Genomic DNA, 58,665 nt, shown 5'->3' on the forward strand with positions numbered 1-58,665 from the left:
AAGAAGAAGAAAGGAAGATAATTTTTTTTTTTCATTTACGAGAGTTATATAATATTTATAATATTTTGCTTTCCAAAAAGGTTTAATTATAGTTTATTATTTTAAATTGGAGAATATTGATTTGAATTGAAAAATTTACTCTCCTTTCTATTTTATTCTAAAATCCTATTCCAAACATATATAAGTGACAAAACTCTAAATTATTTTATTTATAATATTTTATTTTAATATTTTAATATTTTGGATGGGCCGCTCTTGCAAGTTAAATCGAAATTTTGGGTTGAGGTTTAAGTAGTTATGTGAGTTTGTCCAATCTTTATTGCTGTGATTCATTTATCTTTCTTCCTTTTTCTTTTTTATTTAACATAATTGATTTATTGTTTGTTACGAGTTTCTTGTCCTAAAAACATTTATAGTTTGGTTCTGTTAGTCCGAAATTCAGATGGACGAACAGGCCTCATAATAAGCATGACACTGAGCACTAATTAAGGAGTATATTTAGATAAAACTTACGAAAATAAGGAGCGGATTAATCTCCCGGATTGGTCATGTATACAAAAATATTCCGATAATCTACACTGTCCAAACATACCCTCAAAATTGGATTCCGATTTAAGCTTCGAAATTGGAATTGCCCCTAAAGAGACCTTGTAGATATGAAGAGTCTTTTGACAAACATACCCTCAAAATTCTTGGATTGTAACGGCACGTTAGCTAGTCTTCAAGGAGTCGAGGAAAAAAAAACTCTTATTTATTTAAAAAAAAAAAATACAAAAGAATTTTTTGTTTTAGTTACTTTTACTTGAGTTCTTTTTAGCTGTATAAAACTGCACATATTATTTCCTCAATTAGGAACAAGAGAGGAAGAAAGCCAAAGGTTTTTGAGGGGTTCTAATAGAGCAACTACTCGTCCTCATCTGGTTGCGTGGGATCAGTTGTGCATGGATAAAGATCATGGAGGGCTGGGTCTGAGGAAGATGAAGGAAGTTAACAGGGCTTTTATTATGAAAATTGGTTATGGGATCCTTTCTAATCCAGAAGTGCTTTGGACTAGAGTTTTAAAGAGCAAGTATAAAGTTCAGTCTGATTTGGTTCCTAATATTTCTACTACTCGGAATAGCTCTTCTCTTTGGAAAGCAATTGTTTCGTCTTGGCCTGTGTTATTACAGCATTCCAGAATTTTGCTAGGTAATGGAAATTCTACTCATTTTTGGGATGACCCGTGGGTTCCGGGTTGTGGTGCGCTCTCATCCTATGCTGCAATTTCTGATCCCTCTCTGATAAATCATCAGCTAATGGTCTCTGATCTTGTCTCATCCTCGGGAAGTTGGATGTGGGGGGCTTTCCAACATAGTCTGCCCGATCACGTCAATGCTCGTATAAATAACATCCTTCCTCCTTCGGATGTTAATGGTCATGACCGGATTTTGTGGACAAGGACATCTGATGGGAGTTTTTCGCTGAAGTCCGTTTATATGGCCATATCCAGGGGTGACGATGAATCTACCAATTTACCTTGGAATCGCGTTTGGCAGTGGCATGGACCTGAACGGATTTGTACGTTCCTTTGGCTGTTGTTAGGAGATAAAATTTTGACAAATGAAAGGCGTTGCAGACGGCACATGGCGGGTTCAGATATATGTCATCTGTGTAATTGTTTTACGGAAACTTCCTTACATGCGGTTAGAGATTGCATTGCAGCAAAAAAAGTGTGGGAGATTGCAGTTAAGCGAGAGGCTTGGGAGGATTTTTCTCTCTTAATCTTTCGCAATGGGTGTTGTCCAATATCTCTGAGGATCATAATTGGTCCAATTTGCCATCATGGCCTCTTCTGTTTGGTATCATCTCCTGTTTCATTTGGCAAGCTAGGAATAAGAAGATTTTCCAGGGATCTTATGTTCCTGCTTATGGCACTTTTAGAGCTGCTATGGTCTATGGTGAAGAAATTTTTGGTCAGAAAACACGCTTCGGGTTGCTGGTCTTGAGACTAACTCGAATAAAGAGATATTAGTATCTTGGGTTTTTCCTTCGGACCCTTGGGTTAAGCTCATGTGGATGGGTCAAGTATGAATAATGGAGAAGCTTCTGCTTGTGGGGGTGTATTCAGAAATGCTAGTGGTAGGTGGCTTGTTGGCTTTTGTAAAAATCTTGGCTGCGGTAATGTTTTGTTAGCAGAACTTTGGGGTTGTCTCCTTGGGCTTGAGATTGCATGGAGGAAAGGTTTCCGTTTTGTCTGGCTTGAAGGTGATTCCTTAGTAGCCCAGTATTCCATAAGAGAAGGGTGCAGTTCTCATTATCCAGCCTCTAACTTGGTCTTGCGCATAAGGAATATGCTGGATTGGAATTGGAGGGTTAGAATTTCCCATATTCATAGGGAAGGGAACGGGGTTGCCGCCTCTTTTGCTTACTCCTTTAATTGGTCTTTACAAGAGTTTGACTCGCCTCCTTCTGGTTGTCGTGACAAACTTGAAAGGGACTATGTAGGAGTAGTTTGGTCTAGGAGGTGTTCCTAGTTTCTTTTTTGTTTTTCTGTTTCCTGTTTGCTTTTCAAAAAAATGAAAACTGTATTGTCGAACGCAGACAAATTGATTGAAATATATTTAACTATTGAAATTTGAATAAATTAATTATTTATGTTAAAATAATTATTTTTTATTCATACATGTACATATCAATTTGTATTCAACAACTCTAAGGGGGTGTATTGAATTAGAATTTTTTTATAAAAAAAATTAAGGTTATTTTTTTTATAGATTTTAAAAGACTATTTAGAATTGGATAGATTTTAAAAACTTTTTTTACTATCAAGATTTCATAAGATTGGATTTTAATAGAATTTATAACATTTGAAAGGACAATATGAAATTTTAAGATTTTAAAAAATCATATGAATTTTTAACAAACATTCAAAATTATAAGAGTCAATAAAAAATAACAAAAAAATGCAATGATATTAATAAAAAAAAGTAAAACCTAATATAATTTTCTCAATCAGTAAAACATAAAATAAATTTTAACAAACACTTAAATTTACTAAGCAACAGTTCTCGTTAATATTCTAAAGTTATACTAGTCCTCCACGCATTAGCATCTTCTCGTTCCTGCTCTTGGGTTTGACCAATCAGTTGCAAATTATCTTCTTCATTAACTGGTGATATTGAAATTGAAGATGCATCTATTGATTCAATTGAAAATTCATCTAAATGTCATTCTTTTCAAAGAAAGTTGTATTTTACATTGAAATGGAGGTGCTGACTTAAAAATTGTGAACTGTGATTTAAAATGCCAAATATCCTCTCAATTACATTTCTCAATAATGTATGACGAAGATTGAATAATTAATTTGCATTTTGAGGGTCATTTGTCGGATGTACAGTGACTGCATCTAAGCATTGGTGTAGTTATATAAAACTACGTCGTTTTATAGTGTGAAAGCATTAAATATGAGGAATCATAACCATACAAAGGTGAAAATAAATATAAACCATTAAATATGAAAAATCATAATCATACAAAGGTGGAAATAAATATAATATTTTCATTTTCAACAATTAACTTTGAATATTCCATCCAGAATGATGTCGTTTTTAGTTGACAGTACGAAACGTTATATACAGTGACAGTACAAATAATAAATATATATATGGTAGCGCTTGCCACCGGATTATTAGGATTTTTAATATGTATCATTGCCAAACACGAAGAATATTAGAATTTTATGCTCATTATAATCCAAACAATATACAAAAGAAGGATGTCGACGAAGAATGTATGTGGTAAGCTTATTAGTTCAATTTCAAATTGAAGACGTGAGCACTAGGGGTGCTAAATGAACTAGGGGCCTTTGGCTCGGCTCGTGAAGGCCTGAGCTTACATGTCTAAAATTGATTGTTGGCACCAGGCTTAGACTTGTATAAAAGCTCGTTTAGTAAAAAGGGCCCTGGCTTAAACTCAAAAGCTCGACCTTAAAGTCTCTAAGGCTGACCTAGTATATATATATATATATATATATATATATATATATATATATATATATATTATATTACTTGTAATAGCCCTCTCTTTCTCCTCAATCCATTTCACTCCATTTTATTGGTTAAACAGACTTTTTGAATAATTTTGTTCTATATTATGTTGTTTGGATATAAATTGAATTTATGAATATTTATGGAATTACTAGTGTTGTTGATTGTATATTCTGTTTGGATAAAATTTTGTTGTTTTATTTTTTTAAAACAGGCTAAACAAGACTTTTATTTTTTGTAAATAAGTCAGGCTATAGGCCGATAATTATATTTATAACAGGTAACAGACTTGGTCAGACTGACACATTTAAACACAAGCTCAGCCTTTTAAGACCAAAGCTCGACACGGCTTGGCCCGTTAACACCCTTGGACTGAGCAAGTACATGTTTATCGTCAGCTCTATACAACTTTGGTAAAAAACAATAATGAAGCACATCATTAATCATGAATGAGGAAACATGTAACCATTAATCATGAAGGAGGAATACCAAAACATGAGAAAATATACGAGAATAAAAAAAAAATATACATTGGCTTTGAGAAAAGGCTGGAGTAGATTGTGAGACATTACAATAGATAAATTTTAAAAAATTCTAGGAGTTAGGGTGAGATTGTAAGAGAGACATCCTATCTATCTATATTTCTCACTAAAGGTTTCACGAAATCCACGTCAATAGAAAATTAATTAAAATCGTCAAATTTTTTAATACCATAATATTGTTTTTCCTTTATTTGAAATCCTGATTGAATACCAATGAATTTGGACAGACTTTAAAATAATTTTTTAAAATTTTAATCAAATACCACGTAACTTTCTTTTAATCAAATACTAATAAAAATCTTTATTTAAAAATAATATATTAAGATCTTTCAAAATCTCAATCCAATTCATACTGCTTAAATAAACATGTAAAACAAAAAAACCCAGTAAACAATTTATAGTATATGATCAGCAATAAAAAATTATACTTATCTTGAATGACACAGATGAAGTTACTGGTAATAGAAAAAACATTTATAATCGGTAATGTTAATAATTTATACGACATCCCATCGTACGACACATGGTCATACCGCATACCTACATTTGTAAACAATATATATTATACTCATACGATCATCGATTAAAAGAAAATAAAATTATACTTATCTTTCACGACACCGGTGAAGTTACTTGTAATAGAAAAAAAGACATATATTCAGTAATATTAATAATTTATACGATATCCAATCAAATCGCATAAGTGAGAGAAAATAAATAAAAATGTGTTGCCCCGGGTAATAAGGCATTAATAAGCATAAAAAAGAAAGAAAGAGAAAGTAATATTAATAATGATTGGAAAAATAGAAATAGAGAGAGAAGGTAAGGAACGATATTTCGGAGAAGCTTCGCAGGTGTGACTTACCAGTTGCCGGCCATCCAACGCCAATTTTTCGTCTCTTCGTCTTCTTTCCCCTAAATCACAGCGGAACAGAACGCAACAGAATAATAACTAGTTGGTTGCAGAGAGAGAGAGAGAGAGAGAGAGAGAGAGATAACCGTTGCTTGGTGTGGTGCGGTGTGGTGTGGGCTCCACCTCTCTTCTCTAATCTGGATTCATCTTCTTCCTCTTCCAAGTCACAGGCAACTACTCTCTTTCTCTCTTCCTTTTCTTTCTGGTTTGATCTGTGCATTTCGTGAACTTCACTTGCTTCTTCTACCTACTAACCGATCTTACTCTTTTTCCGCGCTTCCAATTTCTAATTACTACTTGTTATGTTATGTTAAATACGAGACTAACCAATTCTACTATTCTTCAATTTTTTTTTTTGGTGGTTGGATTCAATTTCTTTTATGCCTTCTCTCCTCTGCATCCATGTATGTTAAATGTTGTTGTTGTTGCCTTATATTCACTACCTTAACCTCTTCTAGCGTGCAGATAGATGGGTTCTGTAGAGAAGAAGATGGACCTTGATTTTGATGAGGAGATTCCCTTCAGCTCTTCACCATCTACGTCTAAAGTTCGTACTTTGAATTTTGAGAGAACGGTTGATTTGCCCAAATCGTCTTTCTTTAACATTTTACGAGCACGGTGTATCAGCAGAAGCATATATGTTGTCTTAATTAAAGCCAAGATCAACATGTTGCTACCATTTGGTCCACTCGCCATATTGCTACATTATCTAACGGGAAAGCATGTATGTATGGAATATGGATTCATCATTCTTCGTATTATTGCCTTTTGCTTTCAATAACAAGAGAGCTATAATGTGATAGGAACATCAAATCTTCTACTTAACGATAACTTGTTTCTTAGTTTCGTTCGAATTTTTGTTTTGTTTTGGATGATGAAAAGATGATCCTCTGATATGCACTTTGATCACGTAACAAATCAAGACAGATATTAGCAAATCGTTGAATCTGCCACTACCTATAATCTAAAATTCTTTCTCATTTAATAATCATTACTTGGGTTTTTAATGTATGAATGACCACTTCATATCTGTTAGGGATGGGTGTTTTTCTTCACCTTATTGGGTATTACTCCTTTGGCAGAACGTCTGGGTTATGCTACCGAGTAAGTCTTGACACGTCTAATGCAATCTGATTTTAATTGTCTTCTTCATCTCCTCTTTATCAATGTCTAATACTAAAGACCAACTTACTAATCTTTGATGCAGGCAGCTTGCGTTCTACACAGGACCAACAGGTATAGTTGTAGTTTTTATTGCACAAATCTTTATTGTATCAAGCAGAGGCTATATATTATATAAGGTTGCATATTGGAGATAAATTCAATAGGAGCTAGTTTTGTTACCCAACTATGTAAACCTGGGCACATTTTTTTGGTTAGCTCAACGTGATTTATAATAACATAAAACTAGAGTGCTTTTGAGAATGAGTAGCACCTAGAGGCGTATGCCTCTTACAGTAACCACATCGCCCCCCTCTAATTTATTTACTTTTCTTTTCTCTCCTCTTTCTTTTCATATTTATCATATGATAGTTATTCCTTTCCTGTAAAGGCTTGTATCAAAGTGCATCTAGTCTATGTCAATTGAACTGACTTTTGTTGGTATGTGCAGTTGGGGGTCTGCTTAATGCCACATTTGGCAATGCAACTGAAATGATCATATCAATTTATGCACTGAAAAGTGGTATGATTAGGGTTGTTCAGCAATCTTTACTTGGCTCAATCTTGTCAAACATGCTTCTAGTTCTTGGGTGTGCATTCTTTACTGGTGGGGTTGTCCACAGCCAAAAAGATCAGGTTTTTGATAAGGTACATATCAAGACCTGATTGAAATTATTTTATGTAATTGTTTCTTTGCGTTTGTGTCCTCCTGATGTCACATAATTCACACTGTAGTTGGCCTTTGCAACAGGCAGCTGCTGTTGTTAATTCTGGGTTGCTGTTGATGGCTGTAATGGGAATTCTATTTCCTGCTGTGCTTCACTTTACTCACTCAGAGGTTCATCTTGGGAAGTCAGTGTTATCTCTATCAAGATTTAGCAGCTGTGTAATGCTAGTGGCATATGCATGCTACATTTTCTTTCAACTTAGAAATCAACAGACTTCTTATAGTCCAGTTGACGAGGTTAGTTCTTTTTGCGCCAATTTATTTTACTTTTTAGCTTTGTCTCATAGGTTTGTGATGTATAGTGATCTTGTTATGCTCCATATGATGTACTTGGTGTGAAACGCATCTGTTTATGGTATCCATTTTTTGACCTTTTAAGAATTCATGTTGCATAGCCTGCATTAGATGATTGGATTTCTCACATTATTTAAGGAGATAAATATATGTATTTTGCTGCTAGTTACAACAATGGTCGTTTACTTAATCATTCAATCATTGTCTTTTCCCTCTATTTAAACTAATGTTACACACTTAGTACTTGCTGGTCACCATTTTGCTAGTAGTGCCTTTTTTCACAGGTGAAAACTTCAAGATAAAAGGTTGAGTAGAGTTGGCGGATGAAAGAAACATGTGTATGTCAGCAATGTAAAAAGTTAATCCTCCCCAAACAAGGGCACAGAAAAAAAAGAAGGAAAAGTAGATCATTCAGTATTCCTTTTAAGAAGTTTTTTTATTTGAATCGCAATATTCAAAAAATTGTATTTAGTTAACTTTCTTACCAATAGAATGAGTGAAAATTATTTTAAAAAAAATGAAGCTGTTGAAATTATAGGGTTTTAGGTAGAAAAGGAAGAAGAGAGAACCAACTCTAAATAATATAATATCATTTGATCTATGGTGTGTAGTGATGGTGATACAAAATACAAACCATAAACTCTGTTTATACTAATAGAAGATTCTTATACCTAATTAAATAAGGAAACAAATCATGAAAAATAAAGAAATATGGAAACTATTCTTAAGAGATCATCTAATATAATCTAAACTATTCTAAGATTTATAATCATGAGATTATAAGTTATCCTCTTGATATTCTAACACCCCCCTCCCCTCTCTCTCGTGCTAAAGCTTACTAGGCTTTAAGCTGTTACAAATCAACCCTTTAGAAAAAGAAAACACAATACGGACTTTACAAAACATGACTGGAAAGGCAAGAGAGACGCTGGAGATGTCAGGAAGATAAGCATTGCTGGAAAGACAATGTATCAAGATGCTTGGAATGATCATTAACTTGAAGAGCCGGTTGGACTGTTGCATGACCAAAGTAAAAGAGATTTCTCTGTAATGGTAATCAGTTTGAAATTTCGTGGCAAGCAAATTAAACACAGCAAAAACTAAACCGCCAAATTCATCAAGAACAACATTTGGAAGCTTCAAACCACAAAAAAAATTAGGAGACTAGAAAAAAATGAAATTGGAACTGAGGTTGTTGTACATCTTAGCCATGGGGAATTCATTATTCATTGCCAACATGACTCATTAGTGAGATAGGAGACATAACCATCAATATGATTCACAATGAGAGGCTGGTATGAATCATAGCTAATTCATCATTGTATGACTCATTAGTCATAAAGAGGACTTTGGAATGATCATTTGTGAAAAGAGAACATGACAAACCTCAAATAGTTTGGGTGCCCAAACAAATCTAAAAGTGCAGTAGAAATGAGAATGGCGATGGGATAGGTTACAAAGGATGCTACCTCTCTAATAACATGTTGAAATTGTAGGGTTTTAGGTAGTAAAGGAGAAAGAGAGAATAAACATTGAATAATAGAAGGGATAAATAAGAGTTATGTTGTAGGAAAAATAATTTGGTTATGTTGAGATAAGACAAAATAAAATTAATGAACAAAGTGTCTTATCATATTTTTTTATTATTTTATTTTTTTGTCATTTAGTGTTGCATGACATCATGTAACATGATAAAATAAAGACCCATAATAGAATATCATATTTGTTTATGGTGTGCAATGAGTTGATACAAAATACGAAGCATGAGCTCTATTTATACTAAGGAGACTCTTAATCATAATTGAATAAGGAAACAAATGAAAAATAAAAAATTGTGGAAACTATTCTTAAGAAATCATCTAAGATAAGATACTCTATTCTAAAATAAAATCGTGATATTATAAGATATCCCTTAGATATTCTAGCAGAAGAAAATGGGAAAAGTGATTATTCATAGACTTCAGTGGAATATTAATAGACTTTTGAAGACAGTGGGAAACCTTAAGATCACAATCATTCTATTTTGTATCTTCAATTATTGATATGATTGAGCTTCTCTTAAGACATGCATGATGAAGGTATGTGGCTTTGCATTTCAATAGATGTCAGCATGAATGGATTGTTCTTTTTCGCTGTATTTATTTGAAAAGGAAAACACATTCTTCTTATTTGTATTTTTTTTATTTTTTTACTTTTTGGGTGGGGTATTAAACATATTTTATATATTCGGAAATATAAAAGACTTTATGTGAGTGAATTTGTGCCTATCCAATGGTCCTTTACACTAAATCTCTGTACTAATGTAGGAAGGAGATAATAGTGAAAATTCCGACAAGGAGGAAGAAGAACTTGAATTAAGTCAATGGGAAGCAATAATCTGGCTTGCTATTTTGACAGCATGGGTATCTGTGTTGTCTGGATACCTTGTGGATGCCATAGAGGTATTGCTGTAGAGTCTCTTTCAGAATTTCTTGATATTTAAGCTTCTGTTATTTGCACCCTCAAAGCTTCTACTCTCATAGAATGTTGAATTTGGGTGTTTATATTTCTTCTTAATTTTTGTTTCTTTGTAATTTATTTTTGAGGAAACTTTGTTCATAGAACATAGTCATGTTCTTGTATTGCCCTAGAGAGCCATGCCGGTCCAACTCACCAACACTTTAATACAATATACAATTATACTATCTATGCCGTTGCTGTCCGTGTTGACAATGAAAAACTCTAAAATCCCTCCCTATTCCTGTCCACAAACATTGCATCATAAGTTCATTTATAAACGTATTGTGTTTCTCATCTCTTCCAGGGAGCATCTGAGTCATTGAATATGTCAATGGCTTTTATTAGTGTCATCTTGCTTCCAATTGTAAGCAATGCTGCAGAGCATGCAAGTGCTATCATGTTTGCCATTAAGGACAAGCTTGTAAGTGACTTTCAAAGCCTATTCTTTATTTTATGGATACTGTTTACTGTTAATGGATTCAATCTCTCCACAGGATATCACTATTGGAGTTGCTGTTGGATCATCTACACAAATATCTATGTTTGTGGTATGGCCTTGAACTGTTAAAATAGATTTAGTGTACACATATTACTAAATCTTTATGTGAATAGACGAACCTGGATTTCTCCATGTCATAGGAAGACGTTTCGTGAGTTTATTAACTTTTTAAAACAGGATATTGGTCAAAAGAAAAAGTTGATGATTCTTATTCTCTTAATATTGTAGATCCCTTTCTGTGTGGTTGTTGGTTGGTGCATGGGAAAAGAAATGGACTTGAATTTTCAACTCTTCGAGACTGCCACACTTTTTATCACTGTGCTAGTAGTTGCTTTTATGATGCAGGTATGTGATATCTTTTTCCCCCCTATGAATTGTGTGGATAGCGGTTGTTAATGCTTCCCAACTTTGTAAGCAATTAATGGTTGGAAGATAGTTCTCTTCTAAGGTAGTCAAGCTTGAAATTTTAAGGTCTAATTTATTGATTGAGATTGAAAAATCCAAATGACTGGAAAGAAACAAAGGTGCTTTAAGAAAATTCTGAATCGTTTCAATTATTCATCATTGTCTGATATAAAAATTATATATGATGCTTCTCACGTAACCCAATTCAAGAATTAGGCAACAGTAATAGCTGTTATTGTATTTTATTTTTTGAATTGTGAATACTGAATTCCAAAACCCCGTTGTGTTTGTGTGCATGCCTTTGTGCAACATACATGAAAATGTATTGAGGAGAGAAAGGAATAAGGTAAATCGGTAACACCTTATGCTCCCTAAATGCACATGCATCCGTTTAATTTCATAATTGTTCAAGTTAGTAGAGAGTAGAAACGTTAATATGATCCGTACACAAAAAAAGGAAACATTAGTAAGCTCTCCTTTGAATCTGGAATTGAGTTCATGAATTCTTCTAAAGGCTTAGGAGTTGGTATTTTAGGTAAATGTTTAATACGCACAACCTGGGAATTTTTAAAATTTTTGATGAAGCATATTCTCATTTTGTATTGATATGTAATATTTACATTGGGCATATCCTAATTTGAAAATGTGGTTATGATCGATAACTGGCAAAATAAGATAAAGAAAAATCAGGTACTTCAATAGTATAATCTATACAAATGCATTACTTTTAAGATGATTTCAAGCAATGAGAGCAACATGTCATGAGGATCCATGTTTCGTGTTTCAGTTTCTCATTCCACTATATGGTGTCTTATCTCATTTCTCATGCTCTGATAATCTCATTCTGTGCCTTCTCTTTTTAAAGGAAATATCTTGCGATTTACAAATTTAGTACATATGCTGGGAAAGCATAAATGTATTTGGTTTTTCATTTTGCAGTTAAAAAGGGGGTATTTATGACTTATGCCTCTTATTTAGTCCGCTTTGGGTCAAAGTTACATTTTAGTATGCATGAGCTTTTTATTGCATTCTCTTCATCTGCGAGTGATTGGTTTGTATATAGAGTTGCTTTTTTCTTTTTTCTTTTTTTCCTTTTGGCCACTATAATTTTTTTGACAACCATCTTTAAATTGTTTTTATCCTTGCAGGAAGGAACCTCAAATTATTTTAAGGGCTTGATGCTTATTCTATGCTATCTTATAGTTGCTGCCAGTTTTTTTGTACATGTAGATCCTAAAAGTGGTGAGTTTACTGAGAATATACTCCATCGGTTATATATGCTATACCAAAAGTGGAATCTTGAAGCACTATCTGTCTAGTGTATATATGCTACACCAATAGGTGGATTGGGCAGTGCCACATGTCATTTGATTACTGAAAATGCATAAATTAACAAAGTAATTATGAACTTAAGTAAAAGCTCAGATAGTATATTACTATTATTAAAATGAATTTTAAAAAATAAAATAAAATTCTAGTAGCTTTCAGCTGGGGAATTTGTTTCCAAAAGCTTAAACTAAATAGATACTTTTCCCCCTCCTATGTTTACATTTAGAATTGTATATCTAACATACCTTTTTGAAGACAGAAATCACTGAACCCATGTAGTACATCTTAGTCATCTGGCACACCCATGTATCAAGCCTATGGGTATTTGTTCATCGTATCCTATTTGCTATGATCAACTTTTCTTTGCTGAATATGTAACTTTGTATTGTTGTCAATCTTTTAGCCGTTCTTAGAAGTAAAGGTAGTGGGGTTTACATTACGGTAAAGATACTGTATTCCTTAGATGGGGCTGTCCAATTTTTTGCTTGTCAGTTTGGCAGCAGTGAGTTTTGAATCGAGATCTAGTTTTGAATCGGTAGTTCCATATCTGGCTATTTCCTAGTAGAAAGTGAAAAATCTTTTTGATGATATTTGGAGGTTTCATTGGCATATATGTATAGGATTCGTTGTAATTCTGCTTGTGGAATATATGGTACAGGTGATGACTAAATATGTAGTGTGGGTGAGGCAGCTTTCCATGTTGCCTTTCTTTGCCACGTCCTGTACTCCAGAAAGGTAGTAAGCAGTGCGTTTGAATGGGTCCAAGATAATTTCTTCAACCTGCATTCAACATGGCGTGGGAAACCCCGAAGTGATCACACAAGCAATGCACTATATTGAAAATTTTCAGCCTTGTATTATATTGAATTTTGAAAGGATGTGTTATCTGTATTTTTATTTCCGCGGTTTTCATTCATTTACCAGAAAATCTTGTAGCGTTTCGGCTCTCTTATCTCCAATGAATCACGTTGATAATAACAATTCAATGCAATTCTTTTTCTTTTTCTGTTTTTTGCGTAATCTATTTGAAATTATTAATTTCTTAGAGTTCTTCATACGCTTTTTAGATTCAGTTATTGGAAATTTGCAACATTGATAAGCTACAAACTCTTCAGTTTGTGAGGTTGTTGCTTTGCACTTTTCATACTTTCTAATTGAGTATTAAAACTGGTCGCGCTAATCTTTATAGTTTATACCCGAGACTCTAGGAAATGGGGGCAATACGTTCATAACTAAAAAAACGTCAATTCTTGCGAACATTTCGTTCTAGTTTTTTTCTTTTTTCTTTTTTGATGAACCTGTCAATCAGAAAAAAAAAAATTGTCAATACTTTGATGAACTTGTAATCTTGTAGTCCCATAGAACTCCTTACGGTGCTTCTATTCTCTCGCGTATTTTCTACTATTACATTGATGAACTTGTAAGGAAGTTACTTAAGTCACTTTTAATTAGCTTGTATTAGTCTAGTATATGAAAAATTTAACGTAGCTCCTTTTAGCTTTTGATATATTCAAACCTTGGTTCTCTTTTTCTTGTCTACCCAATTAAAAGTCTATAGTTCAATTATAAAAAACATTAACAACTTCGAGGAGAGTTATTTCCAATCAAGAGAGATATTTCTGTGCTGAGTTATTCGAAAATGAGACCCCAAAAAGAGGACAAGGAAATCCCAATCCTTTACCAATCAACGTGAAAGCGTTGTTCTCAAAGAGGAAGATTATAATTACAATCTATTTTCGTTTATAATTTTTTACAATCATATCTTAACTGTTGATTTCTGTCGATCAACATTTATTAATTTTGCAAATCAAATTTCATTAACTAATTATTAATTCGTAATAAATGATAATCATTGATTGACAGAAATCAACGGTTAATATATGATTATAAAAGGTTATAAATGAAAATAAATTATAAGTATAATATTCCTCTTAAAAATAACTATTTATCATATATATTTCTTTTAATAAGACTTTATAAATAGTCATTTCGAGCATTTTTTTAATTTGTAATTCATTGACTTTTCATATTCCCATTTATTGATACATAAATTAATATAAAATTTTGGGAATGTTGCTAGCAAACCCAGCAAGTAAATGCAAGGATCTGGCTCAATTTCCGGATTCACCCCTCTTCCTATTTAATCAAAAAGCCAATCAACAATTGACATACTATTTTATAAAAAATTTATTTTACGTCAAGTTTTTATTTTATTTTATTTCATGACCCCAATTATTCTTGTAGAGCGAGTTACGTCTTAGGTACTCTAAGACTTGAGCAGGTTGAGGGACGTGTAATTATTCAATTTTGATCTTAAATATTTTCTCCAGAATTCGAATTCATACTCTTTTGACAGTTCGTTCATCCTGGAGCTCATATTGTCATTTGAGTCAATTTGTGAAGTTTTCTTAAGTGTTTTTTTGAACCTTTGGATTAACCAAAATCCAGGGAGGTCAATGCTTTATAATTTTTGACAAATTATTAAGAATGTATGAGTGATACATAATTTTTTTTTTTTTTTAAATGTGCATTAACTTAAATTTATATAATTATTTACTCTTCAAATTCCCATTTATTGATATTATGAAGTTGATAATTTGCTTATTTTACATAATTTGTGTAAAATAATAAACACAAGATTTTATCCTTAAACATAATACTTCAAGTCTTAACCAATTAATAAGTGACAAAACTAATGTGTTCATCTTTAATTGACTCCCTCACAAATCAACTTTTTGCATTCTAATCACTCATTAATTAAAATAAACATCAATTTATGTACCAAAAAATAAAAATAAAATAAACATCAATTTATTCATTTTGCTATCTAATTTTATCTGAAATTCATCTAATGTGGTTAATGATAAAATGAATTACTATAATGAATTTGGAAGGGTCCAAATTGAGAATCAACAAAATAGGGAAAGGGACCAAATTGACAAACAATAAACCGGAGCAATAGGAAATTAGGAATGCAAACTGGCTACCGGCAGGAGATCTTAAAATTCGAGTCATATTATTGTCATGAATGGAATATCAATACGGTGAGCTAACTTTAAGTGATGGAAGGAGTTTCTTAAAATTGACCAAGTAGACTCTAGAATTTAACTTCGTCAAAGGGTGGTTGGATTCAATTATAAAGAGTCGCAATTCTCGGAATGATGAAAAGACTCAAACCTGAAATCGGATTAGTCAGGTTTATTAAGATTTCGGACATCCGTTGTTGTTTAACAAAAATGAAATCCAAAATATAATTTTCTAAAAAAAATTACATTTTGATATTATAGAAGATTAAAGTCATAGAGTGAATCAAATTTTTACACAAGACAATTCTAAAAGAAAATAACAAAACCACACTTGTAACTTATACATGGTTGACTACGTAACGAATATACGTAGTGTGATCAAGCCCGAAACCACGCCTCTTCTCTTTTAGTTTGTTGAAGTTTGTGCGGGCATGCTATGATATGATAATGATAATATCATATATCTTGGAAATGAGATTTTCAGTTTGGAACACCTGCTGCTAGCTTTGCTCTTAGATCCTTACGCAGGATTTTTCCTGATGGTGATTTGGGAATTGCATCAATGAAGAATACTCGGTTTATTCTTTTGTAAAACACCACCTGCAAATGCAAAGACACCTTATTTATTAGTCTTGTATGCATTGCTATATTTGTATCCGTTAGATTAAGAAGGTTTGTAGTACACATCATAAATCTGTGATAAACACACTTATATTTGAAGGGTTTTATTAATCTCCTTCCACGTAAGATAGTTATCTTATGAGGTAGAGAGAAAATGGGTGAGTCTCACCATTACAAGAAAAAAAAGAAAAAAGTGAGGTGCAAAAATCGAAGTGAAAGAAAATGAGATAAGTTACCTCATGTAAAAGAAGAGTAATCTTTCTTATATTTTGAAAGTTAACCCTTCAAAAGTAGGTGGGAAGTGGGGGTGCACCAATTACTTAAATCTTGTTGACTTTTTCAAACATGGCAATTTCATATCCTCTGGATTTTTTTCTCTTTACTTTTTTGTTAGTCGTCACTCGTCGATATATGGTCCGAGTAATTAAAGTAATAATATCTCCATGACAATTAAAGAAAATTAATTTTTTTCTGTAAACTTATTTTTAAAATAAATAGGTAATAATTATTAAGTTTTAAACTTTAATGAGTTTTTATTACGGCACATTTAAATTAAAATAATAATAAAAACATAAGTTTACTTTACATTACCTCATAAAATATATATATTTTCATGTAAGAGTAAGTGTCTATTTGGATGAGTTTTTATTCATAAAAAAGTTGTTTTTTTTTAAATAAAAGTTCTTTTGAGAATTTTTAGATGTTTGGATAATAATTTTTTTGAAAAACAAAATTTAAAATAAAAGTTAAAATGCTACTTTTTTTATAGCCAGTAGTTGGTTGCTCTTGAAAAAAAGCAGAAATTAAAAGATAATACAAATTTTTTTTTTTAGAAAAAAGATAATATAAATTTTTAAGATATAATTTTAACCTTATCTTATCATACTTATTTTATCTATTCTTATTTCACGATCATGCTATTTTATCTCTTTTTTATTGTAATTTTATATATGAAAGTATTTTTATTTTATTTTAACATCAAAACAACTTTTTTATGTAAAAGTAATATTCAGATCATACGTCCAAACGTAAAATAACTTTACCTTTTAAAAAACATTATTTTCAAAATAAAAAAAATGCATAAAAAGTCATTTTTTAAAAAACTGATCCAAATGGACCCTGAAACTTAAAAGGAAAAGTCCATATTGCTATGCCAGAATTAAATTAAAAGAAGATTACTAACATAAAATAATTACAACGTATAATTTATTTGTTAATAATGTATTAAAATAGAAAAAAAAAATAGAAAATAGAAGGGGGGAAAACCTGTTTGGAGATAAACTGTTTAATCTCATCCTCGGTTGTGTCTGTGTAACCGTTTGATCTCACTACAAATGCAACAGGTACCTCTCCAGCCGCTTCATCCTTCATTCTGAAATTTAAATTTGGGGGAAAAAAAAAAAATTGAATTTATTTAATTAATAATTTATATAGTAGTAATAGTAGAAGAGATTTGGTGGAATGTAAAAGAAGGGAGAGTCCTTACGGAACGACAGCAGCATCAGAAATCTTAGGATGGGTGAGAAGAAGGGCTTCAAGTTCAGCTGGAGCAACCTGAAATCCTTTGTATTTGATCAATTCCTTCAGCCTATCAACGATGAATAACTCATCGTCATCGTCGATGTAACCTATGTCACCTGTATGCAACCAACCCTCTTTGTCTATGGTTCTCTCCGTAGCCTCTTCATCATTTAGATAACCTGACCATTTATGCATTCATTCATTCACTTGTCACAAATATTTTCAAATCAATTTTTCATAAATAATTTAACAATCGTATGCGTTTAGCTATTCCATAATTCTTTTAATAATTAATGATAATTGGTTTAGGTGATAGGTTATTCTATTTATCAATTTATTTTTTTTTGAAATATTCCAATCGGTTCATTGTTCCGCAACTAATCCGATTCGGGGCGGGTCCAGGATTAAGCTTTAATCCCTTCCCAAAGGTGGTACTGGGAGATTCGAACACATGCTCTCACCCCTATTTGCGTAGCTCTCATGCGCCAACTGAGCTACCACCATTTGGTATTTACCATTTTTTTATGTCTACCTTTGCCCTACCACCCTCCAATACCTTAGATCAGAATCTTAATCTCAAGGAGAGAGAGAAAGATAAATACTAGTTAAGATTCTAATCTAACGATATTTAAGAGTAGTAGACAAAGGTAGGCAAAAAAAAAATAGTACGTAAAATAATCTATTCTTTGATTGAGTCATACAAGATACAATATTTCGAGGTTAAACCCGACTCGAATAGAATTCTCTCCCCTTATAAAATATACATGATTTATTAAAAATAAATAAATAATATTTTTACGAAACAGAAGGATATTTTTATGAGACAACAACCCATTAAGACACTTCAACCTGAAATCCTTAATCAAAGGAGGGGGAGGTTGAGCTGTCATGTCAAGTTCAACTACACGCGAGCAAAATCTGTGTCTCAAAACCCAAAAAATTTTCTTCCTTAGATTGCAAGAGAAGACATTATATTATGTACACTAAAGAAGTGTTGATAAAATAGAAGAAAATAACAAAAGTGCTACATTAAAAATATAAAATAAATATTAGTTTAGCATAGAAAAACAAAAGTTAGTTACTCATATTCTAGTTTCAAGATAGATTATGTTACTTGTTAAATATAACATATTTTATTTTAGGGATTTTTAAGCTGAAAATTTATTAAATTAAAAATAAGAAAACGATGAATTTTGGAAGTTAATCACTTAATCTGATAGGTAGTTGTGTATAATTTTGGAAAGTGTAGAAGAATACCTTTCATGATCTGGTCGCCTCTTATGCAAATTTCACCGGATTGGTTTCGAGGCAAAGAATGACCAGTTTCAGGATCCACAATCTTCATCTCTGCATTTCTCACAACTGTTCCACATGCACCTGGTTTTACATCCATCGGTTCTTTAGCAAATGCTAAGCTCATTGTTAGCACTGGTCCTGCCTCTGTCATTCCATATCCCTGTATGTATTCATTCATTGCATTTTAATCCCTTATGCCACTGGTTTTTAAGGAAAATAATTATATATAATTTTTCGTTTCGTAACACGCATCCACAATTTTTATATATTGGGAGGGTGAGACAGAAATCGAGAGACCACAAGTGAAATGTCAATATATTCAAAGTACTAACTACGAGCTAGGGAGCATGTTTTACACTTTAGAAGATAAAAATATATATATATGTATATACAGAAGCAAAAAGACATAATAAATATGCATAATCATTAAATTATATAAAAAAAAATGTACAAGAAAAAAGTCATTTAGCACTAAATAATTACACAAATAAATATAATAATTTATATATAATTATTATTTATACATTAGACTTTTCTAGATATGATCTTTGTTGTCTAGCCGTTAACATTAACATATAATAATAATAATAATAAAAAGCACCAACTAACTGACGATAAGAGTATATTTATTGCTATTTTCTACACTTATTAGAAGAAGGAGAGTATTTTTTTATGACATTGACGTCGGAAGTCATAACTCGTAGTTTATAATAAAAACTTAATTTTAATATGATGTGAGTATATTTAAAAAATTGAACGATGTATATAAGGGCATACTTTCAGCTTATGTTTTCTTTACTCAATCATATAATTAGAATTAAAAAAATGTAAAATTTAAATAATTTATTTGATTAATATATATTAAAATTCTTAAAGTAATTTAATTAATTAGTAAAAAAAATATTATTTTTAAAAATATTTTAAGTAACTTAAAAAAACTCAATAATTAATAATTATAATGATTGATTTAGTAAAATTAGAGAGATCTGAAAATATATGAAGAGTTGAAGTTAAATTTTCGGGTTGCCCGTTTTTACACCCAAGTCTTAAATAGTCTAGTTTCGTCTTTGCCCTGACAAGTTTGGAATTTAATATCCCAAAACCCAAAAAAGAAAGAAAGTAGTCTTAAAATAAATAGGGTCTGATATTTGTCATTTTAAATGACATAAATTATGTCATTTTAAGAGAGAAATAGACACAAAAAATGAAAATCATGAAAGAGAGTAAATGAGTGATTTTTTTAATTTAAATTTAAAATAAAAAAAATTTCTTTTATGTCTATCTCTCTCCTAAAATGATATTATCTAAAATGACAAACACATAATAAAAGAAGGGTTTTATTAGTCTCTTTCAACATAAGATAAAATAAGTAGGTCCCACCATTACAAGAAAAAAGAAAAAGGTGGGGTGCAAAAATCGAAGTAAGAAAATATGATATAAATTATCTTATGTAAAATGATAGTAATATTTTCCATAAAAGAAAAAAAAGGGAAAATGAAAATGGGGTGTCGGTTAAGAAAGCTATGATGGAGGATGGAATAAACAATTAGAAAGAATAGGTACCTACCTGTCCAAGTCTGGCGTTAGGGAATTTGGCCCTGAGAGTGTCTTCGAGTTCTTTACCGAGAGGAGCTCCACCAGATTTCAACACCCGAATCGAAGAAAGGTCATAGTTAGAAAGATCGGGTGACTTAGCAATGGCCAAAACAATAGGAGGAACGACAGGGGCAATAGTGATTTTGTGTTTCTGAACGAGAGAGAGCAATGCATTAACGTCGAACTTAGGCATGAGGAGAATAGCAGCCTTTGCTCTCAAACCGCATAGTAAAACAGAGTTGAGAGAGTATATATGAAAGAGTGGAAGAACACACAATATAACATCCTCGGAGTTGTAATAGAGGTTTGGATTGTCCCCATCCACTTGTTGTCCTATGCTCGTAACTAAACCTTTGTGTGTTAACATCACCCCTTTCGGCATACCTGTCGTCCCCGACGAATACGGCAATGCCACCGCATCATCACCTTTTATCTTAACCTCTGCTAATTCCAATTCATTCTCGTCCGCGTCGCTCAATTCTGAGAAATGCATACACCCTTCTTCTTGGGGAGAGTCCACCATCACAACCTTCACATCCAAGTCCTTAACTTTCTCGTAGTAACTGGATTGGGTTATGAGCAACTTGGCATTGGAAGCCTTTGCTTGCTTTGCAATCTCAGATGCTGTGAAGAATGGGTTAGCAGCGGTTGCCATGGCACCGCGATAAGAAGCGCCGAGAAAGGTGAACACAAATTCAGGGGAATTGGGAAGCAGAATCATGATCACTTCACCTTGTTGAATTCCCAATTTGATGAGACCTGAGGCAACTTTACGTGCGGTGAGTTCTACGTCGTGGTAGGTGAAGACCACACCGGTTGGGGCATTGATAAGACAAGGCCGTGATCCAAACTCGGAAAGATTCTCAAAGCAATAAGAGTGAAGGGGAAGGTGTTTGGGGATGTAGATATCGGGAAGCTTCGACCTGAAAATGAATTCATCATGTTGCTGAGACTGAGAGGTCTCAAGAGCCATTGTGTTTGAGTTTATGATTATTGTGAGGAAGGAGAAAGGAAAGGAAAGGGGAAAGGAAAGGGGAAAACTTGTTGGAAGCAAGCAAGCAAGCTCTGCAATAAAAGGAAAGCTTGATGATCGTAATAAAAGGGATTGATTTCGGTCGGGGTTGGTGAGGGGCAAAATGGGAATGAAATGAGAAATGAAAAAATGAAAATGAACTATTAGGGGGCGTTTGGTTGGGGAAATTTTTTTGGAATAGTAGGGAACGGTAATAGACAGAGAAATGATTGGAAAGATAGATAAAGTGAGATAGATAGAGAAATGTAAAAAAAAGTTGTTTGGTGGGGAAAAACTTTACTGGGAAAATTAGGTAACTTTATGAAATCAACAGTGCATTAAAAGTCAGATAACCGGTTTTTCGAAAAATCTCACCTTCAAAATTGGGTTTCTAAACGGTGCGGATATCTATGTTTCTCATAAATCCATACAAATTGAATAGATGAGTTTTTGGTGAAAGTACGTTGAAACAAACGTGGTGTTTCTAAAAGCCATACTTCAAAAATATAGATATCTGCTGAAAAACTCCCAACCAAACATCCGTTAAGGGTTGGTGAGAGTTGTTTCGTTTTGGCCTAGGCTGGTGGGGTGGTGCATGGGTGTTGAAATTGAAACTCGATCGTGGTGGGGTCAATATTTGGTTGGGCCTCCTTTTTCATACGCCGAAACCCTTTTTACCTACTACAACAACACAATACCTTATGGCCACGAAACCTTTATCCCTCCCTCGCTCTCCTTGCACTCACTGGACCCTCTCTTATCCTTCACCTACCACACCTCACTATCACCCCACGCCATTTATTATTATCTTTCCGTTTTTTTTTGTTGTTGTTGTTGTTAAAAGGGCCTATTTCCCACCTGACATCACATTTGTCCTCATGGCCCAGCCCAGAATAATCTGGGCCTTTACTAAACCAATTAATGGTATTTTCCATTCATCTTGGTTACCCTTGATTAGGTTATGATGTCAAAATAATCTTGAACGTGGCTTTCTCTTCTCTTCCTACCACGCACGGTGGACTCTTGCATAGTAATTGGCTATAGACCGAACGGCTTGACATTCACATCATAAAAATGGTTTAGGGATATTGGAATTCAAAATGAAAAGAAAGGAGGGGAAGCTTAAAGCTAACTTGTAGAGTAATTTAGATCTGAGATCATGTGGACTGGAATGCCATAAATATATGGCTGTTAACGTCTTTGTAGTTGTAACGTAATTACGTTAACAATATTTAGTTTATTAAATAATTAAGTTGATGGCGAACAATATTCATGTTCATAAACTTTTTGAGTCTCGATAGGTCCAAATTTTGTATGTAACCACTGCCAAGTACATTAATTCATGCGATATTTTTGGAATAAACATAGTTTCATCAGATTCTTTCGTAATTAATTATTATAAAAAAAAATAGAGAGTGGTTACTTTTCTTTAATAAACAAATTCTCCTTTTTAGGAATGAATTGCATCTTTACGTCCTTGGAAGGTCATTCGGAATTTTATTATATGGTTTTTAGTTGCTTTGGTTGTAATACTTTTTGAATAGATTTCCCAATACATAATTTTTTGAATATTCTTGACCCTCTGCCTATTTATTTATTTATTTATTTTTTTTACACACCCTCTCGTGCGTCTAAATGGTGAACATCAAAATTATTTAAACACGCCTAGAGGATGAGCTATCTTACCTTCATATATATATATATATATATATATATATGTTGAAGCAAATAGCATTGGAGGTGTACGTACAAGTCAACGGGGTTTTAATTAATTTATCCAACAGCTAAAACGTGCCCCACATATAAATAAAACTATATATATATATATATATATATATATATACACACACTCGGGAAGGAAGAAAAATGAAGATGCATGCTTTGATGGACTCAACAACTGCAGTGTTGCTGATCTTTCTTTCAGTTTCAGTGTATTCTCATGGCACTGTTATCGTATCCAAGGATGGGAATGGAGATTACACAACTGTGAGTGAGGCTATTACGAAAGCTCCGGATTTGAGTGACAAACCTTACACCATTCACGTTCGAGCAGGTACTTATGAAGAGTACATCGTCATTCCTGCTGAGAAGACTAATATCAAGCTCGTTGGAGATGGTCCTCACCACACGAAAATAGTTAGCTACCAAAATGGTTCCACCATAGGTACGCTTTGCTGCCCTGCCCATATATATATATATGGTTCACTTAATTAACTCCAGCTTCATTTGATTCTTCTTCTTTATTATTCATCTCTATCTAGTTAATTTGTGATCTCTCGCGATGGTTGATTTCCCTCGTGTATGTATTGATTTCTTAACAATTAATAACACGTGTAAAGTTAAAACCTTCGCCATTCAGAAAACGAACAGTTTAGTAAATCAAGTATAAGAATTAAGCCATTAAAATTGATCTAGTGGTGAGGGTTTGGTAATTTGTATGAAGTATATAATTAGGTATCAAAGTAAAAGTCAAGACACAAACATGTCAATTTTTTTTTTTTTTTTTTTTTTTATGGGTGCTAACATAAACAAGCAATTTACATGAGCGTTTCTTGCTCTGTGTGATTTCACACCCAGATGAAAAAACAAAGAGGAGTGTTTCACGCGAAGCAATAATTGGTGCGGGAGAAGGTCAAGGGGCATTTGTAATTTCTATTGTCATTATAAGCTGTCTCTTAGTAGTAGAAAGTAAAACTAACTACAGTATTTTCAATTTTTTTACCTCCCCTCTATATCTATACTTTTGGTATTTTAAGTGTGATCGAGCGACCAAAAGTCCTGTATAATGAAGGAATAGGCTAAAAATAGCAAGGGCAAAATGGGCTAGGCTTATGGGCTGATTCGTCCCCTCGCGAAACGGGACGGGATAGACTGAGTTTTATAGCTCATTCTTAAAAGTGGGGCGATGCAAGTTGAGTTTATAACCCATTCTTAAAAGTGGGATGAGCTGGTTCATTTTTTGATGGGTTGATGACGGGACAGAGCGGGTTAGTGTAAAACAGTTTCAAACCAGAATATTAAGTTTTTTTAGCCCACTTTCAAAAGCCAGGTGGAGGGAGCTGACTCATTTTTTAACTTGTTGGTGGTATGATGGGGTGGGATGAGGCAAGATCGCCCCGACCCACTTTTCCACCTCTAGCTAAACATATAGGGTCTTTTTTTTTTATGTGACAACAATTTTTTTTTGTAGCAATATAAAAAGTACATTTTCCAAACATATATGGTATATATAAATGAAATAATTTTTAAACTGAATGTCTTAAAATTTTGAGTTGAGATATGATGTTAAACACTTTATTAATTGTGATTTTGTCACTTAGGTTGATTGATGTGCGGCTGCTCAACATATGTAGTGTGAGATGATTCATGAATACTACATAATATATAGAATACACAAAGTGTTTTATGAACTTGAAATTTGAACTCGAACAAGAGAATGGGGAATGAGTGACTAATCCAAAGAATTTATGGCAAATATGCATTTACAAGACGTAATTGTATTTTTATTTTCTTTATGCATTTTCTTAAATAACAACTTTCTTTAACTGATAATTATACCCGAAGGCATAATATACTAAGGGTTGGGGATGTGTTGTACCCGCCTGCAAAAGGCAGAAGCAGGTTTGTGAAAGAGACGGGTATCTATTTAAGAAGAGAAAATATTTGGTGAATATTTTAGATTACTGACTCCAAACTTGGAAAACAAGTGCCAACGCCCATCAACGACCTTAGATGTAGTAATTAACCTAACAATATATTTTTAATTTAGGTATTTGGCAACCTACCACGTAAATAATTGTAACCTGATTGACGCATGTGGTTGTTGTTATATTATTGAGAGTCAATTTCTAGATGTACTGAGCTTAATTTGCCAATTAAAAACCAACTTTGAGTCTTAGTTGTTTACTGTCCTTACATACTTACGTCATTGCTAGAACACTGCTCATTAATTATAGTCACAACGCCTTACATGTGCTTACATCTTTCTTTCTTAAGTTTCTTGTTTAACTTTTTAACTCTTCGTGTTATCTTTTACTTTTTGCTTTCTTTGTACAATAAATTCATTTACCCCATTCAATTGTCTATGATTTCTTTTCTTTTCTTTCCTGTCATCCTAAACGCAATCCATTTGGTCAAATTTTTGTTCCACGAGAAGGACAGTGTTTTTTTTTTTTTTTTTTTAAACCCTGCGAGAGGAATAGTTTGACACAAACAGTTTTAAAAGACCTAAATAATTAAACTGGGTTAACATGAGTATCAGCCAAAATATAACTGTAATTTCTTCTGTATGTGTGAAGAGACAAGATTTGGTCAAGTTTGTTTGACAATTCGAGTCAAGTTGATTTTATCCCTTGTCTTTCTCTCATTTTGTTAACAAATATGCATGTGATTTTGGTTCTGTATTCTAATCCAATTACCTTGACATAGTAATTGAAATAATTTGTCACTTGAAGATAAATCTCTTAACTGAGAAAAAGTATTCACTTGCTGGAATGTTATTTTATGTAATTGCAAATCCCAATGAAACATATGTTATTAATTAGTACAAATGGTTGCGTAATATATATGCTGTATTTAGTGTTTTTCCCATGAAAGATAGTAGTATGTGATTTCATATGATTTAGTCATGTAATTAAGCGTGTATTCATGGATCAAAATTTATAGTAGAGAACACTGGCGGAGCCGCATGTTATCTGCGAGTGATTTCGATCCAAACTAAATTTTAACAAATTTTATTTATTATATATAATTATATTATTAATTATAATTTGACTCGATTTAAAATTGTGGTTCTATAAAAAAAAATATATATATATATTTGGCGAGAGATGAATAAATTGTATTAAGTTATGTGTTTTATTTCTACTTATATAAATTTTTTTAATAAATTATAATTCTTTTTGATACTATCTACTGCTCAGATATTTTGTATTTAATATAATTTAAATATATTATGATATAAATTAATTAAAATTAAAAAAAATATACATATAATTTTTTGACCCAAAGTCGATAGAAAAGGAATTATGTATGTTTGACTTTGTTATTATTGAACTTGTGTCAGATATTTATGGAGACGAGTTCGTGGCCCAAAACATGGGATTTGTGAACTACGCAGGGCTAAACGCAAGTGCTGCAGTGACAGTTCGCAACGAGGCAAACAATAGCGTATTCTACGAATGCTCCATCGAAGGATTCCAAGACACATTATGGGCGGTTTCGGGGCGACAGTTCTACAAGAAGTGCGACATTTATGGGACGGTGGACTTCATATACGGCGACGCAGCGGCAGTGTTTCAAGACTGCATGGTATACGCACGTTATAGAGAGCACGTGACGTTCACAGCTCAGTCACGAGAGGATGGTAATGAGAAAACAGGGTTCACATTCCAAAGATGCAAATTCACAATGTCCCCAGAGGCAGAGGACTCTGATAGAAAGTTGGAGGTGCATGCCACGTTGGGGCGTCCGTGGAGGGCCTACTCGACAGTGGCCATCATACAGTGTTATATCGACTCGATTGTGGATCCTAAAGGTTGGGAGGAGATGCCGGGCCAGCCCACGGATAAGGTTACGTACGTGGAGTTTGAGAATGTTGGGCCTGGTTCTAACACTGATGAAAGAGTTAAGTGGCCCGGTGTTAGAGTCCTTCTCGACCCAATGGATGTTGCACCTTTCACTGCTTCCTATCTATTGGATGCTGACTCTTGGATTCCTTCCAAAGGTGTTCCCTATGATAATGGACTCTAGTCAACTTCTCTTCTCTTCTCTTCTCTTGTCAAGTGTCAACCCTTTAGTTAATTTCATTCCAACTGTATGTACTATGTAATTTGTTAAGTTTTGTTTAAGTGTTAATTGATACTCTGTCCTTTTTTTTAAGTAAAAAAATAAAACAAAAAACCAGTTTTTTTTAAAATAATATATTTATGTTACTGTTTTAAAATAAAAATTAATAAATTTAAACTTTAACATTAATAAAGGGGATAGTAATATTTATCATGATTTTAGGTTTTTTATTTTTTAATTATCATAGGATTAATTTGAAATTAAAAAACAAAAAAATTAATTAACATTAATTTTGTATTAATCTAAGGATTTCTGATAAGCATATAATCCTCAAAATAATAAAATGAAAAAAGTGTTTATCATCTTAAATAACATAAATTATGTTATTTTATAAATATGAAATGAGAAATCATATTCTTATGTTACAGAAGATTCATCTCTCATGTTACACTTACATAAAAAGGCGTGCTTTTTTTCTTTTTTTTTTTTTTTTTTTTTTTTTTAAAATTTGGTAGGCTCCACTTTATTTATTTCACAACATATGATAACTTCTCCCGTACTACATGAGAGAAGTAAAGCCCATACGAAATAGTTTTTACGGAAAAATTCATTAATGTCCATGTGATTTGTTTTAGAATCATCTATGACCCTGTGAATTGTGATTTTTTTTATCACATATGCATCCGTGCTTTGTAAAAAATAAAAAATCACAGGAACATATGTGATAAAAACATACCCTCTTGCAAACCACAGGAGTATATGTGATGAAAAAAATTACAGGAACATAAATTATTCTGGAGTAAACCACCTTTCCCAATTTTTTATTTAAAATTTAAATTAAAAAAACATCTATTTTCTCATTTTTTGTATCTATCTTTATCCTAAAATAACATAATTTATGTCATTTAAAAGTACAAACATCACACCCTAATAAAATAATAACTCATTAACATAAAAAAGAGAGATATTTTAAGGGAAATATTACTCTCCTTTCACATGAGGTAACTTATCTCATTTTCTCTCACTTCGATTTTCGCACCCTACTTTTTTTTCTTTTTCTTTTTTCTTACAATAATGGGACCCACTCATTTTCTCTCTACCACATAAGATAACTATCTTATGTGGAAGGAGATTAATAAAACCCTATTTTTAATACCAAAAAAATTCATTACCAACTAATTACCGATTACAATATTCTATTAAAAAACTTTTTAACATTCTCGCTAATTACATAGACAGTAGTAAATTAATAATTTTTTTGATAATAAAAATATCCACTCAAAATAAAATATAAACTTAAATGATAGGAAATTATTTGGATTGGATTTTGGATGAGTGGAGCAGAGAACAGAGATGTTAAGTGGCGGGGAAGGATGGAAAGGAAGAGGGAAAGTGTAATCTGCATGCATCTGCATCTGCATCTGCATCTGCAGTAAAGTAAACTAGTCTCGGATGGCGAAGTTGTTATTATCTTTATGGCTTCCAAATCCAAAGGTACAATATGGAGGAAGATTGTGTGTTAAGTGTTGTGGCAGTGATGAAGAGAAAGGGGAGAAGAAGAAGAGGTTGTCGAAGCAGTCGTCGTGGGAGGCGAAAGATGCAGAGGGGAGAGACTATCTGTACAGGCTTGGCAAAGAGGCTGATAACATGAACATCGCCGTTGGCCAGCGTGCTGGCGTCATCGATGACCTTTTCGCCGGCAATTTTCTCGGCAAAGATTGTAATTCATTATTATTATTATTATTTTTTCTCACACTTATTATTGGTTTGGTGTTTGTCATTTTAAATGAAGTTATCTCATTTTAAGAGAGAGATAGACATAGAAAAACGGAAATAGAGAAAGTGAGTTGTTTTTTTTAATTTAAAATTCGAATTTTCTGTGTCTGTATCTCTCTTACAAATGACATAACTTTCTGTCATCTACAGACACTTTTCCAATTATTATTATTATTATTTTAAACAAAAAAACAGTTTAAAAAATAAACACATATTTTTTTGGTGCAGCGGACATTGTGTTTGATTATCGTCAGAAAGTGACGAGGTCCTTTGAACACATTCAGGGTGATTATTACATCGCTCCTGTCTTCATGGTAATTTGTTAAAACTTGTACGCTCGCTTTCCATTTTCCCTTTCTTATTAAAATGGTTCATTTCCAAAAATGTTTATGATTATGTTTTTGTTCTTTGTTATCGACCACTTAAGTGCTTTCCACTTCTTATTCCCATCTCATTTCACCACTCTCCTTTAATTTCTATCCACTACAAATAACCACCCACTAATCATTGCGTTATACTATTAAGTCACTTGCAAACTATCCACTAGGGGCAAAACCTCCTAGTGTATTTTATCTATATATGACCTCCAATAGCTAACAAGCAGGAGATCATCTGATAAGATATCTCAGTATTCAGAAGACTCGTCACCATGGCTACAAAGTAAGTGACTCACACACACATCCATTGTTAATACCATCGGACTTTGGCCTAAGGTGCAGTACTTTTCATCTATGAAGCACCGATACTCCGAATTTTTTTTCCAACGTATCCGATACGCGTATCGGAAATGTGTTGTATCGTATCGACGAATTAACAGTCGTATCGAGAACGTATCGGGAACGTATCGAAAACGCCGTGTCGGAATCGGTGCTTCATAGCTTTTCATTGCTTGTAATCTTTACCATAATCCGTAAATACAAATACTAGCTATCCTGCTAGACATAAATGTTCAACCTGAACATTCTTTATTCAAGTTGATGCTACGAGAGACACACTTGTTAATTTGCACTTAGTGCCCATCTCAGAAATTTGACTTTGAAACTAAAGGTAGTGGATTGCCATTTATGAAGATACCTTGTGTATTACACACATGAGAGATTGGTTCTGTAGTTAGTACTTTAAGGAGTACAGTTAGGTTTCCTAGTTTTTTCTTAATAGGAAATTATATGTAGCCTGTTTGGGCACGTTGCTCTACGTTTACAACTAAATTCCTCTACTAGTGTTACCTTGTAGAAATTATTTGTAATTTGTTGTTTTCTGAACATTAGTTTGTTACTTGTTTGAGACTACGATTGTTTCTCTTTCCTTCAACTTCCTTGGGGAAAAGAAGAAATAGAAAAAAATGAAAAGAAAAAGAAATAGCCATTTCTTCGCTTACTTCAGTGCTCGGTGCCATGATCAGAAGATCATTTCTTTTGTTATCCTTTGATTTTCATTATCCCACTACTTTGAGTGTGTGAACTTCATCTTGATTTCCTTTTTTTTTTCTCCCCTTTTTGGGATACCATTGAATTTTACAGGTTCTCTTCACTTTCTTTTGACAGGACAAAGTTGGTAAGTTCTCTGAAAAAGGGCCATTGTGAGGAAACTGTGATAAGTCATTTTGATGCAGTAAGAATGCTTGGTAAAATTGATTTATTTTGCTCTGTTGTACAAGTGATTGTCACTTATTAGTATTAGAAATGCTATACTTAATGCATTCCCTATCAATTATATAGTCTTTCTGTGGGTTCCTTCGGAATGGTTCTGTTCCCTATCACATTGACTTAAAAACAACGTAGTTAGTTAATGCCCTTATAACTATTTAATCTTCTTGCGAAATTTTCTCAAAATCACAAACTTCATATACTGTGGGTTCATCTCTGTTTTCCTTTGTAACATTTCTGATTTGACCTTTATATTTAATATTCAGATTTTGAAATGCTACTGCACATTATCGTAACTTTTTTTTCTGTGAATGCAGTATGTCACATTGTGAAGAACTATGTTGCTCATCTCCTCAATACTAAAGTTCCTTTGATTCTAGGTATAAACAAAACTACAGATGAATTTTCCTGTGGCTTATCTAAAACCTTGAAGAAAGTAAAATAAGTACTGCCAAGGATTAATTTTAGGTAGTTTCTTTTCACACTTGTAGTTGTGCAGTTCTTCACACTTCAAGCATCCTAACCTGATGTATGAGGTGTGTGTGCAAGGAGAGTCCGATCAGGTGTGGTGACTGGTGAGGGAACATTTATCTCACTTTTGGGATACAAGGGTGTAACCCTTCTAATGGACCTTGGTGGCCGGTCCATTAGGCCTGTATGGCTGATTCAGAACAACATCAAAACCTAATCAAGCCAAATCCCACCCCGAAGGCCTTATTAAATTATCCATCATTTTAATGTTTAAGAGGAGTTTGATGGATAAGCTTATACAATATAGTGCTCACACCAAACATTTGATAAAATCATAATGTATTGTATTAGCTTATCCTATCATGCTTAATATGGCATGCTAAATAATGAGCCGTTACTCCTACGTGAGTTCACGCTTATACTTCCAAATCTAATCTGGCTGAAAAATGAAACACATCACGCAAAGAAATCTTCAGGCTTCATGTATAATTCTAAATGAATATGGTAAAGTTTTCTGTGCATTCTGTTTTAAAAGTTAACCTCTATTTTCTCCTTCTTCCAGGTATTTGGGGAGGAAAAGGGCAAGGGAAGTCATTTCAAACAGAACTTATATTTCAGGCCATGGGAATTGAACCTGTAATTATGTCTGCTGGGGAACTAGAATCAGAGAGAGCTGGTAAGTTGTTTGTTTTTATAAACGTAGTCCTTTCAATGCAATAAAAAAGTATTAGAGAAAGTGAATAAAGTAATTTCTATTTTCATGTTTTAATAGCATTGATGTTAATCAGTTCTCACATCTAATACTATAAAATGATTGATGGAATTATTCAGAAGTTGTCTTTATTTTTAATTAGTTCGTACATACCCTTTTCAGAATGTATTTAATTATGCACACTTATATAGTTTCTTTAATTTTGATTCTGATGTATTTACATACAAAGATATGTGCAACTGTTGGAATTACACCATCCTACTGCTTTCCATTGACAGGAGAGCCAGGAAGATTGATTCGTGAACGCTATAGAACAGCATCTCTAGTGGTCCAGAATCAAGTTAGAAGTTTTAAAGTTTTCGGCTTGTTTTGGTTTCAATGTTCCTTTATGTGATTAATTACACAACATTGGCTCTCAAAAAAGAAAATATTCCATTTTTTGTTGAAATTAACACTACGATTTTATCTTCTTCGTATGGTATTATGAAAATTTTGCATTAAGCTATCATTTCTATGATGAAGAGACTGGAAAGAAGAAAAAAAAATGTCATCATAAAAGACAACATCAAAAGCAATTTAAAATTAAGCTTTCTCTATTTTGTATTCAGAAAATAATGGTAACGTGATCTATTTGAGGCTTCAGTTTTATGGTAATAGAGGCTTCCTGACACTATTCACTTAAAGATGGGATGTGTATGGGTCGAACCGAACCGATTTTTTTGAAAACCGAACCGAATTGGTTTAAATGGTTCGGTTCGAAAATGGTTCGGTTCGGTTCAAAACTGGTTCGGTTCGGAAGTGGTTCGGTTTGGTTGGAAACGGTTCAGTTCGGTTCAAAACCGGATCGGGTCGACCCTATTTTGAAAAGAAAAAAAATTAAAAATTTAAAAAATAAAGTTATAAAAATCAATTTGGTTTGGTTTGAAAACGGTTCGGTTCAGTTCAAAATGGTTCGGTTCTTAAACTGGTTCTAAAAACCGGTTCGGTTCATGAACTGGTTTTTAAAAACCGGTTATTTTTAAGGGCGATTCGATTCGGTTCATGGTTCGGTTCAGTTTTTTGGTTATTTTGCGCACCCCTACTTAAAGATTGTCTTGCATACTTCACAATTATCTGTTTGTGGTTTTGTTGCATGCTCCCTTAACCCTCTCTTCGTCTTCTTTTTTATTTTATTTTTATTATTTTTTATTTTTATGATCTATCCTTCACGTTTTGTATGTGGTAATGTACTAATTCATATTTAATATCAGAGGAATGTAATTTACCTAGAAGGGAAAGCTCAACCACCTATCCTGCACCTTTAACTGAGTGTTGCTGTGTAAAAAAACACTTAAGTTATGACATACTGAAGGCTGATGTGTTCAATGTTCACCTTCTAATTTGGCTGAAATTGTTTATATCAATTTTACCTTTAGCTGCAATACTTATTAGTGGAACAATGTTATTGTAATTTAATATGCTAACGCAGTCTATTATTGTTTTCCTGATACAGGGAAAAATGAGCTGTTTGATGATCAATGATATTGATGCTGGTCTTGGTAGATTTGGTAAGCTAATATCTGATTTAGACTGGATAAACAGAAATACTTTGTAATTTTATTCCTTATCCCCTTTTACTTCTTTACACTTTGTGTACGTAGTGCATCTCCTAGTATTGCAGACTTATTTGGGCAACTCCCATTGAACATAATTTTCCTGTTTATATGTAGGGAATACTCAAATGACAGTCAACAATCAAATTGTTGTTGGGACTCTTATGAATCTGTCAGACAATCCTACAAGAGTAAGTGTTGGCCAAGATTGGCGAGAATCAGATATCACAAACAGAATTCCAGTCATTGTAACGGGGAATGATTTTTCAACTATTTATGCGCCACTTATACGTGATGGAAGGATGGATAAGTTTTACTGGTAAATTGTCATCCATCTTATTCTAGGATTATTATTATTTAAGGTGGCTTTTGCAAGGTGCATATTTAGATACAAGGTTTTAGTTGAAGTTTTACATTAGTATTGTGGGTGGAAGTTTCATGATTGGTAAAGCTATATGTTTTAGCGTGATTACATCATATATCACATTGCTTATTAATGACTTTGCAATATATCTGATTTCATGGAAGTAGGTAAACGATGTCAATCTTCCCTAAAATGATTTCTGCAAATGTGGAACAGGCAACCTAACCATGAAGATATCCTGAATATCGTTCACAGAATGTACGAGAAAGATGGCATATCTAGGGATGAAGTTGAAAGAATTGTGGACACTTTTCCTAATCAAGGTACTTCTCTGTATGTCATGTAGGTTCAGAAAAGTTTTACTTATCTGTTGTGTTGTTTAAATATGAGTAATTTCAAAGAACATGTTATTATTTGGTAAATTAAGGAACACAAAAGAAAATGTAACAGTTGCCTAATTTTTTTCCTTGGGTTGATGGCAATATGGTTTAAGTTTCATACTTGTCCACATTCTAGCCTATTTTATTTTCTGTGGGTGATGTTGCCTATAGAGTGCCCTTCTTTTCTTTTATTAGTTTCTCTGCATTCAAATATTATTTCATTTTATTCTTTATCCGAAGTAATTTACTTTTTACCAAATTTGCATTGAGGATAGAATTTGGAAGGCATCATGTCTGAGATTCCCCACCATTTATTTGGTTATTGACAGCACTGGACTTTTATGGAGCTTTAAGATCACGTACATATGACAGTTCTATTTTAAAGGTATGTAGATTCCTAAGTTTACATTAAGATCATACCAATCTTTATCTGACTTTCCATTTCAGTGTGGCAAAATCATAATTTTCACTTACCTTTATTGTTCATTATTCCGTTAAATATTAATGGTAGGTTTAGATACATCAAGACAAATGATACCAAAAAGAAAAAGAAAAAGATATACCAAGACAAAATCTCTCAATATGTGGCTCTGGAATGTGGTTCATTTGGCACAACGGAAATTGTTCATCCATTATATGAGAACTTATTGGGGGGGGGAGTAAGAAGCTTCGAGAAGAACTCCCTATGAGTAAATAATTATGTACTTAAAATCCTATTGGAACTGGGGTCGAATAATTAGATGGAGTTTGCATAGACAAATTAATACTGCAACATTTGCCTACTCCCGTCTTTTTTCCTAATATCTTAGGAGTTGATTAATCAATGGATACCAGATTTGTGTCGTGATTGTAGATCTAGAGTGAGAACTCTTAGTCTGTATGAATGTAGCACCTTAGGTCTCTATTACTTGTAAGTGTGCAGTACAAGAGTCCTAATCAGCTATGCGCAAAGTAGTTGTCTGGCTGCCGGGTTATAGTTCGATAGTTCAAGTTGCAGAAAAGTCTCGGATACTGTCCAGAGTTTGATGGTGGCTTTATTTGTCCAAGTAGACGTTTGACATTTGTATCCATGGATGTATTAACTGGACCACAAGAACCCTTATGCTGGAGTGGTTTATGTCTCTAATACACTCTCCTTACCATTTTGCCATAAAGGCTCTAATACTATGTAAAGAAAAATAATCTAGAGAAAGAACCCTAAAATTAAATTTGTAAGTTCTAACACCTTGCATTTTAATGTTAAAACTAAAGGAACGTGCTTCCACAATACAAGAGGACCACTGATACAACTATGCACAGTAAATAGCAATAAATACAAACACATGAAATAGCTGATATTTCAACAATGACAATTGACAACTGCCTATGATAACTGGAAGTGCAAGTTCAGAGATATCTAAATTTATTTTTTCCATAAAGATAGCTGTTAGTAACAGACACAAATTTGTGGTGGATTTTTAGTGGATTGATGATATTGGAGGTGTTGAAAATTTTGGAAGCAAAATTCTCAAAAGAAGAAAGGACCTGAACCTTCCTGTATTTATTCCTCCTGAGGTAAATTAATCAGCCCCTTTGTTGTTGATCAAATTAGTATTGATGAAATATTGTTTGAGCTCATTTATCAGTTGAAAATTATAGGCGATCATGAAATGATAAGATCTAGATATAGGCAAAATAAATTAGGTTCATGGATTATATATTCTGTTGTTATTCAAATTGACTTGACTGGTTTATTCTAGCATTAGGTCAAATATTATTTTATTAAAAAGAAAAGGATAAAATGGTTTTGAACAATTACTGATATTCTTATGCAAGCATGTTTTGTGTTTGTAGTTTACCATTGAATGAATAGATAGAAGATCAATAATCTAGTCTTTTTGAATTGAATTTATTCAAGGGCATGTCTTGAACTGTGACTTTCAATATGCTAATATAACTTGACTTAAGAAATTAAAAAATCCATGCATAAAAATTTAAAGGACACTAGCAAGTTGATAGAGTCCTTAACCCAAATACAAATCAACAACAGAGAACAAAGTGTTTTTGGCCTGGTAAACCAGAATTTTCATATATCTATGGAAATCAAGAGACAAATACAGAACCTATGACAGTAAACAGAGACAAATTACAAGAAAAGGAACGATTACAATTTACAATATCTGGAAATGCATAACAGTAAAGGAAAATACAGATGAACTTGGAAATAACAATGTAAGAAAATAAAGGATAATTGTGAGACAATTGGAGAGGCCTCACTCTCTCTCAAGGTTCCAATCCAATCCAATATTCCCAAATTCCCCCTCCTCTCTTCTTAACCAATTTCCCCGTAACCAACTTGCTCCCCCACGCTTGCATTCTGTTGGAGGGCATTTCAGTCAACATCTCCACTCGGGCTTTCAGCATAACCACTTCTAGAGCCAACAGCCTCTGCACTTGGATTAACAGCATACCACTTGGGCCAACTACTACATTTGAGGCCCAAATTCTTTTATCTTTATCTCTGCGGTACACTTGCTATGGTAGGATCGTATCACATGTCCTCAAGGATTTCTATCCATGATGTTTTATCATGTGATATCTTTATCATTAGTGTCTCTCTTGCACTTAGTACGAGATCTTTTACAATTAGTAATGTTTTAGTGATGGTGTAGCAATATTGACTCTCATTTAGATCAATTCTTCTCTGGCCATCATTTGGGCAGCCTCTGCTACATTAGACATAATCAGTTCTTAATTCATACTTTTAATATTTGGACATTTCATTTTATTTTTTTGTAAATGGGAAATTCACATAGATACTAATTGTAAAGAACCATTTCACCTAAAAGTTTAAGCTGGTTCATCAATGGTTTTATATTATATCTCTCTAGGCCCTTTAGGCTTGAAGCGTGGATATTGCACAAACTCATTTTTTTGGTTTTACCTTGTGCTGACTTAATTCTACTGAAAAGTAGGGGCAGTGAGGATCGAATTCATAACCTTGTGGCCACAAAGGTTCTGATACCATGTAAAGAACTATCTCCTAAGAGCTTAAACTGTTAAGTGAAGGCACATCAATGGTTTTATACTATATCTCTCAACACTAATTAATTTGTAGAAAGTTGGAAATATTTTTGGGGAAGCATAAATACGTATCTACTTGACCATCTTTTCTTCTTTCTCTCTTTTTCTTTTGTCTCTTTTCTATTTTTTTTTTAAATTTTTTTTTTCTTTCTTTTAACATATTTTGTTTTTGTGAAAAGAATGCAAGTGAAATTGACTACTTCTGTATTTGGTTGGATAGCAAACAGTCGATGCTTTACTCGAGTCTGGTTATTCTTTGCTCAAAGAACAACAGTTGATAATGGAAACTAAACTTTCCAAGGAATACATGAAGAATATAGGAGACTAATATAAAGGATGTTGTTGCTGTGGTGCAAGTCCTAAGGAACTATGATTGGGCTAGTTTGGAATCCTTGTAAAGTTGCTCTATCATGGACGAGGTCCACTTTCGAACAGGGTGCTTCTCTTTACTGATTTCCCTGTTTTTATAACATGCATTATTTATCAGGATATAACCCATTTTTAAGATGAAATGCATGAAATGTTATCCAAGAATAGTGTAATGGTATCTGCAATGTAATAATACATTGCGTGCTGAACTGCTGCACGATATTATTATTGTAATAACAGTTCAGAAGCGATATAATTATTCTTTTAATTTTAGCTACTAGTGTTCAAATCCAGGTTTTAGTCTAGGAAAAAAACCACAGATGGCTTCCAATGAGCTGCACAATTATCTACAAGGTTTACCTTCAATCATCAACCCAACTAAGATCCTAGTTGATTCATTAGTAAGTTGTCACTGAGCTGTGGTTTGTAAAATGTATTACTCAACAAATTCTGATTGATTTTCTTCATCCTCTTCCCTACTTATTAATTTTATCTGTGAGATACAATCTATGGCAATCAGTATAAATAATATATAAATTGAAGATGTATGTTAGTAACAATTTTGTTCTATTACATTCTTTATTTTTGAATAATTTTATGTAGGTTATATTAAATAAGAATGGTTTCAGCTTTTTCTTACCGTGATTCATATAAACCTTATTAAACAATAGAGATTGTTGAAACGAGTGTCTTGATAGCATTTTCAATAAACGTAATTCCCCCAAGTTAGTCTAAATTTTGTAAGAAAAGCATTTGTGTCGATGCATATCTGTATGATAATTGTTTGCCAGTAGGAAGTGTAGATTGTCTTGAAAGCTGAGCGTAACGTTAGCAAAGTCTCCCGGATTCTCTACAATGTTCTGCTAGTGTCAGCCTCACAAATTTGCATTCACATAAAACAACTGTCACAATGCAAAATGTTATCTTTTAGTGTCCTCAAACTTCGTATGTTAATGAATGGATTGCTGTAAATGACGAAATGATATTAACAGAAGCCTCAAACTTCATGTTTGTAGTCGTATACATTTGTGTTTTATGTCACGTAACCACCTCAGCATAGTATCACTTCCTGGTGGTACTGGACACATTTCAATGCTAGAATCATTTTGTATTTGAACCACCATTAGTAGTGAGCAACATAATGGTTTGACCGTGGCCAATGGTGGTCTTGTACCATATATATTAAGTGCTTTTAATGTCAAGGAACAATACCACCAAGAATATCATTGCATTCGTGGGATCAATAGTACTTGTTTGGCCACCACAGAATAAGAATATATGCGAATCTCTAGAGAGTTTGGATTTTAAGCTTTATGCAGCTCCAACGGTTATTTCTATGGATACATATACAACTTTGAATTCTATCTTGGAATGTATTCCAAAGATTCTTAGCTATTTCTGTTTTGATATCTAATTATGCTGAACGTCATTAAACAGAATAGAAAGAAATATACCAGACCTAACATAAAGCTCTGTCGCAATAAGACTTGTGTTACTTCATATTAAAAATAAAAAATAAATAAAAAAATACTGTTGAAACAGAGGATGCTATTTCCTCTGTTTGTGGTAGTTATAAGAGTCTTAATCTTGAACACTTAATGAAAAGACCTCCACTTCGAAAGCACACGGGAGGCGTTTGGTTGAGGAATTTTTTTTGGAATAGTAGGGAAATGTAATAGATAGAGGAATGATTGGAAAAATAGATAAAGTGAGATAGGTAGAAAAATATAAAAAAAAATTGTTTGGTGGGGAAAAATTTTACTGGAAAAATTAGGTAACTTTATGAAATCAACAGTGCATTAAAAACTAGATAACCGGTTTTCTGAAAAATCCCACTTTCAAATTGAGTTTCTAAACAGTGTGGATATCTATGTTTCTCATAAATCCATACAAATTGGATAGATGGGTTTTTGATGAAAATACGTTAAAACAAACATGGTGTTTCTAAAAGTCATACTTGAGAAACGTTCAATATCCGCTGAAAAGCTCACAACCAAACACCAACTATAGTGGATACTTGCCAACGTGTCTTGGATTCCTTAGGGTCCTCACTTATCTAAGGCCATCCTTCTATGTTAAGTATTTTGTGCTAATGACTGGTGAAAGTTACATTTATCCCAGAACAATCCAAATAGTCCAATCTTTATCGGAATCCAATGCTCTGCTAACTTGGAAAGTTGGCTACTTTTTAGTGGTACTAACTTTGAAGTTGGATTAAAAGCATCTAAAAGAACCAGTAATTTACACCCATTAAAAGTTCCAATATATAATTCTTACTCTCCATTTCTTGCCGTGTTTAGTGCAGTGAAGTGGAATGTAGACATTAGTTTATCTACACAATTCTAAAACAAGAACCACAACCACTAATGTTAGTTATTATCTTTTCTGATTGGCTGTGACCAAAAGAGAAGAGGGTGTGTGATAAAGAAGAATAAACGATTGTCAGATTTATGCGGTGGGATTTGAGATTAAAGAAGCTTAATGTGATGTACTTAAAAAAGAAGAAGCTTAATGTGTGTTTGACTTGAGCACATATTGGTGAGGCCCAGGTTGATCCTGCTTTTTTTATTGTACATTCATTCAAAGCAATAAAATTGGGTGGGATAATCAATATTTTTATTGGCGAGGATAATGCCCTTTTTCAGTATGATCAATCTTGTTTTGAGTTCCTTTTGTATAATTTCTCCACTCACTCACTGGCATTATTCAACCCCAGAATGATCCCAGTAGGATAAGCATATGCATATATGGTGACTAAGTTGAGAGTTGATCCCAATTAATTTCATAATGATGTCTCAATGTCGTCACCATTTAGCTTCTTTATGCAGCAACTCATGTAGCAATTATGATGTACTTTTAGTGTAAAAAAGTTTTACAATTGTATTTTTCATCATTTTATGATCTTCACATTTTCTTTAGTTGTTAATATAGTTCAATTCATTAAAAGAAATTGTCAACACAATATTAAACAATATTAAATGATGGAGAAGGATCAGTTTACAAATTTTTTTAAAAAATTATATTAAGTATGACCAGTCATACACTCTTGATTGAAGTATGACCGATCATACTTAGTGTAGTTTGTAAACAAAAAGTTTGTAAATATCACCTTCCCCTCAAATGATAATATAACCTTTTTAAATGGGTAAATGAGGACCAACTTTGGAGCAAAAGTAAGGTTGAGAGGTGACAAAATCACGTAAGAAATGTAATGGGAGTATACTCATGATAACTACTTGTTAAATATGTAGAAAGGAACATATCAATGAAATTGAAGATGCATTAAAAAATAATGCTCTTAAATTGTTTACCTACACTACCAACTAATCTCCCGAGATTGAAAAGGAAGCACTCACAGCAATTCTTCTGTAGTGCTCTGCAAATTTGGATGAATCTTCTAACTATTCTTTGTCGTAATGATTATTGCATGAACCAAAACAACGATGCTACTTGTTTATTATGAACTTTAATCGTTAGAAAGGGAACAACGGCTATAAAGCTCGAACTTGTCCCTCTCAGCAGAGGTAGGAGAGGCGAAGGGAGTGGGATAAAGTAATTGTGCTAGTAATTGATATTATTAAATATTTAGTTGATTCTAGTAACTCCATGTAGCCATATCAACATTATGCTGTCTCTTAATTTGACCATATGGAAGATGACAACTTTAAAATAATTCTCTCAAAGTAACATGAAACTTCCTAGCTAGAAGCAGTGTTGTAAAATTCGATCCGACCCGGCCGGGTCGACCCGAGACCTAGTAAATCAGTCATCAGACCGGTTCGGGTCAAGCATTGGACCAGTTATGTATTGATCTGGACAAAACCGGTCGAATCCGATCAAAACTGGTGACCCGGTGATCCGGTCGAGTCATGCATTTAAAAAAAAGAAAAAACCAAAAAACCAAAATTGTTTCATCTTGTCAGAAAAAAAATGTAGAACTCATTTATATTTATGGAAATTCTGAGTTACAATTTAAATTGACATAGTAATAGCGTGCATTTTTATTTATTTATGCTTCATGCTTTTGAGCATATTTAGTGAACCTTGTTTAATTCATTTTAGATATGGAGAATATAATTGAATTTATATGTTCATATATATATATATATATATATATATATATATATATATATATATATATACATATCTGGGTCAACCGATCAGACCAGTTACCCACCGATCGTACCAGTAACCTAATGACCTAGTACCCCGACCAAGTCGATGCCCAGATCGGGTTTAATAACACTAGTTAGAAGTATCATTCCTAACTGACTTTTTTAAAATCTATGATCCATTCGTTTTTATGGTAATAATAATCCAAATCAATTGTTTTACACATTTAATAACTATATATATTACAGCTTGAGATATATTCATCTTCGTCCATCAAAAAATTACGTCGTTTTGTTTATTTATTTTCTTATATTAATTGATTCACCTTTAAACGATTATGATTTTCTTTTTCTCTCTCTTCCTTTATCACCATTGATCCATCTTTATACGGTTATAATTTAGTAAACAGAAGCAACTTGAGAAACGATAAGCCTATATTATATATTTAGTTATATTATTTTGTGATTCTTATGATATAGCATATCTCAGTATATTATTAGAAAATAATGCATCCATATGTTATTTATAATATGTATTAGATAATATACAATATTTTTATATTCTAAAAAAATAGAGAAAAACAGAAAAAAAAAAATGTTGGATAAAAATAGACCTACAATTACAAAAAGTTACAAATTTTTATACTTTCAATTAACAATAAAAGCTAAAATATATTTACAATAGATAAGAAATTTATAAATTCAATCCAATCACTTGAGCCACGTGTTGCCTTGCTAACAGTTATGCAAGTCGTGCGCAAATATACGCGACAACAAATAATATAAGTTTTTGTGAGTCCCAATTATCGTTCCCACAAGGATCTTTGGCGTTTTTGACTTTGAATGAAAATTATAATTGCTAATCCGAACTAAAAATAAAACAAAATCAGATTAAGCAAACTGCTATTCCAAGCCAAGTGCAAGGAAAATATTTTTGAGAAGCTTTTCTTTTTCAAATAAAGATTCAGTTGTTGCAGAAATTTGAACTACTGACTGGAAATTAATTAAATGAAAGCATTGTAATTTTTTTTTTATGATTTTCTCTCAAGTTGTAGAATAGAAAATTAAAATTCTGATTTGAGCAAAAATAAGAAGTAATAACAAAGAGTGATTTAAAAACAATGTTTAAAAACAAGTTGGATTTCAATTTTCCCTTCCCTCATTTGCTATTAAGTTGCTTTGACAGAAAATAGATGTTGTTTTTTCAACAGTTCCAGCTTAACAAAAATACTCAAACAAGCATTGTTTCCCAACAACGGTTTGTTTTTCCTTCCATAAATAACAGATGACACATCCCTGTGTCATCTATTATTACAAGACCTTGAAGCACCATTTCCTTAAGTTACATGGGAGTAACTTCATCCCTAGAGCCATACCCATTGAGAAAGATCTCACTCAACTTTCCATGTGCTTACAGTGAGGTCTAGTATGGGTTATTTTCCAATAAATCCACACCACTAGCAGTAGCTTATGTGTGGCCATCACATAATAAACTCAGAATAAAAATACACAGTAAACAAGCTGAAAATTAACACTTTAAGCTTTAAAACAGCAACTTAATAACAAATGAGTTCTGGGTACTCTTTTAACCCAACTCTAAGAAATTTAGCTCATTACCAAAGGTTGATGAGCATACAAATAGCAAATAGAAATTACAAACATGAATTTAAAAACCTACGAACAAAGAAAATTAAAAGGCAGAAGCTATATCCAAAGAATAGCTCTACTACAGTGCTCAGAAAAATTACACAAATTAAAAAACTAAAAATCAGAACTGAAAACAGTAAAATAAAATCAAAAGAGACCGAGAGAAGAAGCTGCCTACAAAGCTTTTCCTCCTTCCTTTTATAGCTGATGCTCCATCATGCAAAGCGGTCCACACCTTAGCCCTCGCGTGTGCTCCATGCTCTTCTTAATCGTGCGTCTCCTTTGCACGAATAGCAACCGCACTCCAAAGGAATTTTTCAGCTCACACTCCTAACAGATTACAGCTCACCAAATCGGTTAAGGATTGTGTTTGGATTTTTCTGTATCAAGGGAAATGATTAGGGTCAGTGTGTAGGTTGGTTTGGTTCTCAAAATGAACCGTGGGTGAGGCTAAGGTTCTGTGGCTTGACCAAAAATTAAAGGATGATTCGATTTGTTGGTTCGATTGAAGAAAAGAATCCGGATGGATGGCTTGAGATTGGGTTTGGATGATGTATCAGTTCACAGAGGTGTTGTGCTAGGGTTCACAAGTTTTTCCTCTTTTGTTTTCACGCTTATGAGCCTTTTTCCTTTCTTTCTTTTGTTTCTTCATTTGGGCTTCTAATGTGCTTTGTAATAGAGCGGCCCACTCTTTTTTTTCATTGCTTTTTCTATTCTTTTCTTCCCTTTTTGTCCTTCTGACTTGTAATGTAAAACTCTAGCCCAAGTCTTTGTCTTTTTTTTTTCTTTGCTTTGCTAGGAAATAACAACTTGGGCATGAAAAATACAAATACAAGCCCATTAGCTCCACATTTAGAATTGTTCATCTCAATGCAATTTGAGGTTAATATTATACACAAAATATTATTTTCAATTACATTTTCACATTAAACCACGTGTTCTAAGTCACATATCATGGAGTTATCACCACGTACCCTAAGATTTTCTTGATTATTATTGAAATGCAGCATATTTGCTCCAACGTTAAACACCCCCAAGCAATTATTGAAAGCAAGAGGACTCTGATCAAATATATAATATATATTATTATTCAGAACAAAATTCCACTCAATATCCAAATTGAAATTCAACAAAACAAAAAAGAAGAGGACTTAATTAGAATTAAGGAACAAGATTTGTCTGATAAGTGGCGCACGTGATATGAGTAATTAACAAAAGACAAAATTTCACGTCCGAGCCCAAAATGATATTATAAGGTAATAATTTTTAATGAGGTCTTCGAAGGCTACTTTATATCTGACTAATTTGAAGTAAGTTGGATGAGTTTATTTAAGAAGCAAAACTATCTCAACACCTTTTATTTTTATTCACAAGATTTGAACTTTAAAAACTCATTTAAGAGACATCCAACTCTTTATTTTTCAAATAATTCATTTAGGGAAATATTATAGTTATAAACTTTTTGTTTACAAACTACACTAAGTATGACCGGTCATACTCCAATCAAGAGTGTATGACCGATTGTGCCATTTGTAAAAAAATTTTTGTAAACGGATCCTTCTTCATTCATTTAAGAAAAATATTAATGATTGTTATTAGCGCTTTGCATGTGTGTTGTCCGCTACAAAACTTTATTGGATGCAACAGACACAAATAAGTGAGTCCCACTTGCTTAAAAAAAAAGCATGTCAGGATACAGAATTGTATCTTAGTGTTACTGTAGAATTTTTTTTTTGCAATGACAGTAGAACTATAAAATCCTTGTTATTATATATATATATATATATATATATATATATATATATATTAATATATATATATATATATGAGAAGAGATTTTTTGACTCTAGAGTAAGACTTACAACCGTTAAATGGACGGAAATCAACGGTTGAGATGAAGAGTAAGAGTTGTAAGTCTTACTCTAGAGTCAAAAGATTCATCCCCTATATATATATGTGTGTGTAACAATGATCACTAACATTTCTGATTGTTATATATTATTGACTTGTAACCCACAATTTGTTGGGTTTTAATTGTTGCAATTAGGACTTGGAGACCTGAAAACCATGCCAAAAGTGACTCACCAACCGTGAAGCACATCACCCTTTCACATTGTTGAAGTTGACGAATTGATCACGTACGCATAGACCTAATCCGAATTAAAGAAGGCTCCCTCTATCGCCTAATGCTTTTCAAATAATCATTCAAAGTAGCATTAATGACAATTTAGAAAATCAGGTTAACTCCTTTTTCCATTTACAGAATTATTGGCCCAAACTTCCATACTATAGACTTCAGAATCTAGACCCTCCAATTCAGGAGCTCATTTTATATGGGTCGGAACTTCAAAGTTTCTGTTCTAAAATGAAAAACAAAATAGATGGAGAGAGAATTTGTAAAAAAGAGAAGAATTTAAGTGAAAGAAATTTTTTCCGTTTTGAGAAAATGTACACCTAAAAAATTGTTGACCGGGTCTATAATAAAAAAATCCCCAATCCAGATTGTATATGATCCTATACCCTAATATAACATCTTTCAGGTTACGTAATTTGCTAGTAGTGATTCGTTAGCACCGCAGAACAAATTCAAGAATATGACGTACAAAAATCAATCCATACCTAAGTTTAACGAACAAAACAACCTAATTTCAACGTCTCAAGTAAGAGAATTGAATTGAAAAATTGCTTTCAATAATTTTTAAAATAAAAAATGGGGTCCATTTTTTGGACTTTGACTAGCATGTAGCCATCATATAGTCTATAGGCTATATATAATATAGGAGGAGAATTGGTCCACTTCGATAAATGAAAAAATGATTTAAAACCGATTGTTTGGTTACACAGATTTAGAAAATGCAATCATCAGATCAAAAAGACCAAAAGGTCCCTTTGTCTAGAAGTAGAGCATAGAGATCTGTCAAAGTCAGAGAACCAACCACAGTTGTTGTTGAATCTTCTTTGATTCAGTGTCTGCTTCGTAATTGAACACGTGGAGCAAACTTCTTCTTCTTTTTAATTTTTTTTTTAATTACGAACCAAACTTCACCGACACCATTCCACTTCCTATAATTATTTTATGAATTTTACTGGAGATATTATCTCTCTAAATTAATGAAGAACGTTTTTATAAAATTAATTTAACAAAAAAATAATTAAATTTTTTAAAATATCCTCCATAATCTTTTCAATTAATTTCTCAATTCCCGATGTAATTTAAAGATTTTTGAAGATAATTTTATTTTCTTATGACAGGAGAATTTTTTTTTATTATATTACTCTTTTATTTTCAAAATATGAATTTATTATTTTATAATTTATTTTAAAAATAAAAGAATAATTATTTTTAAATTTTATCATTTCTTATTATTCTACAGCGTAAAATAATAGAAAATATTAATAAAGTGAGAGGTTAATTTAATCATACGTACTTATATTCTCAAAATTCAAACTATTTAATATTTATATGATCCTATTATAAATAATTTAAATGATTAGTAATTTAAAATAAAATTATTATTATTATTCTACCTAAATATGTAACCCACCAATTATTTATTTGTGACTGTTACAAGCTATAATTATAATTTAAACAGTCAAACCGCCCCACCCAGAAAAGGAGGATAGGAAGGGTCAGAAACTAATGTCTTTTTCCTTTCTTTTTTTTTGAAATATTATAAGTATGAATTAAATTGTTTATAAATTTTTACAACCAAATCATAATTGTTGATTTTTATTAATTTAATACTTAGAATTTATCAATAATTAATAATTAATTATTAAATATGATTTAATAAATTATAATCGTTAAATTAATAAAAATTAACGATTAAAAATTTATTATAAAAATTTGTAAATAATTTAATTTATAAATATAACATTCATCTCATATTAATACGAGTTTTACTAATGATCGAGTACACGTATTAAGTAATGAATTAAAAATTAAAAAAATCATTTAATATATTTAAATTTTAAAAATTATTCTTAGTTACATAATAAGTAACTTTAAGTTTTTTTTTTTTTACTTTTGATATTTAAAAAGTAACTTTAAATAGTAATTATTTTGAGTCAGATGAGATTAACTTAAGGAGCCGTTTGGTACGAGTCATTCTGCAGGATTTTCAGGAAACTGAATTTTTCTAAATTTTTAATTTTTAGATATTATCATAAATTGAATGTAAAAATCATATTTCTGAAAATCGAGATTCTCGGATAAAAAAAAATTTCTCTTCTACCAAACGCCCACTAAGAGTAAAAATTTTGCCCACACCTGTTTTTACCACTCATAAGAGTTAAATATAAAATTTTGCTTATAAAAAACTAAGCTTCTTAGCACTTGGATTTGTAAATGTTAACTTCTTGTTTTGATGAAAGTATAAATAATTTTATACATTCAGCACTTACGTAATTTTCTTATTACTTCCCTCAAACTTAAAACTGAGTTCTAATTTCAGGTAATAAAAACTACTTACCATATCAATCCCTACATTATAACCACCTGAAACGCACTTTTAACTCATGAGCAATTTCTAAGAGCCTGTCTATCAATCCATTTATTATAATTTATAACCACCAGAAACGCACTTTTAACTCATGAGCAATTTCTAAGAGCCTAGCTAATTGGTACATTTTTTTAAGTTAAAAATTATTTTTAAGTTAATTTCTTTAAAAAAGCTTAAAAAGTAAAGCCAAAAAGTTATATTAAATCATTATGAGGGTTTTAAAGAAAAGAAGATGAAACAATTTGCTATTAGATAGATTATTAGGTTAAACGATAAAATTAATAAATACAAATTTAAAATAATGGTGAAATTGAAAAATAAATATAAGAAGTCTAAAAAGTAAATATATATGTTAAAAAAGTTCTTCTTGGAAGTTTTTAATTTGTATCTTTTTATTTATTATAAAAAATTATAATAAGAGCTTTTTTTTGTAAAAATATGATTGATTAAACTTCCGTTTATAAGTAAAAAATAAAATAAAACTTCTAAAAAAAGTTCACTAATAATATAAAGGGCTTTATTAATTTTAAGTTATAGGTGAATAATTTTCTCCAACTATAGAAACAATTATGGGTGAGGTCTACTCATTTATAAAAATTAAAAATAAAATTAAACTACACAAAAATCAATAAATATGTAAAAAAGAGATATTATTTTATGTTACATTGGAATAATATTAGTAACATAAAATAATATTTCCTAATATAAATGGTTACACTACTATGAATTATTGAATTGCGAAACGCAAACATGATATGAATCAGACAACACAATTTGAACCACGTGTTCGTTTTGCTGGGGACAAGTTAAAGGACAAAGAGTGATGGGGAATTGGTGCCAGTGTTGTTGAATTACTTTTTCGGGCAATTTGTGATAATTTAAGTGAAATGATTGAACGAAGGGCACTGTTTTAATCTAAAATAAATAAATAAAAACAAAAAAAACATAAACATATTATTATAAGATAAAATTATTTCTACAGCCGCGCACATATAACAAGTCAGGATAGAAATCCGAATTTTAGAATATGTTCCTTATATTGATATTTTTTAAAAAAAATAAATAATAGGACCCACTTTTTTATGTCATAGCAGCTCTGCCCGCTGTAGAATAAATATCCTCTTATTGAAAATTAATATTTTATAAAACAGAACAATATAGTCACATGGAGTGAAATTTTTAATCACAAAAACGTGTTTCATTATTAGTATATTATGCATTAATGCTATGCCGAACTAAATATCTAAAATAATAGTATATGGTGCAACTGATACAGCAATTTGGATTACAGTGTGCGTATTAAAAATATTAGAGACGATATATCAGTATAAATAATCTATAGAATTTTATTAATTTCATGTAATATGATAGAAGCCTTCTTATACTATAGATACAATCATGTGTGAGATCCATCCATTTATAAAAAAAAAAAGAAACAGCACAGAAATCAATGTATGTGTAGGAGAAAAAAACACATTCCTAATCTAGATTGAAATAATTAAGCATGACGTGTCGGTGATCTGACTAGTGTTTTTATAAGACTCAAATCCGAAAGCATTATTGTCCGAATATTTTGGCTTGAGGGCTCATCAGCTGTCTAAACACCATCTTTGTTCTTTCTTACACTCTCTCTTCGCAATTAAGATATAAGAGAAGCCTTTGAACACACACACAAAAAAAGAAAGATAAAAGAGAAGCCTGGAGTAGTTGATCTTTGTGGGTGAAAGATAAGATGAATACAAGTTCTGTTCATTGACACACACAGTGACAGAGTTATATATATATATATATATATATATATATATATGTCTGATAATAATTGTTTGATGAGATTAGATTAGATTAGAGATAAGAAAGAGAAAAAAGAGTGATAGGTCTGGCCGGGTTAAAAAGAATAAAGGTGCCATTTCGGCATAGGAGGAAGAGCAAGAAGAAGAAGAAGACACCACCAACACCAAGAGTCAAAGACAAGTTAATGGATATTTGGCACAACATGATTTTTCCTGTTAGGCGTGTCTGGCTTGCTCTCTCTTCTCGCCTCAAACCTCGCAAAAACGGTATCTACTTACTATCTTCCTCTCTTTACCTCACATAATACTCATCTTCTCATCATCTCTACTTTTCTTGTCTCTAGCCACACCAACTTGTTATGTTTTCATCACTTTTTTTGTTATATATAATTATGTATATATATATATGTGTGTGTATTCTGAGAGCCAATTCCCCATTAACGGTGGTGGTTATTTAAACATCCATCACATAGAATATAAACCATACATGGAAATAGAAGGAAAAACCATTCCGCAACCCTCTCTGTTTTTTTTCTTCTCTGTTTTCTCAAATATAATGGATTTTCTCTATCTATTTTTGCACACAAGTCTTCAATTCCTCCTCTTTCTACTGTTCAATACTAATCCAATTGCTATGGTTTTGTTTTGTCCCTTTTTATCTGAAATTACTACAAGTCTAAACTTCGTCTCAGAACTTATTTTGACCCTGGATCCTCCCCAGCCATTATCTTCAATTCAAGCCCTCAAATGCGCTCAATTCTGCATAATATAATAATAAAAAAGAAGAATGACACGTTTACAAACTTATAAATTACACTATATCTGACTGGTAATATTTTACTTAATAGTGTTTCACTGGTCAGAGATATGTAATTTGTAAATATTTTTAAACAAAAAAATTGTAAATACAACATTCCCTTAAAAAAGACAAGTAATTTTACCTTTTTTTTTTTATGTCTATTTTCTTCTATCATTTTTTAATATCATTAAATCACAGAATTTCAAGAGAAAAAACAGAAAGATAAAAGTTAATTAAGATTCTAATTTAACGGTGTTTTAACGTGGTAAAGAAAAAATAGACAAAAAAATAAATAAATAAAACAACCTGTCCTAATAAAAATATGAGTTTTTATTTTTTTCTGCCCACTTGTCTTTAAAGTCGATTTTCTAGGCGTTGGTTTATTTAATGACAGAGACGTGCACTGATAAATATTTGATGCAGATTAACAAACACCACCAATGTTTATGTGTGTCTCTTTATTGCCTATCGATTATTAAAAGGGTTGCTTAATTTAAATCCACTAAGCACGCCACTTCCAGACAAAAGCAACCACATATAAATTACACGTGTATGCCTGCCTAAATACTAAGTTATTCATAAATCATACTTTCCTACATCACGGACACGCATTTTAACTACATTTTTCCGGCCAATATGCCCCCCCTGCTATTTTTCCCTTAATATGGTTCTTTACATAACAAGTGGTCAGTGATAACTAAACTAACCTTTGATCTGCCCTGGCACTGAAAGACGAAGATTAAGATAGGATCTACATATTTTTCAGTGCAACTTTATGCCCCCCAACATTTCAGTGGTGGCCTGAAAACAACATCAAAGTATATTTAAGGGAAATATAAGTATTATGTTGTAGGAAAATGGTTATATCATGTTATAGACACAATCAATGTGGATCCCACCATTTTTAAAATAAAAAGAAAAGAAAGTGGTGGGATCCACATTGATTGTGTCTATAGCATGACATAGTTATATTCCTACAACATGATTAGTTCTATTTTCCATATTTATAATGACCCGCTTTTTATAACACACAATGGCCTAGAAGTGTACTTGTACCGCAGTCCAAGTTTAGTGACAGGACCTATATTTGTTTATTTTTACATCAATGCTCTTCGTACAAGTGAAAAGGATCTCAAAAAGAGTGTCAGAAAATCATATTGTACTATTGCTCAATATATAACAGGAAATTATTGATAGTGCGCTTTTTAATTATGAGAAGCACTAACATGAACCTTTTGTTTGCTGCAGGAGTAGGACTGCTGAAGCTTCAGGATGATGTACAGACATGTGGATATCAGGATGTGCAAGTGATGTGGGAAATGCTAAAAAGAACCGAAAGTGAAGTTATAGACAATCACCATAAGCGCAAGCAATTGCCGTTTTGGAGAATTTTTGTATGGTCCAACCATAGTGAAGCTTCATCAGAATCTAGAAATCACACTTAAGTTTTTCATGTTTACAAATAAAATAGTCTGCAACATTGCACCATTGCAGACGCATAATTCTTGTTTACTAAAGCTAAAAGTCCCGAGTCACTATGATAACAAAATCATGAGGTTTCTCTAATTGTACCACTGTACCTGTGACAGTAATATGTGAATATGCCAATAGTTTGTCAAAAGTCACACCCAATATATAGCTTTTGGGGAATAGCTACTGCTTCTTAAAAAACAAAGTAATTTCATGTCACTCACATTTAAACGACTCCGTAAAGCCGAAAGATTACTATAAATAACTATAGTTACTGTTAGTAACATGATTATCTCTGTGCCTATAAAATAAAATACAAGTTAGAGAGTAATTAGAGTAATTAAAATTTGGGGAGGGGGCTGAGCCTTTAGCCATCACTGTTCCCCCGCATTCCGTATTAGTCCTATAGCCGGCTCAAAGAGTCGAAGCTCGTGGGGATACCGGAGGGAGTCAACTCGTCTCAAAGAGATAATTAGGGTTGGGTAACTCCAAAAAAATCCTAATTCAAAACTTGTCACATGCTGTAGAAATGAATGCATTTCGGTGATTGTAGTGTAAAATTTATCTACATTTAGACAACAACTGTGTTCAAAGACGCAAACAAGTACATGATGTACGTGATTATCACAGAAACATGGATTCCCCTTCCAGTCCATTGGATTTTGCTAGCCCACACAGCAATCGAGTTAAAATGAAGATTTGTGCGATTTTGCTTTTCATCATATTTAATTCCATGTGTATTGAAACTGGGAGGTTCTACTTGCTAACCGTCATAAAGTATAATTTTCAATAGAATGCTTTAATAGAATGTCAAAACTAGATTACTTATAGAACACAAAAAAGAAGGCTCTTTGACCAGTTTGGAGTTTTTCCCATTTAAATATACTAATTTGGTATCCGATTAAGAGATATTACCATTTGGGGTCTTTGAGTGCCACACGGGGGACCCAGCGACTCTAAATGACGCCCCCATCCCCTCGCGGCACTCATGTGATTTGTTTGTTTTTTTCCCTGAAACCAATGCCGCCCCTTGTCTCCCACGCACCAATTAAATTTTTTATTTCTTAACATTGCCACCCCCTACCCCCACGGCACTTAATGTAATCAATCCGATATACCAACAAGATAAAAAACAAATCTTGTCCTTCGTAACAATTGCTTATTACTTCCCTTTGATAACCAGCAGTCTCTTAAGTCTCAATTAGTTGAAACAATATTTAAAAAAAAAACCACTCAATAACAAAAGGAAATTTGAAATAATTTATGCACAAGTCCATCATAACAGATGAATCAGAAAGCTCTATTTACATGAGAAACTTTTTCAACTCCACTAGCAATGGGTTGCTGCAGAAGTGAGTGAAAACAAAAATCTGTTAGATGTCTTGGGATTTCGAAAGAGAACTAAAATGATAAGCTAAAACTTTGCAGAAATTGAACTTATTCTATTAACATAGTAACAAACATATAGCTTCCCAAAAAAAAAGGACAGAAAGTTCATCTCATGTACAACTTGAAAAATCAAAAACAGAACAGAAATACCTTGAAGAAAACATGAATCTAGAGAAGACTTAATGAAATTAATGCAGAAGTATTTCTATACATTTTAAATCTTCACTCTGAAGTTGAACCACTGATGGAATAAACCATGAGGTTTAGCTAGACATGAGGCCTACCAGTGCCTCCTGTTTGTGATTGTGGTTGTCTTCTACTACCCACCAAGGTGTGTTAAGAGTCAGCATGGCTGTTGCTTTCCTCTTCTGTAGCATCAGGAAGATTAAGATAAAGGAAGTCCCGAACTTCTGCAGCAACCCATTGCTAGTGGAGTTGAAAAAGTTTCTCATGTAAATAGAGCTTTCTGATTCATTTGTTATTATGGACTTGTGGATAAATTATTTCAAATTTCCTTTTCTGACTGAGTTGTTTTGTTTTAAAATTTTTGTTTCAACTAATTGAGACTTGAGAGACTGCTGGTTATCAAAGGGAAGTAACGAGAAATTGTTACGAAGGACAAGATTTGTTTTTTATCTTGTTATTATATATCTGATTGATTACATTAAGTGCCGTGGGGGTAGGGGGCGGCAGTGTTAAGAAATAAAAAATTTAATTGATGCTGTGGGAGACAGAGGGTGGCATTGGTTTTGAAAAAAAAAAAAAAAACAAATCATATGAGTGCCGTGGGGGAAGAGGGTGTCATTTAGAGTCGATAGGTCCCCCCCATGCGGCACTCAAAGACCCCAAATGATAATATCTCTCAATCGGATGCCAAATTGGTATATTTAAACGGAAAAAAACTCCCAACCGGTCAAAGAGCCCAAAAAAGAACATAGTATAGGATGAAAATTTTACCATGGTAGCTGCAAGCAAGCATGTAAGTTCACTTCATTGCCTAATATTGTTTTGATGATTTCTTGTATTAGTTAATTTCAATATATATATAAAATTATCCAAATATATAATGCAGAGTCGATATTCAATATATCATATTGAAATATCTGATAGAAACTTTAAAAAAAATATAAAAGGAAATATCTCTCCAGTGACGATGGAATTGAAGCGCATCTTGTGATAGAAACTTCTAAGGTGTACTCAGAAAATTATTTTCTTGATGAGAGTGGAGATTCCTGAACACTATTTCGATCATGGTACCGAAATAGGGAAAAAAGAAAAATAGTGAGAGAGGGCAAAGCAAAGTGGGGTTTGATATAGTGTGGAAGCCTCAAAGCCCAAAGGATATGATCCGCAATGAAATGAAATCCAAAACACAACTTGCACAAGTTGATAGAGAGTCCACTGCGACGTAACACAACACTGAGAAAATGTTACTGAATAATTTTTCTATTGGTACACAAAATGATAATTGTAATTATTTAACTTTGTGACTTCTAAGCAATTCAAAACGTCTTGCTGGAATATGGCTGGGCTGCCAATGTGACTTGAGAGGCGTAACTTTTAATGGACTTTGTCATAACTAGTTTTATTTTCTAATACATGAAAATGAGAGGGCCAACTTATGCAAGTATAAATCAAATAATTTTGTTGAATATCGAAAGTATAAATCAAATAATTTTATTTTTTGAGATATTCCAATCGGTTCATTGCTTTGCGACTAGTCCGATTCGGAGCAGTTCCTGGGATTAAAGCCTTAAACTCCTTCCAAATATGGTACTGGGGAGAATCGAACACATGCTCTCACCTCCACCTGCTCAGTTTTTTGGCGCCAGTTGAGCTACCACCATTTGGTTAAATCAAATAATCTAAGTCAAGTTCGGCCCCTTGGAGATCGAGATAATTACTCCAGCTCGATGTGTTGCTGATTCACAAAAACTTGTAGTGATCACGACAAGTATACCGGTCGTAAAAGTAATAAAGAAGTGAGTAGAGTTATCGTTCCCACGAGGATTAAATATGCTAATCATTGTTCTCACTATTCCCCTTAATTTAGACGAATCAAGATGGATTTAAGAAGAGTAATAAGGGGAAACAAATACTAAAGAGTAACCAATTGCAATAGCAGGCTCAGGTAATTAAAAAGGTGGATTTGAAAATCAATACAAAAAACTACAATTAGGGTTTATTCCACCTCAGATCCTCCTTAAGTGAACTAATTCAATCCATTAATATTTCATCTCAATTGGTTCAAAAAATTCATCATCTAAAGATTGGTTAGTTAGATTCTAATGTCTTAGTTCTTTAACCCTTTAACCCAATTAGAATCCTAATGTCTTAGAAATCGTTTTTAGATTAAGCATTAAGCGTGATGAATTATGAAGTTCACGATTCCTACAAGCCTATATCTAAATCATGCATGAATTGGTGTTTTACCCCTATCAAGATTAAAATCCCAATATGTCTATTTTGAACCATAACCCTTTTTATTCCTATATAAGTGATCAATTCATACAAGAATTTAAATAAGCAAATCGAGGTAAACACAACAAATAGAGATAATTTATTAATGAAAGAATTAATCCAAAATAAGGATTCATGTCCCTAACTACAAAAAAAACTAGCCTAGCATAATGCAATAAACATAAACAAGAGATGAAAGGAAGCAAGAATCCATAATAAAACTTGGTGATTAATCTCCAAGATGAAACTTAGACTCTTCCTTCGTGTACCTCTCCAAGAATCGCCTTTTCTTTCTCCTCAAATCATCCTCCCAAGTCGTGCTAAAACCTAATCCTTTTTCCCTATTTCTATTCTGTCTTTATAGAAAGGTGCATGGGCTTTTATTTTCGACACTGCTTGATATGTTGCTCGATGAATCGAGCAAACCATCGAGCAGACTTGTAAAATTGACAATTTTTTAGCGGGACGCAATGTGAAATCACTCATTGGCTTCCATTTGGCTCGTGTCTTGACTTCCTTAGAATTTCTTAATTCATCAATGCTCTATTATAGCAATTTTAACCTGAAATCAGTACACTTTTCAGTCAATATCTTACCAAGAATGAAAACTAGACAAATCTTTTGCACCTAATAATATTTTCTATGTCTTTGACTATATTAAACATTATTTAACATATTTTGGTCGTAAACAAAATAACATAATTTACACTTAACATTCTTCATAACTTAGCCTTAGATGATGATGTTTTGTGAGAATAATGAGGGCTGGGCAGATGTTAGCTTCGTCAAATTTATTTGCCACACATCTTGTATGTATTAAAAGGCATGATATTTTATTCTTGTTTTGCAAGAACAAACCTCTCTGATTTATATACTACATATATGTTGCATTATCTCATATCCATGATAATTTGACAATGCTTCCAATTTCTATTTAAAAGAGAATTATTTTTTCGTTGTTACTGCCATTATGGTTTACTGCCTTTTTACATACTAAGGTTTTTGCTCCAATCTATAATTTTAATTCTCACCAGACATTAGCTAAAGGGGATGGAAAGAGTTCTTTCAAATTCCCGTCAAGTTACATTGATTGCTGATTTAAGCTAGCATATTAGCATTTCAAGCAGTCAACTTCATGTTATTACAACTTGTCTTTTCCAAGGATGTTGCCTTTCATACGTAAAGTATGTAACACCCTGTGTATACTCGGAATATTATCATTACATCGTATTAAGCGGTGCTTAATTAAAAATGCGGAATATTCTTTTTCTTTTCAATTATGACGTCATTATCAATTACCATCTTGATTACTTAATCAATTTCATAAAATATCGCATGTATGTAAATTGCAACAAGACATCTACTGAAATACCTCAATATATAAATAAAGGGTGTATCTAAATCACGGTATTACATCTCGTAATCCGGACAATATCCTGATACATTATTACAACTCCAAAAGGCTCAAGACATAATCAAGACATAACAATACTATGTGTCATGGACAATCTCCATGCTCACCAAATAAACATAGTAAACAACAAGTCTCAACATAAAACTCCATAAACATAAACTGAAGCTATGAGCATATAAGCAGCATGCATATCCAGCATCCAATCATGGCAGCATAATAGAACAGCAATCTAACTCAGCTCCGGCCTCCTGCCGCCGGAGGTCTCAACATTACCTGACCCTGAAATAAGCATTCCCCAAACGTGGGGTGAGATCTCTAAACAAGAAATCTCAGTAAGACAAGGGGTCCTCAAGGATCTTCCACCCCAAGCTCACTTACATGTGCAATATAAGTTCTAAAAGCATTTATATCATTATCAGTTCCAAAACTATGTAGTGCAACAGATATCTATGGCATATGTGTCTATCACTATCTACTGGCCAGAGAAATGTAGGAATACGTCTATTCCCTACATGTAGTACAAGGAACACCGCTTGCACCTCACCCACAGCCTCACCCTCTTGTATGTTCTACATATTCAGGCTTACCGTATAGGTGGAACACCTCCATGCATATCAACAAGGAACTAACATACAATAGCTCAACAGCATTTCCAAAACATCAAAAGCATGTAACACAGCATGCATATACCATACCCCCATGGGACATGGTGGAACCACAACATGGCTAAACCGAGGACACGAAAGCTTACCTCTAAGCTAGCTATCCAATGCCACAAGCTCAAAGTCCAATCACAGCAGATCACAATCTGATATGGACCAAATATAAATCAATAAACATGTACCACATGCATACAAATTAAAGACAACGCCTTTTCATTATGTTTTATGTCTTAAAGCTTCTAACAAAGCCACAAGCCCTTAATCACATGATTCTGACTTAGTCCACTAATTACAGAAGTTCAACTTCATCAATCTAGGGTCCACAAACCCCCAATAGCCTACTGTACACACAGCACAACTACTGTTCTGCGAAATCTCAGAATATCCGGATATTCCTCGGGACCATATCCGGATATGCAATATCGGGATATCTCACTGTCCATATCCGGATATACAGATTCCCATATCCGGATATCCAATATCCAGATATCCCAAAACCCCATATTCGGATATCCAATATCCGAATATTCCACGGGCAGATATCCGGATATTTCACGACAAAATGCAGAAACTGCATTTCGTGAAGATATCCTTCAAAGGTTGGGTTTTTACCGATTTTAAACACTTAAACATGCATTTCTAGGTGTGTTAAGCATTACCCAACAACAAGTTATCATCTTTTAGCCTTAACATGCATCAAGCTTCCATTTTTAAGCCTTAAAACTCAAGTTAAAGGTTGGTGATCATACCACAACTCAAAACAGAGGATGGAGATGCTCTTGGAGCTCACAACA

The 58,665-nt window shown here is 32.7% G+C and overlaps 5 protein-coding genes across 7 annotated transcripts; 4 read left to right on the forward strand and 1 right to left on the reverse strand.

Annotated features, from left to right (window-relative positions):
- Positions 1-5,379: 5,379 nt before the first annotated feature.
- Positions 5,380-13,400, forward strand: LOC133315529 (vacuolar cation/proton exchanger 3-like). Its single transcript, XM_061517161.1, has 12 exons — positions 5,380-5,650; positions 5,946-6,204; positions 6,517-6,584; positions 6,688-6,716; positions 7,093-7,289; positions 7,393-7,605; positions 9,969-10,103; positions 10,466-10,582; positions 10,656-10,709; positions 10,889-11,005; positions 12,214-12,307; positions 13,053-13,400. The coding sequence occupies exons 2-12, from the start codon at positions 5,950-5,952 to the stop codon at positions 13,061-13,063; spliced, it is 1,290 nt and encodes a 429-aa protein (XP_061373145.1). The 5' UTR covers positions 5,380-5,650; positions 5,946-5,949; the 3' UTR covers positions 13,064-13,400.
- Positions 13,401-15,677: 2,277 nt separating this feature from the next.
- Positions 15,678-21,499, reverse strand: LOC133315485 (4-coumarate--CoA ligase 1). 2 transcript variants are annotated; one of them, XM_061517113.1, is made up of 5 exons: positions 20,426-21,499; positions 18,820-19,018; positions 17,528-17,741; positions 17,308-17,413; positions 15,678-16,020 (listed from the first exon to the last, which is right to left on the reverse strand). In XM_061517113.1, exons 1-5 carry the CDS (start codon positions 21,425-21,427, stop codon positions 15,901-15,903), a joined length of 1,641 nt encoding a protein of 546 aa, XP_061373097.1. In that variant the 5' UTR covers positions 21,428-21,499; the 3' UTR covers positions 15,678-15,900. The 2 variants fall into 2 exon arrangements, with proteins under 2 accessions (XP_061373097.1, XP_061373098.1); XM_061517114.1 differs by having other exon boundaries at positions 15,678-16,023; positions 17,304-17,413.
- A 1,833-nt stretch (positions 21,500-23,332) lies between these two features.
- On the forward strand, positions 23,333-27,217 carry LOC133315505 (pectinesterase-like). The gene is made up of 2 exons (XM_061517142.1): positions 23,333-23,630; positions 26,532-27,217. Exons 1-2 carry the CDS (start codon positions 23,333-23,335, stop codon positions 27,215-27,217), a joined length of 984 nt encoding a protein of 327 aa, XP_061373126.1.
- A 1,347-nt stretch (positions 27,218-28,564) lies between these two features.
- On the forward strand, positions 28,565-38,136 carry LOC133315487 (ribulose bisphosphate carboxylase/oxygenase activase, chloroplastic). 2 transcript variants are annotated; one of them, XM_061517116.1, is made up of 12 exons: positions 28,565-28,973; positions 29,258-29,343; positions 30,574-30,583; positions 30,993-31,055; positions 31,709-31,822; positions 32,137-32,198; positions 33,351-33,405; positions 33,568-33,769; positions 34,031-34,137; positions 34,524-34,579; positions 35,656-35,748; positions 37,478-38,136. In XM_061517116.1, the coding sequence occupies exons 1-12, from the start codon at positions 28,706-28,708 to the stop codon at positions 37,583-37,585; spliced, it is 1,224 nt and encodes a 407-aa protein (XP_061373100.1). In that variant the 5' UTR covers positions 28,565-28,705; the 3' UTR covers positions 37,586-38,136. The 2 variants fall into 2 exon arrangements, with proteins under 2 accessions (XP_061373100.1, XP_061373101.1); XM_061517117.1 differs by lacking the exon at positions 28,565-28,973 and having other exon boundaries at positions 29,291-29,343; positions 30,574-30,653.
- Positions 38,137-49,619: 11,483 nt separating this feature from the next.
- Positions 49,620-52,123, forward strand: LOC133315506 (uncharacterized). The gene is made up of 3 exons (XM_061517143.1): positions 49,620-49,629; positions 49,741-49,944; positions 51,725-52,123. The coding sequence occupies exons 1-3, from the start codon at positions 49,620-49,622 to the stop codon at positions 51,919-51,921; spliced, it is 411 nt and encodes a 136-aa protein (XP_061373127.1). The 3' UTR covers positions 51,922-52,123.
- Positions 52,124-58,665: the final 6,542 nt, after the last annotated feature.

The sequence above is a fragment of the Gastrolobium bilobum genome, unplaced genomic scaffold (assembly GCF_033153095.1).
Source record: "Gastrolobium bilobum isolate Gb01-03AN ecotype WA unplaced genomic scaffold, APGP_CSIRO_Gbil_v1 utg2933, whole genome shotgun sequence".
In the NCBI taxonomy this organism is placed as follows: domain Eukaryota; kingdom Viridiplantae; phylum Streptophyta; class Magnoliopsida; order Fabales; family Fabaceae; genus Gastrolobium; species Gastrolobium bilobum.

Bases quoted from the DNA above. Each gene is read 5' to 3' on its own strand.
- LOC133315529 (XM_061517161.1), top strand. From the start codon at position 5,950: ATGGGTTCTGTAGAGAAGAAGATGGACCTTGATTTTGATGAGGAGATT. The intron at 7,290-7,392 runs GTACATATCAAG...CCTTTGCAACAG, and splicing joins AAGATCAGGTTTTTGATAAG to GCAGCTGCTGTTGTTAATTC. The intron at 7,606-9,968 runs GTTAGTTCTTTT...GTACTAATGTAG, and splicing joins CTTATAGTCCAGTTGACGAG to GAAGGAGATAATAGTGAAAA.
- LOC133315485 (XM_061517113.1), bottom strand. From the start codon at position 21,427: ATGGCTCTTGAGACCTCTCAGTCTCAGCAACATGATGAATTCATTTTC. The intron at 19,019-20,425 runs GTAGGTACCTAT...GAATACATACAG, and splicing joins CTAACGCCAGACTTGGACAG to GGATATGGAATGACAGAGGC. The intron at 16,021-17,307 runs GTTTTCCCCCCT...TTGCATTTGCAG, and splicing joins AACAGTTTATCTCCAAACAG to GTGGTGTTTTACAAAAGAAT.
- LOC133315505 (XM_061517142.1), top strand. From the start codon at position 23,333: ATGAAGATGCATGCTTTGATGGACTCAACAACTGCAGTGTTGCTGATC. The intron at 23,631-26,531 runs GTACGCTTTGCT...AACTTGTGTCAG, and splicing joins CCAAAATGGTTCCACCATAG to ATATTTATGGAGACGAGTTC.
- LOC133315487 (XM_061517116.1), top strand. From the start codon at position 28,706: ATGGCGAAGTTGTTATTATCTTTATGGCTTCCAAATCCAAAGGTACAA. The intron at 31,056-31,708 runs GTATAAACAAAA...TCCTTCTTCCAG, and splicing joins TAAAGTTCCTTTGATTCTAG to GTATTTGGGGAGGAAAAGGG. The intron at 31,823-32,136 runs GTAAGTTGTTTG...TTCCATTGACAG, and splicing joins ACTAGAATCAGAGAGAGCTG to GAGAGCCAGGAAGATTGATT.
- LOC133315506 (XM_061517143.1), top strand. The intron at 49,945-51,724 runs GTATCTACTTAC...TGTTTGCTGCAG, and splicing joins CCTCAAACCTCGCAAAAACG to GAGTAGGACTGCTGAAGCTT.